The sequence below is a fragment of the Sorghum bicolor genome, chromosome 2, assembly GCF_000003195.3.
Source record: "Sorghum bicolor cultivar BTx623 chromosome 2, Sorghum_bicolor_NCBIv3, whole genome shotgun sequence".
Classification (NCBI taxonomy): Eukaryota; Viridiplantae; Streptophyta; class Magnoliopsida; order Poales; family Poaceae; genus Sorghum; species Sorghum bicolor.
The window spans coordinates 69,259,113-69,328,759 of record NC_012871.2 but is presented as its reverse complement, the minus strand read 5'-3'; the positions used below and the strand labels follow the sequence as shown (position 1 = coordinate 69,328,759).

General features: G+C 43.1%; 5 protein-coding genes and 1 long non-coding RNA gene across 7 annotated transcripts; 3 read left to right on the top strand and 3 right to left on the bottom strand.

The window, feature by feature from the left end:
• Nucleotides 5,365-7,008, top strand: LOC110433146. Its single transcript, XM_021454870.1, has 5 exons — nucleotides 5,365-5,534; nucleotides 5,615-5,680; nucleotides 5,754-5,827; nucleotides 5,905-6,687; nucleotides 6,765-7,008. Exons 1-5 carry the CDS (start codon nucleotides 5,366-5,368, stop codon nucleotides 6,945-6,947), a joined length of 1,275 nt encoding a protein of 424 aa, XP_021310545.1. The 5' UTR covers nucleotide 5,365; the 3' UTR covers nucleotides 6,948-7,008.
• Nucleotides 16,501-21,530, bottom strand: LOC8080138 (glutamate receptor 3.4). Of its 2 annotated transcripts, XM_002460747.2 has the most exons (8): nucleotides 21,137-21,530; nucleotides 20,920-21,044; nucleotides 20,419-20,837; nucleotides 18,503-19,824; nucleotides 18,118-18,395; nucleotides 17,993-18,024; nucleotides 17,501-17,907; nucleotides 16,501-17,415 (listed from the first exon to the last, which is right to left on the bottom strand). In XM_002460747.2, the coding sequence occupies exons 3-8, from the start codon at nucleotides 20,690-20,692 to the stop codon at nucleotides 16,954-16,956; spliced, it is 2,775 nt and encodes a 924-aa protein (XP_002460792.1). In that variant the 5' UTR covers nucleotides 20,693-20,837; nucleotides 20,920-21,044; nucleotides 21,137-21,530; the 3' UTR covers nucleotides 16,501-16,953. The 2 variants fall into 2 exon arrangements, with proteins under 2 accessions (XP_002460792.1, XP_021309516.1); XM_021453841.1 differs by lacking the exons at nucleotides 20,920-21,044; nucleotides 21,137-21,530 and having other exon boundaries at nucleotides 18,503-19,816; nucleotides 20,419-20,557.
• Nucleotides 24,418-37,656, bottom strand: LOC8080137 (ABC transporter G family member 43). The gene is made up of 20 exons (XM_021454042.1): nucleotides 37,215-37,656; nucleotides 37,000-37,120; nucleotides 33,901-33,983; nucleotides 32,435-32,519; nucleotides 32,059-32,349; nucleotides 31,709-31,799; nucleotides 30,471-31,371; nucleotides 30,036-30,196; nucleotides 29,744-29,847; nucleotides 29,328-29,493; nucleotides 29,159-29,245; nucleotides 28,755-28,861; nucleotides 28,182-28,514; nucleotides 27,153-27,443; nucleotides 26,975-27,058; nucleotides 26,213-26,346; nucleotides 25,889-26,116; nucleotides 25,583-25,754; nucleotides 25,067-25,321; nucleotides 24,418-24,973 (listed from the first exon to the last, which is right to left on the bottom strand). The coding sequence occupies exons 1-20, from the start codon at nucleotides 37,616-37,618 to the stop codon at nucleotides 24,698-24,700; spliced, it is 4,374 nt and encodes a 1,457-aa protein (XP_021309717.1). The 5' UTR covers nucleotides 37,619-37,656; the 3' UTR covers nucleotides 24,418-24,697.
• LOC110432394 lies at nucleotides 45,381-48,649 on the top strand. Its single transcript, XR_002449842.1, has 3 exons — nucleotides 45,381-45,679; nucleotides 45,792-45,929; nucleotides 48,546-48,649. It is a non-coding gene; the product is annotated as an uncharacterized LOC110432394 (long non-coding RNA).
• Nucleotides 46,679-50,693, bottom strand: LOC8084054 (putative disease resistance RPP13-like protein 1). The gene is made up of 2 exons (XM_002460745.2): nucleotides 47,622-50,693; nucleotides 46,679-47,150 (listed from the first exon to the last, which is right to left on the bottom strand). Exons 1-2 carry the CDS (start codon nucleotides 50,584-50,586, stop codon nucleotides 47,131-47,133), a joined length of 2,985 nt encoding a protein of 994 aa, XP_002460790.2. The 5' UTR covers nucleotides 50,587-50,693; the 3' UTR covers nucleotides 46,679-47,130.
• LOC8084053 (putative disease resistance protein RGA3) lies at nucleotides 52,124-57,783 on the top strand. The gene is made up of 3 exons (XM_021452377.1): nucleotides 52,124-56,527; nucleotides 57,069-57,283; nucleotides 57,430-57,783. The coding sequence occupies exon 1, from the start codon at nucleotides 52,271-52,273 to the stop codon at nucleotides 56,495-56,497; it is 4,227 nt and encodes a 1,408-aa protein (XP_021308052.1). The 5' UTR covers nucleotides 52,124-52,270; the 3' UTR covers nucleotides 56,498-56,527; nucleotides 57,069-57,283; nucleotides 57,430-57,783.

Here is a 69,647-nt window from a genome sequence, read left to right as displayed (position 1 = left end):
TCATGCATGGATAAAAAGAGAGAAATAAGGGAGAGAGCTAGGACAGCTTCATCCATTTCTTTACGAGAGAAAAAGAAAAATTGTTTCACACATAAAACTGTTTTAAAAAATATATTTGACAAAAAAAAACAGCTCTTAACCACTTATGAAGCTGTTATGAATTGTGCAAAATAGACCTTAAGTCTGAAAAAAAAATTGTCAGCATTTCCCCGAATCCGATACGTGTGGCGAAACAAGCAACTAAGTTGACTCGAGGGGAAGAAGAAGTTGGTGTACAATTTGAAATTTCAAAGCAAGAAAAGGTCCAGAAGATTAAAGAATCTGAAAAATGTTTTTTTTTCAGTATCCGGTCCTGAATATTCGATCTCAAGAGAGATAGGAGTACGTGAGCAATGCACGTTCCTGGAAGGAGGGAAAAAAAACAGAGACACATCACGTCGATCCCTGTCGTGTAGTTCTCATCCAAACCAAGAAACCACACACGTCCGTCCTCGTCGATCTTTAAACTCCTCCGTAGAGCTCATGGCATCTCGCTCTCACGTAGTACAAACCACGTGCACGCGGTGATCTTGCTTTCACCGAGCAAAGGCATCTCTGAAACAGCGACGCTCGGCAAATACTACTGCTAGTACGTGCTAGCTGAGTCGCTATTAGCGAGCAACACGGAAAGAAGGAACACATAAGGCCTTGTTTAGTTCACCTTAAAAACTAAAAACTTTTCAAGATTCTCCGTCACATCAAATATTTGAACACATGCATGAATCATTATATATAGACGGAAATAAAAACTAATTTTACAGTTTACCTGTAAATCACGAGATGAATCTTTTGAGCCTAGTTAGTCCATGATTGGATAATATTTGTCAAATAAAAACAAAAATGCTACAGTGCCGAAATCTGGAAATTTTTTTGAACTAAGGCCTCGTTTAGTTTCGAAAAGATTTCGGATTTTGGTACTGTAGCATTTTCATTTTTATTTGATAAATATTATCCAATCATATACGAACTAGGCTTAAAAGATCCATCTCGTGATTCACAGACAAACTATGTAATTAGTTTTTATTTTTATATGTATCTAATACGTTATACATGTGGCCTAAAATTCGATGTGACGAGAAATCTTGAAAAAAATTTGAATTTTGGGGTGAACTAAACAAGACCTATACAAGGCCTAAGCGAACGCGATGAGCTAGGCGGTTAGATGTGTGGTCCTGACTGAAATCACCAGGCGATCGAGATGCAATCTGACCGTGCCCTGCCTCCGTCCTCGCCTCTGGAATCTGGATGGCTGCTGGGATCGGTTAAACTATGCAACCGGCCACTGCATACAGAGACAGCTGCCAACTGCCATGCCCGGACAAGACGGAGCAGAAGAAAAAATTGGCTCGGCTCGGCAGCCGGCGGCAGGTGAATCTTGTACCGTGCGCGCGGGGATCGACGCGGAACGTGCCGCTGCCGCCGATCTCATCTGCCGGTACAGTAAATATAGTCTGGAGCAACAACGCGAGCTGGGCGGCTGCCCCAGCCTCAGGTGAGCGAGACGAGAGCGAGCGAGCCCTCCTGCCGGGTCGGCTACAGTTGCGGGCGCATGTGAATGCGATGCCACCGGGCTAGCTGCTACGGTCAGCGGAGGCGTCGCGAGGGTGCGGGTGCGGGCGTGCGGCCGGGGCAGCCGGGCCGGGCGCGCGCACGCACGCACGGCACGGATGGACTTTTTGACTCGGCCGCCGCCGGGGCACGGTGGGCACTGGGCAGTGGTGGCTGCGGGCGTCGTGAGCCGTGAGTCGTGGCTACGTACGCGCGTCCCGGTCCCGGCACCGGCCCCGTCAACGTCGCTGTACTACTGATGGTGATGGTCGCCGTCATAGACGTCCCCAGTGGACGACCATGAAGCCGTCTCGAAGCTCGACGTACTTTTTCGCGGTAGTGCTAGGTGTTCTAATTCTTTTAAAAAATATACATCGCAGTAGTTTCGTTTGTATTTGACATATTGTTTAATCATAGATCAACTAGGCTTAAAAGATTTGTCTTAAAAATTACATACAGATAAACTATGTAGTTAGTTATTATTTTTATTTATATTTAATGCTCAATGCATGTGCTGCAAGATTCGATGTGACGAAAAATTTGAATTTTTTTTAAAATTTTTTGGAACTAAACAAGCCCCTAGTATATGTGCAGCGAAATTGACAGGTTCGTGGTCGTTCCGGATGATAGAATAAAACGTACAACTAGCTAATGCTAGTAACGCAACTTGACATTAATAAATTGGTAGATTTTACTCTGAGATACTAAAGGATGTTGGTACACCAATTCACCACGCAAAACGTTAAAATTTGCTAGGTGTCATTACAAATTCATGTTTATTTGTGTTGGGAAAATGCTCTTCGCACGCCCCAGCAGTACAGTAGATCGAGAACCTTCTCACTCGGTGCCGTGAGAGGCTTGAGCAGTAACGGACAGTGGGCTCAACAGTAGGTGAATACAGTGAATGCTCTCTCCCTCTATTAATGGCGGCATCACGCCCCTTATATAGGGCCCGGGAACCGACCCAACGACATTTACATAAATGCCCCGTGACGGTGGGGGAATATTCCAGCATATTCTTTCATCGCAGTCTACTGACCCCAATACACTCGCGTAATTTCACATTGCGAACCCTTCGTTCATCCTTTGACTGGGGCCTCAGCAGGTCGGAGGCTCGGATCCTCCGCCCAGTTGCGGATCCTCCGACGCTTCGGTGTCGGAGGTTCCGCAGCCCGGCTGGTCGGAGGTTGCTTCACCCGGCCACCCCGGGAGTTCCTCCTTGGCCTGGTCCAGTCGGAGGTTCCTTGGCCTGGCTACGTTCTCCCGCCATCCTCGGACCCGAGAGGGTCGGAGGTTCCAACCTTTCCTCACTCGTGGACCTCCGCCGGTGCTTCAGTCCCTGCACACACTTTGCACGACCAGACGAGTCGTCAACATTAGCATTTCCCGTCGAAGGATATCCTCCGACGTTCCAGGCGTCGGAGGTTCCTCAGGTGAAGGATAACCTCCGGCGCTACCAGGGGGAAGGATGCAGCTTTTCCCCAACAGTTCCCCCCTTTTTGGGCTAATGGCACTCCTGCGGTCCATGTGCTCAAAAACATGCTACGCTGCGGAGGTTACGAGCATGGTTGCTGCCTTCTCCCCTGGTGCGCAGGATGTGTTTGTTAGCAAATGTTGGATAACTGTTTCTTTTACTTAGTCGTAATTTTTCTTGTTTCTTTATTTTGCCGGGATCCTCCGATCATTGCTGCTATATTGGTCTGGTATCCTACGCGCGTTAGATTGCGGAGGATTGCGGAGGATTTTATTGTCGTTGGAGTTAGCCGTTGGCATTGACGAAGCGCAACGGTCTGGCCGATTCCTCCGCTTATAGCCGTTGGGCGCGGGGAATCGCAACGGCCGCGCGGTCGCAGGCCCCCCCCTATAAAAGGGGATGCTGGGGAGCTTTGAGCTCTCACCCCTGCTGCTCATTGCCTGCACACCTTCCTTCGCTACGTCTTTCTCTCTGAGCTGCTCGCGTGCGTTTAGTTCTAAAGTGTTGTCGGAGGTTTTACGGTGGCTCAGCGTCCTTCACCGCGTCCTTCGAGGTCAGATTTTTCTGGTCCTTTGCGCAGTTTCCTTAGCGTGAGGTCTGGAGGTTGGCTGCGGAGGTTTGAGGAGTGGATGCTTGAGGTGGCTGCAGCTCAAGATCTGGAGGAGACGTTGTCTGACGTCGAAGCTTCTGTCGGTGATTTGATCAGTGCGAAGGAGTTTGAGGAAATGGCGGCGATTACTTTTGAGTTCGGGCAGTCGACTGTGAGGGCGGAGGATATCGCTGACATGGTTGAGGCTAGGTTTTTCAAGGAAGGTCGTGCGGAGGCTCCTCCTGCGGGTCAGACGGTGCCTGCGCCTGAAGAGGGGTATGCGGTGGTATTCAGGGACTTCTTTACTTGCGGACTTCGGATGCCTCCGTATCATTTCCTTCGCGAAGTGATGGAGAGTTTCAACGTGGAGCTGCAGCATTTCAGCCCTAATGGGATACTGACCCTTAGCAAATTTGCCTGGGCATGCGAATCCTACGGAGCTATGCCCCACATCGACACTTTCTGCTCGTACTTTGAGCTCCAGCGCCAGCCTAAAAAGGTGAAGGATGCCGAAGGTGTTGAGTGCATTGCGCAGTTTGGAAGCTGCGCGTTCATGCCGCGCCGCACAATGCCTGGGCCAAGGTGCGAGATCTCCTACTGCCAAAAGGGGAAGTGGGAGAAGGATTGGATGAGAGCTTGGTTCTACGTGAGGACCCCCGCTGCGTCGAAGACTTTAGATGACGGCAGCGTTGATAAGGTTTATCCTTACGCGTCGCTGATGAAGGAGTTGAAGCCTTTCTCGAAGGTTGATCCTTCGCAGGAGATGTCGGAGGAGCGACTTGCTTGTGATAAGGCATTTGCGCTGGCATGCCGATATTCCGGAGGTCGGGATTTGGTTGAGGAGATGGTCGCTGCTGACTATTGGCCACTTGGCCGCAGGACCGATGAGTTCACCATTGAGATGGTGCAAGTTCCTGTTTTTGGTCCCCCGGAGGGGTTGCCGTTTCCCCGGTTTGGCGCTGGTATTCCGGAGGATGAGACCAAGGAGTCCTTCCTTGATCGTGTGGAGGTTTCTGCCCGGAGGATCGTCGGGAAGATCTCGGAGAAGGAATATCTCTAGCGGAGGTCTGCGCTTGGGACGATGCCCCGGTTCAACCGCGTTTTTGAGGAATTGGGGATCGAGTATGAGGATTATGTTATTCCTCCGGATGTTTTGCTTGGGTTGGAGAAGAAGAAGGACTCCTCGAAGGCTGTCGCCTTGGCGGAGTCGAAGAAGAGGAGAGGGGGTGGCGCAGTCAAGCAGCTTGCGAAGAAGCGGAGGGCGGAGGTTGTGCTAGAGACTCCTGTGGAGTCTTCCTCCGCCCGCTCATCTGGTGCCGAGTCGAACTCGGTAGCTTCTGCACCTGCGGAGGCCGCTGCTGCTGGTGGAGCTCCTGAAGTTGAAGCTTCGCGTGCGGTCTCCTCTGTGCGCGCGCCTTTCGCGTCTCTTCTTGGGGAGGAGTCTTCCGACGCGGAGGCCCCTGAGGCGAGCCCTGCGCGGGAGGCGAATCCTACGGCGTCTGAGGGTCCGCGCGTTGCTTCGGTTGGCGGAGGGTCTCCGCCTAAGGAGGTTCAGGTGGAGTCCAGCGACGAAGCTGAGTCCGCCTCCGTTCGGAGGATCAGGAGGGCGGAGGCTCCCCTTCGTCCGACTGGTGACGGTATTAACTCGTTATACATGGGTAATGATTTTTTGTTGACTATTTTGTTTTTATGCAAGTTTTGATTGACTTGTTCTCATGTTTTTGGTTTATCTTTCAGCGGAAGTTTTTGCTGGGCTGGCTACCGCGGAGGAGATGGCTAAAGGCGCCAGCGTTGCGCAGGAGGGGCTTGCCGTTCCTCCGCCGCGTGAGCCTGCGCCTTCTGCGTTGGCCAACAGGCCTTCGCCTGCTGATGTTCTTGGTCCTGGTGAGTTTCCTCTTTTTTGGTTTCAACGGTTTGGTTTGTTTTTGGCATTTTATTCTAAGGTTTGTTTTTGTTATGTGCAGGTGCTTCTGAACCTTCGATCACAGGTTGGACTGATGCCTTGCGCGAGGTTCATTCCTTGGTCGGAGGTTAGTGTTCTGGCCTCCGCCAATGGTTTTTTGTTTCTTACGATGGTTTTTCTTAATTGTTTTTGGTTTACAGATCGTTTTCGTCAGAAGCTTCGCGGCATGGACTTTGACACGCTCCTTCGCGTGCAATATGAGCACCATAGCCTTGTAAGTTTGCGCTTTGTTGTATCTTCCTTCGCGGTTTTTCACTCGGAGGTTTGTTGTAACTATTTATTTTTGAGCAGGGTCACCACATGGCTGCCGCCTTAGAGGAGCGTTGCTCCCGGGAGGTTATCTGCCGTGATGAGGCAATTGGTGTTCTGAAGAAGGAGAACGAGACCTTGGAGGCTGAGAAGGCTCGTCTGTCGGAGGAGGTTAGGGAGTTTTCCTCCGTCAGGAGGGAGGTTGACTCCCTGAAAAAGGAGAGGGATGACTACAAGGCTGGGTCGGAGGCTCTAAGGAAGGAGAAAGAGGATGCCGAAGCTTCGGTGGCGGTCCTCCGCACAAGTGTTGCTGAGGCGGGGAGAGTTAGGGACGTAGCCCTGCAGCGAGCTGAGAAGGCGGAGGACATTGCTGAACGCCTTCGCAAAGAGCTTGACGCTGAGCGGACGTCTGCAGCTGAGCTGCAGACTCGCATACAGAAGGCGGAAGCGGAGGCTGCAGCTATTGTCGGGCTCTATGCCGACTCGCTTGCGAAGTTTGGGGGAAGCACCTCTGCTCCTCCGCCCGGCGGCGATGTTGGGGCTGCCCTCGCGTGGCTGAAGTCTCATATCCGCATGCTCCCCGACTTTGTCGGAGGTGCTGTTGATTTTGGGGCTTTGGCCGCGGTTAGCTCCTTCGCTAGGCTTTTGCGCCGCGGAGGTTGCTCTCACGCGGAGGGAGTCGCCAAGGAGGAATTTGCCGCGGCGGAGGACGTTGGCGAAGGGACCCCTTCCCTGCGCAAATCTGTCCGGAACTTTATCAGTTCGTTCTGGATTAGGTTTGGGCGGGATGAGGCGAAGAAAATGGCGGAGGATCGTCGAGCTGAGGTTTGTATTATTTGGTTATTTCTTTTTGTACTTTGCTTCGCTGCTTTGCAATGTTAATTAAGATGGGTATTTTGTAGGAGATTGCGAAGAAGAAGGCTAAGGTTGTCAAGGCCGGTCCTTCGCGTCCACCGAGTGAGGCGTGTCCTCCGACCCAGCCTGAAGCGGAGGCTCGTGATACTGGTGCCAAATCTCCGGAGGGATCTGGTGCCAAGGTTTCAGAGACTCCCGAGGCTCCTGCTCCTCCTCCGCCTCAGGTGTGAGGCTTTTTAGTTTTTAGGTTTTTCTTAGTCTTTTTTGCGTCCAAGCATGTGACGCTTTTTTGTAAGTAAGGCCGGAGGTTGTTGTTTTATTTTGTAAAGACTGTTGAAAATATAATATATTGAGTTGTTTTCAGATAAGCCTTTGTTTTACACTTTGATCCTGCGCAGGTCTCTGGCGGAGGACCTGCGCAGGATCGTTTCATTACTCCCCTTTCGTTTTTTTACAAAGGGATTTATGTTTCTGGTGAATTGTGGGAGTATTGGCAAGTTGCCTTCCCTAATATGAGATTGGTGGATATGTTTGAGTTTGTTGGATATGATATTGATGGCGAAGGATCTGGATTTATCCAGTCGCTTGCGCGCCGAGGTTCATGGCCTCCGGCTTAGGTGGATGATTTTGTTTTACTTTTCGTTTATCGTAGGTTTTGGTTATATTTTTTATGACATGATTTGATGTGTTTATGTAGTTGCCATATCCTATCCTTCGCATCTTTGGTGAGAGAGATAGGGTACGCTGGGTGGCGGAGGCTTCTGAGGATGTTGCTGAGCCTTTTCTTCAAGGTTTTCCGGAGGTTCGAAAGCTTCGTTTGGCTTTTTAGTTTTATCCTTCGTTTTTGTTGGATTTGAAGTTGTTATTTTCTGCGCGCAGGTTGTGAATTCCTCTCCGTTGGAAGATCTTCCTTCGAACTTTGTCGAAGGAAGTTACGTTACCCCGGTGACGTTCAAGCGTAGAGATTTGTACGCGAGGGGTTATCTAATTGACTGGTGGCGCCACAAGTATCCTACGCGTAGTATAGATGACTTAGTTGATTTTCTTGTACGTGATTACTGTGATGATCTTAGGCTTTTTCCAGATTCGTATGTTAGAATTGTGCGAGGGTCTTAGAACCTTCGGCGTTTTACGGTCGGAGGATGTTTTTCATTTTTTGTTGTAAGCTTGTGTTATGTTCATTGTATACGGTTAATAAAGATCAGATATTTTTACCGTTGGCTTCTGCTGAGCTTCATTTGGTCGAAGGTTCCAGCAAATATTATGTCTGCGGAACTCCCTGAATCCACTAAGATCCTGCTTACTCCCCAACCCGCAACATTTGTTGTTATTACCAAGGCGTCTGTGTGAGGGTAGCTTTCCAATCTTAGGTCTTCCTCGGTGAAGGTTATTGGGGTTCTGGACCAATCAGTGCATCTCACTGGCCCTTGAACTGCAACGTTGTTGACGAGCCTGAGGTGATCCTTCTTCTGTTTCTTTGTCTGGAACTCCATTGAGGACCCCCCGGCTATTGGTAAGATCATCCCAATTGTGGGCAGGGGTGTATGAGGGCCGATCTGATTATCAGGGTGGGGTTCGGTTTTTGGTGGTGGTGGGGCTTGGAGTAGCTGTAGCTGGTTTGAGGGAGGAGGTTGTGACTGCTGGTGGGGTTGCGGGGTTTCGATGTACGTGATATGTGGAGGTCGTGGAGGAACATAGTTTGGTGGAAGGTTGTGATCCGCGGTTTGCTGGGCTGGGCGCCAAGCTGGTAGGAAGCTGGGATAGTAAGCGGAGGCTAGCGCGCTGGGCTGAAGTGGAGCTGGGTGCTGCAGGCTTGAACCTCCGACATATGAATGGTAGAAGGTTTGAGGGAATGTGTGGTTTACTTCCCGAGGCTGAGCAACTGGTATCGGAGGTTGCGGAGCCGACCTGCTCTTGATCCTCTCCTGAGTTTCTTTTGCATCTGGGCAATCTCTGGTGGAGTGACCCTTCTCTTCTCCATGGAAGAAACAATACTGTTTCCGTGGTCGCTGACTCTGATTTTTTCGCCATCCCGCATTTCGACCCCCTCTTCCGGCTTGATTGGGTATGCGTTCCGAGCTCCGCGCTTCCACTGGTGGACGGTTATTTTCCGGCCTGTCATTTTTCGGTTGCTCGATATTCATCATCTGTCCACCAGCCTCTCGCTGTGGCCGGCGTTCATCCTGGCTGAGGTTCTTCTGTGAATTTCTATCATTGCTCTGCCTCTTCTGAGAGTTTTGGTCTTCCAACCTTTTGCGGTAGTCGTTGTCTGACCTGCAATACTTCTCAAACTCGTGGTACAGCTCGTGCATGGATGCCGGCTTTTCTCTGGCCAAATGAGCCGCGAAGGGTCCTATGCGAAGACCCTTGATGGCCGCTTCGATGGCAACCTCCTCCGGCACACCGGGTGCTCTCGCCTTAGTCTGCACGAACCTCTGGAAGTATTCCCGCAGTGCCTCTCCCTGATTCTGGCGACACTGGAACAGGTCCGTGGAGGTTAGTGATTCAACCGCGAATCCCTGGAAATTCGCCAAAATCTTGTCTCGAAGGTTCTCCCATGAATAGATCGACCCGGGTCTGAGCATCGAGTACCACGCTAAGGCATCTCCCTCGGCTGCGATAACGAAGGATTTTGCCATCACAGTCTCGTTCCCTCCAGCTGAGGCCACGGCTGCCTCGAAACTCATCAGGAATTGGCGCGGATCGGCCTTTCCGCTGAATTTAGGGAGCGTGATTGGTTTGTAGGTTGTTGGCCAAGGCGAGGTCTGCAATCCTTCGGACAGAGGGGAACGAAGGTCCAACGTGCCCCGCAGCATGCCGCCGTAGTTCGTCGGTTGCACATCTAATGTTGGGCCGGCGCTGTTCAGAACAGCGGGCTGAATTGTCGGCTGAGCTGGAGGTTGCATGCTAAGGATTTCTGCCTGCAGGAGTGAAAGCTGCTGCCTGATCTCAGCCGCTTGCGTCGCGGCTACCGCTGCCTCTTGGCTGGCGGCGTAGGCAGCAGCGATCCGGTCTCGCTCTTGCTGAAGGTTCCGCAATTGCGCTTGAAGCTGCTGGAGCTCTTGCGTGGCCGAGGGCGGCGCCGGGTCTGCGGCGGGAGGAGGTTCCTGGCGTGTTTCCGGCTGCTCGTTCTCCGGCTGCTCGCCCTCAGAACCTTCTCCCTCCACGGTCGCGTACGTGCTCCGCACGGCCCTCCTTGGCCTTCCTCTCCTGGAGGGCCCTCCCCGAGGTCTTGTGGTGCTTGTTCTCTTTCCAGCCATCGCAGGTTATAGTTCGGGCCCCACGGTGGGCGCCAATGTTGGGAAAATGCTCTTCGCACGCCCCAGCAGTACAGTAGATCGAGAACCTTCTCACTCGGTGCCGTGAGAGGCTTGAGCAGTAACGGACAGTGGGCTCAACAGTAGGTGAATACAGTGAATGCTCTCTCCCTCTATTAATGGCGGCATCACGCCCCTTATATAGGGCCCGGGAACCGACCCAACGACATTTACATAAATGCCCCGTGACGGTGGGGGAATATTCCAGCATATTCTTTCATCGCAGTCTACTGACCCCAATACACTCGCGTAATTTCACATTGCGAACCCTTCGTTCATCCTTTGACTGGGGCCTCAGCAGGTCGGAGGCTCGGATCCTCCGCCCAGTTGCGGATCCTCCGACGCTTCGGTGTCGGAGGTTCCGCAGCCCGGCTGGTCGGAGGTTGCTTCACCCGGCCACCCCGGGAGTTCCTCCTTGGCCTGGTCCAGTCGGAGGTTCCTTGGCCTGGCTACGTTCTCCCGCCATCCTCGGACCCGGGAGGGTCGGAGGTTCCAACCTTTCCTCACTCGTGGACCTCCGCCGGTGCTTCAGTCCCTGCACACACTTTGCACGACCAGACGAGTCGTCAACATTAGCATTTCCCGTCGAAGGATATCCTCCGACGTTCCAGGCGTCGGAGGTTCCTCAGGTGAAGGATAACCTCCGGCGCTACCAGGGGGAAGGATGCAGCTTTTCCCCAACAATTTGTAATAGGACACCACCATGATTATTTTATTAAGTTATCGTATACTCCCTTCATCCCAATTTGTAAGTCATTCCAATAATCTTGGAGAGTCAAACTTTTCAAAGTTTGACCAAATTTATATGATAAAATAATAATTATTATGATACCAACTAAATATCATTAAATTTCTTCCTTAATTATATTTTCATAGTATACTCACTTTACGTTATAAATCTTAGTATTTCACTCTATAATTTTGGTCAAACGTGAAAATGTTTTGACTCTCCAAGATTCTTGTAATGACTTACAATTTGGGATGGAGGAAGTATAAGGCCTTTTTTAGTTCCCAAAAAATTTTGCAAAATTTTTCAGATTTCCCGTCACATCGAATCTTTAGACGCATGCATTGAGTATTAAATATAGACAAAAATAAAAACTAATTGCACAGTTTGGTCGAAATTGATGAGACAAATCTTTTGTCAAATACAAACGAAAATATCACTATTTATATTTTGTAAAAAAATTTGGAAGTAAAGGAAGATGAGGAAATCTTGTTTTTGCCCTTCCCTTCGCCTCCTTTGTTCAAAACATCACTGCCACATGAGTTCAACATGGAATCACCTTCCGCACTGTCCTGCTCCTCATCACAATCCAAACTCTCGGTCTATCCATTTATATGTTTCATGACAATGTTTGTTGTTAAAGTCAACGACTACAGCTAGGGTCGTGGACAAGGCGAATGACAAGTCTAAAGAGGTGGAGGCGAGACCCATCACCTTGTGAGCATACACTGCATAACTAGCTCAAATTTTTTTGACACAGCCGTATCGTACCCGACGGGATGGGTGTGGATGCTGGTATCTACGCGGTGCCGCAACGCGTCCAACCGATCCATAGTATGTGTGTACTCGAGACCTTGCATGCATGGGCTTGCATTCCTAGCTAGTGAGGCTCGCTCTTTTTCCACGCCAAATGATATCGTTGAATCTAGTGCTTTGCGCGTTTTGCTATATGCTGCCGTGTGTGCGTATGCTCTGTTTAACCTGTAGCTGTACTACTAGCTAGCACCTGCTGCAATTGGCAAAATTTGCATACTCGATGGTCTCACTCCAAGGTCTTGTTTAGTTCCCAAAATATTTTGTAAAATTTTTCACATTTCCCTCACATCGAATTTTACGGCACATGTATGAAACACTAAATATAGATAAAAGAAATAACTAATTACATAGTTTATCTGTGGTTTGCGAGACGAATCTTTTCAACATACTTAGTCCATAATTAAATAATATTTATCAAATACGAACGAAAGTGCTACTATTTCTATTTTGATTTTTTTTTCAAAAACAGGGCCGAAGTCTCACCGATTGGGTGGTGGGAACAGAGACTGAATAGCTAACAGATTTAACAAATAATTTAAGCGAACAAGCTGTCAAACCATCCCAACCGGAGCCCCCGCCCGTGGTCTGCGCAGTAATCTGAGCGTGGAGCGCCGAGGCCGGCGGCCCTTCCCGTTGTAGACGTTCTCGTCTCTCCGCCGGCCCTGCTCTAGCTAGTGCTCTCTCTTCATCAGCGGAGACAGAGACACGCCACCATCACAAGGATCCAGGCCACCATCAGAATCAGAGGTGATCAGGAGCAGGACGGGCTCCACCGATCTGCATGCACCCACGCATACGGCATCGTGTTCGTATTCGCTTGCCTTTTCCCGCCGGTTGGCTGGCGGCGCTAGCTTTTGCAGAGAGCTCGCCTGCAGTCTCATGCGTTGTGCATGCATGCCACTGCATTGTGCCATGCATGGCTCCGGCTGAACTGAAACGAGGTGATGACTCATCACATCAGTAAGGCCTTGTTTAGTTCAAAAAAAAATTTTACAAAATTTTTCAGATTTTCCGTCACATCGAATCTTTATACACATGCATGAAGTATTAAATATAGACAAAATAAAAACTAATTGCACAGTTTGGTCGAAATTGATGAGACGAATCTTTTGAGCCTAGTTAGTTCATGATTGGACAATATTTATCAAATACAAACGAAAGAGCTACAGTGTCGATTTTGCAAAATATTTTGGAACTAAACAAGGCCTAAGAGCTGCCCAGTCACACAGCTCATCACAGGCATCTTGTGATGATCTGTTGGAACGAGAAAACGATGGGTTAACGGTGGGACTAGCCAATCTGGTGGTTGGATTTATGCTAGACACTGGCTAGCTAATCACAGCTAGATTAAACTAAGCAAAGGCCTTTTTAAGATGCCCTAGCTAGTAGCTGATGGAAGCTCTGCTGCGCGCAAACACACACACCCTGCTGCACAGTGACTGCGTACCTTGCAGTTGGTTTTTATGTCACAAGCACAAACCGCAGCATGAACCGACCACCTGCTGCAATGCCGCAGGAACAAGATCCCTGCAAACCATTTTCTTTTTCTTTTTCTTTTTTCCTGCATTAGTCACAATCTTTTTTTGCCAAGGATTTGAGATTGATTTCAAACAAGAAACACCAACAAAACACGCGGTGCAACTAGCAGGCAGCTGGTTCAACTTTCTGAAAATTGAGAAGGGCAATACTAATGGTCAGTGGACATAGAAGAGCTGACCCGTTCGGCTACTCAAAGACAGATGAAGCTTCACGTGTACTCTGAAAAGGAACTATCCAAGTGTTGGTCAAAACCAGCAGCACCGTGTCGGTTGGCTTGACCCGGCCATACACTTGAGTGCACACTGATGATGGAGTATATTACATGATTCATGGTTGGCTGGACTTATTAAATAATTGCACTTGATGCCTCACTCACTGATCTTTATTTAGTTAACTGATCTAGCAGCTGATTACTCTATATGACCGAATACATATATATGAATGTTGACGGCCGTTATGAATGATTACACGAGTTTTGTCCCAGCTTTATTTAGGTGGAATGCGTATGTCAATCAGACAATCACAAACGCTAAGGCCTTCAGTTGATTGAGACTAGGCAGAGATATAGCTTCTCATCTTTAATTCCTCCTGTCGTCCCAGCTGATAACCACGCAATTCTTGTACAACGAACTAACAAGGACACAATTAAGCAATGATGCATACGGTTTATGATTTAATAATGCTGTTATGTGTATCCATGATAAGGTAAGCTGCAAATGGAGGATGCAGCAAACAGTTGTAGGACATCTGCAGCTAAAAACCATGCCCATACCGGCCAATCGGCCATATTGATTCTCGAATATCCGTGTGCCTACCGACTACCGTCCTGACTTGAAATAATGAAATCTTTTCTTGCATGGCTGAATAAGAGGCCTCTTGCGTGCATGACTCATGTTACAAATCTTGCATCAGGGTTAATTTGTCGGTTTATGCGTGCGAGTGACGACGTTGCAACCACCAGACGGCAGTAGTGCTGATTTCAGACTGCAGACAAGTGTACGTACGGCGACTCGTTCTATACTTGACTACCGAGACAATTCATCATCAGTCTATATATGTAGGCTGCTGCAGGGTATGGAGTAATATTGGACTCATGCATGATGCATGTATCATGCTAATTAGTCAAAGTGGGATCCCTTGAATGAATGAAGAATCAAGAAGATTAATTGCCAGGAATTAACCAACAAGTGATGCTTTCTGTTTATGCTGAATGCATGGTTTGATCATAGAGCCGACTCACGTCAGAGTGTCACAGTACGATGAAACGAACGCATGCCTCTGCCTGCATTTAACCTCACAATAATAAACAAACGAATCAACATTTAACAACAATACACTAAACTAATATAATTGAACTAACCAACAGCAGCCAACCGGCAGGAGATTTGTTAACAGCTAGCTAGCCTTGAATACAATGGCATCATGCATCTTCTTCGCTTTAGAGAAGTGGCCTTTATTAACTAATTTCCTTGACAGCTTATTAGCCCTACCACTACCGAAAGAGCAGCAGAGATCGATCGAGCGCACAAAACTAATTAAAGCAGCTAGACAAGTGGAATCACAGACCACAAGCCGCACACAAAGGATACTTTTTTCTCTCGATCGGTCGACTCGACTCGCTTTGCCTTCCCTTGAAGCACATCACTACTTATGCTCATACACACAACAGAGGCATGAAAAGGTACCTAGGAAAGCTGGCTAGCTACTCCATCATGTATACATAACACAACAAGATCAGAATATATAGAAGCATCAAGCATGTGTAAAGATTGATGCTCCAACGCCATCCAACCGGTGGTTTTGTTTATTCGCAAATGTCGCATGCACACACACCAGACCACCACACACCTATTAGCTCATCATATGCACATGCACATGCATATCCTATCCGATCCCATATATAAAAACGGCAGCAAGAAGAGGCAAACAACGACATGGGCACTGAGTTAGGCCCCATCATGTTTAGCACCGGCCAGAGAGTAGCGCTTGCTTGCTTCGTCAAGTTGGTCACCGGCTGGTGTTGCGGCCATGCACGTACATTTCATACGTGCCCTTGGTCCTAGGGTTGGATTTGGATGCCTCCGATCCTTTTTGCTGCTTGTTTAATGATGGACGATCTTTGGGGATGGACATGTGTCTCGTCGTCGTCTTCATGTAAGATATCCTTGGGGCCGGCCATCGATCATCACACCACACCACACCACACCACACCACACCACACCACACCACACCGGAGACCGGACACCTCGCCGGCCGGCCGGCCGGCCGTTGAGCCGTAGCCGTCGAGACTGCCGTGGCCTTCTGCATGGCGTGTAGCAATGGCAGACCTTCCCGTGTATCTTTTGTTTTTGCTCATGTGTGATGATCGCACTGGTTTGCATCTCACACACGTCTGTCCCGTGTGCGGATTTGCCCGCACCGTGCACAATGCAAGCGTTCTCCAACACCTGTAAGTAGTAGTTGCCCGGCCGATAACGACACTGTAAATAATAATACTCCGGGCAACTTTGGAGCATCTACACGTTGTTTGGACAGATCATCGTCATCTATCTACCAATTTCCTTTCCATGGCGGCGGCGACGAAGCCCGGCCGTGCGTTTCCAATCGATCGGGGAGTCAGTCAGAGGTCGGTACCGTACCAACTCTTTTTTCTCAAAGATGACAAAGATTGAGACATGCATGGCAGTAATGTATCTACTAATCTTACCAGAACTAAGTTGTTGTCCGGACTCCGGAGCAGGAGCAGGATTGTGGGTCAGCGATTTGGATATCTTGGCAACCAGCCTTGTTTAGTTCCGAAAAAATTTCAGATTTGGCTACTGTAGCATTTTGTTTTTATTTGACAAATATTATCCAATCATGAACTAACTAGGATCAAAAGATTCGTCTCACGATTTACAGACAAACTGTGTAATTAATTTTTGTTTTCGTTTATATTTAATGCTTCATGCATGTGTCGCAGGATTCGATGTTACGGAGAATCTTGAAAACTTTTTGGATTTCGGGGGTAACTAAACAAGGCCAATGCAATGCTAACCGTGTGGGCAGCAAGGGCCAAACCGAAAGCTGTAAAGCCAGCAAGGAAGATGGGCTCATGCCACCTGCCAATCCTAATCAGGTTTAAAGGCTGGTCAAGTTTCGCAGTTGCATGCATCATCGACTCATTTTCAGGCAAGAATCAGAGCAGGGTACATGGATATTCGATGCCTGTTCCTATTCAGCAGTACATCAGAAACAGAAAGATATCTCCTGATCTAAATGCTTCTGTTCGGAGCAGAATGTTAGTTCAGGGTGTTGCATCAGGGTGGATGTGAGTCTGACGACAGAATGGGGGAGGTCAGAGCTGCTGCTCTGAAATGGTCTCCTTGCATAGTCACAGTGGAAGGGGTTGCTGATGTGCTACTTCTCAATAAATAAACAAGATGAAGGGTCATGCACAACTGGCCACATATCGCACCAAACAAAGATTCTAACTTCGCAACTTTTTTTTTGGAAGATGCTTCAGATGGTAGCTACAATAACTTTGGTAGGAGTTACTTCAAAATGAAGAAGGCCAACTTGACAGAAGTTGAACCTGCAACTGAATGCTACTTCTCCCAGATATTGCTAGCGAGGAGATCCAGAATTGTTGCTGTTGGCAAAAAATAAAACCTAAAGCTGATGTATTTTCTCTGAAGACAATGCTCTGAAGTCTGAAGCTGATTCCGATGATATGTTTTCACAGTCATAAGTCATAGCAAGGCACATGCAGGAAAACCCCTTCAGCGTCAACTCGACCTCTGTGCTAGGAGAACTTCCACTTCAAAGCAGGATTGCACATTATTTTGGTATCATTAGTTATGCAATGGATGTAGGTGGTAATGTGGATTGTTCTTCTGTACTGCCAATGCTTGGATGCTGACTGCCATTTGGTCTCTTCTTGAGAGCATTCTTCACCTCCTCCTCTTTCTTATCAACAAAAGAGATCAATGACTTGATGGTAGTTAACCTTGCTGGTCTGTTCAGAATCTGTTGGGGCTCAGGAAACTGAGCCTCGACCTGGTTACTGTATCTGCTGTACTGACAGAATATGCGAAGGAAGAAAATTACAAGAGCAACGAGACATGCAAGGCCACAGATGAGGAAGAGGCCCCAGAAGCTTGATAGGCTCAAGGAGTTCGACGCAGCACCATTGTTGTCTGCACTGCACTCTGTCGCACTTAACCATTCATCATGGATCCTTTGGAGATTGCCATTCTCTGATAGTGCCAGGATTGCTGTTGACAAGTCCTCAGCAAGAGGGGAATCTCTTGGGAAGGCCTGCAACAGAATACAGTACAATCACAAGATGTTCCGAACAGAAGTAAATGTTTGTGTTTTGATTACAGGAAGCGAACCCACTTACAAATCCCCATCCACTTTTTGTGAAAACCTGACCAACTGTCTTGAACTTGCAGTATTTTGATAGGAAGATCTCAACATATGGAAGCTCGTCAATTATTGCAGCAACACCACCATTTCCTGAACCTAGCTCTAGTGCTCTTGCATAATCAGATGGGCTGTTCAGTGGCACCAAACGGGACTCGGCAATATTGAGCTCATCCACGAGGTAGTTTCTGGAAAAAGATCCAACTTGATAGCCAATTGCACTTGAACTAGAGATCAAGCTATCGAGGCCCTGTATCCCTGAAGTCAGCTCCTGAACCGTGAGAAGTGATGTCAAGTTTGCCGTGTAGCTTGAGTTAATAATGAGCACAGCAAAGAGCCAGATAAGCAGCACAAATCTACCAAGTGCACTAACTGTGTTCTCTCCTGAGTAAAGAAATAAGAAAGGAGGTTATAAGAGTGGACTAGGAAACCCTTGAAATATTTTGACTAGTTTCACTTCAACACTTACTGTGTGCAAAGAACATGGTAGAGAAACTAAACCTGAAAATGCACAAAAACTTCATATATAAATAAAAACAATATGCTTAAAAACCAGAAGAGGACGAAAAATATGTACAAAATGCAGATACTAACCAGCATACTGTCATAATTTGTTGCCTTGGAGGTCCACGAAACTCAGTATTAGTGCGGTGTTCAAGTATCCAAACAACTGCACCCACGAAGAGGAATATAACAACTAGGACACACCACATCCGAAAGGTGAATGGTTTCAAAAAAGCCCAAGCATTTGATTCAACCACCCTTGCCGGAGCTACAATGATAAGACCCGATTCTATATATGGTTGGGTAAAATCAACAAGTCTTGTTCTATTCGTCACTATAGCAATGTCCCCTACTGCAGCATCAAAGTACTGAATGGGAACGATAACAGAAATAAGAACATTTGTATAATGAAATATTCAAGGTGCTAATCTAGGATAAATTAGAATTGAAAAGGCTGTGGACGGATGTTACTCACATTTTCAGATACTTTCTGAACAAGTTCACTGTAGCTAGGATTCTTCAAACCATCACCAAATAAAACAAACTTGCATGAAACTGGATAGGGCAACAAGCTTATTGCAGCTTTGAAGACATCAACTGCAAAGCCCTTTACTCCATCAGGACCATTGTCTTGCATAACAAATTCTTTGTAGCTTGTTCGGAGAGGTACTCCAATCCTCATAGGCTTCCCATGATACGAAAACACCCAACCGCGAGGTTTCTCAGAAGTCTGACCAGGCCATATAACACTATGGAGTTCTACATTGTTGACTGAAGAGTCCAGTGCTGATGAACTTAAGCTTTCTGGAGCAACAACTGAGAGACCAGAAGAATTTGACCAATATCCAATGGTTCTTAATCCTGTACCACCAATATTCAGAATATCATAGGCTGGGTGTACCAAATCTCGATCCAAAGTAAATTGAACTGGACCAGAAACCCCTGAGAAGTTTGCACTCCACACTTTCTCCAGTAGTTTATCTCCACTGTTGAAAATCCTGAGAGAATCTAACTGAAGGTTACTTTCCTTTTTAGCTTGCAAATTTGGATCAGCAGAAAAAGATATAGCATCCCCTTCTCTCAGAAAACGCTCAACAGCATGAGCAACTAACCATACAGAGTCATAAGCATGCATAAAGTAAGAGCTTCCATTCCTAGTAAGATTATTCCACTTGGAAGCATGCTGAATATCAGAATCAGCTATATGCTGCCGAAGCACAAGAACGCCCTGCGTAAGTTCCATCACATCAGGATTACCATGCTCAGAAGAATCTATCACTGCAGAAAGCCAGTCTGTCGCTATCCATACATAGCCACTGCTCATCATGCCCAAAGATTTTGCAGCTAAGAACACGTTAAGACCAGAGTCAGGGTTAACGTGGATAACATAGACACGAGACTCCATGTCATTTACCTGCATCAAGATATCCTTGATAGAAGTCTTTGCAGCACCAGGTGGCAACTTAGCTTTGTAGGATATCTTGCACTTCCTTTTTGCAAGGGCATCACCTAGTACTGAGATGCCACCTCTACCATAATCATCATCAACATATATGGCAATGACTTGTTTCCATTGATATTGACTAATGATGGCAGCGATAGCACCCATTTGGTAGTAATCACTATGTGTAGCCCTCACAAAATATGGGTATTCAAGGGAAGAAAGGGCAGGATCGGTGGCTGCGAAAGAGATAAGTGGGACATGGAGTTCATTGACAGCATGGGAAATGACATGAGCAACAGCCGAAGATTGTGGACCTAATACGGCGACTACATCTTTAGCCAGAAGCTGCAATGCTGGACAAGAAGAACTGTCGTTAAACACTTCAGGCCTCCAATGCAGCATGTTACAATGTATAGTAAGTTCAATGTAATGAGGATAGACAAAGGGAAAGCCCTATGTTGCCTATATATAAAAGGTAGGCAAGCTCAACTTACTAAGTAGTAAGTATGCTTGGCACACAAATATGAATTTACTAGGACAAGTGTCATATTTTCCATGTCAAGACACATGACTTTGAATTTCCAAATTTAGTTGAATATTCATTTTTTTAGTATCTGACTTTTACTTGGTTGCTGATATAAAGGAACAACAAACTTGCAGACGGACACGAATACAGTCTTTCTACTGCAGTTCCTACTACAGGTATGAGTTCATGTTGTTTTATCTGCAATGAGAACTAAAAAATGCAAAGTTGCTAGTGCATATAATATGCACCACTAGTTATTCTGTCACCAATTTGTTTCCAAAATGAATATTCTGTGTCTAATTAGTAACCAGGGCAACAGAAGATTAACAGAATACTGATATATGCTATACTAATAATTAGCAAAGGAAAGACAAAGCCAAGACCAGATTACAGATACAATGCAAAAGAAGGAGGTTCAGACCTTCTATGGTGCCAACAAAGCCACTGCAATTGGTGTCCTGCATAAGAACACTCAGGTTCGTCCCCCAGAGTATGCTAGGGTCAGCATTGACATCTGCAACGGCAAGCTCTATAGCGGGTCTCACCGCCTTTCCGATAACTGAATCAAACGTGAACAGTGCACCGATGCGCACCTCAGCTGGCCTTGTGAGGTTGCCGTTCTGGCTAGCTGCCACGGTTCCAGTGACGAACATGCAGCCGCACAGAAGCAGGGCAGCCAAGTGAGCAGAGCCCATCTTCCCAAGGACCAAGAAACGAGTATCGTCTTGCCAACGACCTTAATTTAGTGCCCGAACAGCCTCTTCAGTTATACGTAGTCTGTAGAGCATGAAACGGGGAACAGGAACCCGGAGAGCTCATCTGGTTTCGTGACTGCTAGTTCTGCAATTACAACCGGATGAGCGATGAATTGCTTGATCACGAGAAAGCTTAAGACATGACTAGATTTCAAGAATCAAGAAACCTCATCCTGTCCTCTGCCCATCCGTTTAGCCTAGCGCTCCACCTGCTCTGCTCTAGACACCGCCTACCAACTGTTTGACGAAATACTCGACGGAGCGGAATGGCGAGCAGAGCTGGGGTTAATCCCTAGTCCGCGATAGAAACACAAAACCAAACTCAGTAAGCTCTGCGCGCTCAGCGCTCCTAAAATCCAACGAAAATGATGACCTGGTGCTTACCAGCTAGAATCGGCTTGGCGGTGCCATGGTAGGAACTAGGAAGCCAAAACCAAGCGAGGGGCGGACGGCGAGGTGGACGGAGACCATCCACATCCACAGGCGGGCGCCACGAAGCCACATTCGGAGTTCTTGGTCCCCGCTCCTAGTGGGGGACAAGAGTAACCGGATGCTGGCGCGGATTCGTAGGAGATCTTTATCAGGAAGCAGCGGATGCGAGAGTGAGGAAAGACAGGCACTCGTGGGGCACGAAATGGTAAGAGCAGCTTTGTGCCGTCACAAATTGCGAAATTGCGATTGGATTCCTCCTCCACAAAAAAAGGTATCCTTTCTTTTTGAAGCTAAAAAGGTATCTTTTTTCTTTCCCTCTATACTCTCTCGCTCGTGAAAAAGGGTCACAAACTTGAAACTTTCGTTCAAAAAAGGAAAAAAGGGATCACAAAGAACTGTGAGCGGCAGCGCTCAGACGGTCAGAGTCAGACCTCTCACGGTCTCACACCTCTGTTGGCCTAGGTTGTATCCTTCACATAAAAAAGGATCACAAAGAACGGGGTTGGAATATATTTATGAAACGAAATTTATTTGAGCTGTACTAGATGGGCCGGCGCATTTTTTTTTTTTGAATCTGGTGGAAATTTATTTGACTACGGTCTTGTTTAGTTGGCGGAAAAAAGTTTAATAATTAGTATCTCATCGTAGACTAATTAAATTTAAAATATTCATCTTATAAAATACATATAAACTATATAATTAATTCTTTTTAAATTTATATTTAATATTCTATGTATATGTTCAAAATATAATAAAAATAAAAGTTTTTAGATGCAAACTAAACTGGGCCAATGGTCTAGGCCTCCTATACATTCACAAGCATCTTTTCACGTGACCCAAGCTGCAGCATGGAAGCGCCGAGGGAAAAATAGATCCAATTCTATTTCTCTGTTTCTAAATGTTTTAAGCTGTCTCCAACAAGAGATCAATTAGGTCTCGCAAAAAAAAAACAAGAGACCAACTATGGAATCCAAACATAAAATAAATCTTCAACATAATATCTATAGCCTCGAACAAAGTATATATATATGGAAGACTCATTTCGAGTGCTTGGAGAGGCATAACTTAAAATTAAGTATCCTCTATTTATAGAAAAGGTTTTTTTTTGGGTCTTGTTGTTTAAGAAAACTAAAAGTAGATATTAAACTTTTTGCTTGTAATACTATCTAAAGGACAAATGAGTCTTGTATTTAGGTCGCGATTATTAGAGACAGTCGAAGCATGTGGGCCTGGTCCATTGCTCCATTTAGGCAATCGAAAAGAAAAAAAATGCAGCTCATGAGTCTTCAACTGGTGCAACCAAATAAACAACCCGTGTGCTACTGGCAACTTATGACTTAGAGATTTATTTAGCAAACATGTCATATATTTTAATCCATCTAATAAACAAATTTCATCTTGTGTCTGCTCTAACTTGTATGAAGGTTTAAAAATTTATCGATGATTATATTATGTGTTCTGATTCATCGAGGATTGAACTCCTATGATGCTTAAACACTTGACTCGTATGGATACGGGAGAGACTGACGGACTATGAAAATACTTTATATTTTAGTTTGTTTTAGAATCGAACTCGGGCAGTGGCGGATCTAGAAATGGATCAAGAGGGAGGCTAAATAATATAGGTTAATTTTTTTTTCTCACTCAATCCAGTACACTAAGGCCTTGTTTAGTTCTAATTTGTTTTTGCAAAATAGGAATAGTAGCATTTTTCGTTTGTATTTGACAAATATTGACCGATCATAGACTAACTATGTTCAAAAGATTCGTCTCACAAATTACAGGTAAATTATGTAATTAGTTATTTCTTTTATCTATATTTAGTGCTTCATGCATGTGCCGCAAGATTCGATGTGATGGAGAATCTGAGAAATTTTGCAAAATATTTTGGAAACTAAATAAGACCTAATAGATATAACTAAGATTGATAATTCAATATTAATTCAAAGTGTTCAAAGACAAAGATTCATTAAATAAGCATAGAAAAATACCAAATACATGAAGTCTTTTGATAAAAAAGAAAACCTGTTACAAAAAATTTGAGCCCAAGAGGGGGGCTGCAGCCACCCCAGCCCCCCTCGTGCGTCCGCCAATGGACTCGGGTCATGCTTGGACACGCTACTCTAACTTATCCGAACATAGGAGAGATTCAGAGATTGTTTGGTTGCTGACCATTGCCCGCCACCGCAAATATAAGGCTACTGAGGCTGCTGCTTGGTTTATTAGTAGCTTGAGGCTCGCCATAAGTTTTTCAACTATTTGAAGCAGGAAATCATGCCAAAAGTTAGGCGGCCTATTTTACCATCACAACTTTGGCGACGCCACAGATGCAGTGGCGAACTACGGCTGACAACCAAACAACTTCTGAGTCCGTCGGATTCTATTGCACGGTTTTGAGCTATGAACAACGAAGAAACCTTTTTCACTTTAATATTTTTTGTTAAAAGATATAGTGAGGCATGATTAGGTGATATAAAATAATTTTGAAAAAAAAACAAGGTTACAAAGAACCTATATTATAAACCTTTAAAAAAAGAAAAAAAGAGTTTGAGGTTGGAGTTTCGAAGACTAAAATTAAAACATGGGTCAAGCTTACACCAGTTTGACCCATGTTTTTAAGACTACACAAGTTGTTACATCTAAACACTTCTTACAATGTGAGAAAATAAAAAAAATCTTTGTTTTTAGTCGTTGCTTTGTTTAGAGGATCTTTGTTTTGTACTCAGTGAAAAAAGCATGATCTTAGTTCTGTTTAACACCAAAACGACAAGATGGAGGGGATTATAGAGTTCATACGCCAAACTCTTTTGTCATGTGCTAATGGAGTCTAACAATAATTGGTATAGAAAGCTCGGGCTACACTCGCGCATGTAAGCTTGAGGACTGGTTTTCAACAAGGAGAGGAATCTATAAGCAACCGAGGATAGCCTCAAATACTATGTGTAATTGGTTTTCTTATTTCTTCCCTCCCATGGCCATCTGCCATGTGAGTTAGCGCACCTAAATCTACTTTCTCCAGTAATCTTATGACCTCTTTGGTACGGCTAATAGGTTGTTTATGGTCAAAATAAATTAAAGCTAACAACTAAACCTTCATTGCAGCTTCTCTCCTAGCAACACTTCTCTTCTCCTGACCTGTTTGGCAGCATGAGCCGTTTTCTCAACCAGCCGAAGGAACTGTGATACGATACATAGGTCTACACTCAATAAGGCCCCGTTCGTTTGACCGGGAATGAGTCCAGGAAGAATTTCATGCCAATATCTTTACTTAATTTACAGAAGTTTTCCTTGTCCGGATTAATTCGTGGCATCCTAAAGCCTCAACCGAACGGGGAGAAAATGGAGGCGAGGGAGGGAGACCGAGAGGATGATAATGATACACTGTTAACTTTTCATGGAGTTGCGTGCTCTGAATAATTACATGTATCCACTACGTAGCGAAAACTTTACACACATTTTTAATAAAAAGAGGAGGGAAGCAGAACAGGTGCTATATCTTCAGCTGGTCACCTTCTACCGTTTCTGGAAGTTCAAGGCCTTGGTGCCGTACGCGAAGAGGAAGACGAACAAAAGGATGTAGCCGAAATGCGCCAGCACGACGTAGCCGAGGAAGTCGTGCTTCATGCCCAGGGTTTGGTCCAGAAATTCCTTCACTACGACTGTGCCAGTGCTGCTGCCAGTAGCCGTAACGTTGCGGCCTACGTCGCCGAACTGCGACGCCGTGACGCCGTAGATGGTCCAGGACACCGGGTTACACCAGTAGAACCATCGCCACCAGATAGGCAACGCCTGCAACAGTGAAATAGTTTCCGGAAATCGAATGGGCAGCTGAGTGGTGTAAAAGTAGGTAACGCGAGGGCTCACAGAGATTGAGATTCCTACCGGTCGGGGTACGAGGAATCCAGCGAAGATGTTCCAGCCGGTGAGACTGAACGAGACAACAATACTTGCGAGCATTGCGGAAGGAGTGCAGGTAACCAGCATTGCACCAAACAGTGAAAAGTAGAGGAAGCAACAGGTGAGGAAGAACAGGAAGTAGAAGAACTTGTCCGCCTTCCACTCATAGCCAATCATTGCATAGAGAGGGATGGTATAAAGAATACCCTGAGCTATGCTGTAGACAAGCTCCACAACTGTCTGCACACACCAATTGGTTTCAAGAGAGAAGCGTTAGTACAGATTTTGTATATGCAAGGGTTCAAAAACAACTGACAAAATAACTACTAATATACGATGGCAAAAAAGATATGAATGTGCTCAGTTGTTTAAAGTTTTCTGGTCCTTATCCACAGACAGGGACACAGGATATAAAAGTGATTCTATTTGGGCAAGATTCATGCATGTTCAGATAATCATATTTCCATTAATACATGACAACATAAGGTATTTAGAAATTACCACCGCAAATGAATAGGACAGCGGAGAGAACATCCCAGCAGCCTTTTCACGATAGAAGACTGTCCTTTCGATAGAAAAAACAGGTACAGATGAGAGTAAATTTGCAGATCCAAGGAAGAAAACAGCAGCATAGGTGGCTCCAAGCAGGTTTTGCAGTTCCTGCTCTGATTCTCTGTACAACAAAAGCAGGATAAACCAAAAATCCTTAGCATGGAAGATAATCCATTTAACACTATCCCATGAATTAATCACAATTAGCACAATGAATGATATTTGCAAATGTCATAATACAGAGTAGGATCATACACATTCTTTCCCATGCGCCAAAAGACTGTACCGAACACGATACCATAGAGGAGTGTCATAAGATAGCGCATGGCATTGTAGGGTGGATTCTTCCAATAAGATTGAAACTGCTTCCATGTATTGGCCATACATTGATTTAGGAAATTCTGGGCATATTTAGTAGGAAATGAAAGATCCTGGTAACCTGGTGGTGGAATGCTCAACTCCTTAATAAGTTCTTGATTGCTCCTGAATATATTGATCATAGAATGGAAGAAGAAAATTGCGGTTTGTTAAATTTACCAAACAAAAACCACTGCAGTAATAACAAAGGAATATATTTACCGGTACAGAGCAGAATTTGCATAAATTTCAGCAAAATCAACATCCATGCGAGCCTCAGCTAGAGGAGAGCTAACTTCCAGCATCCATGTTGCGGGATTGTATCCTTCTGTAATTTTTGGAACACCTGGAATTGCCTGTAGGATATTGTTGTATATATATTAAAAGTATCCTTTGTTGTCTCACCTCAAGATCAGGTCACCTCTGTACAATATGATATTTTTCCTTGTGGCGCGTCTTTAAACCTGTGTGTGTGTCTGTGTGTTTGTGTGGTTTGGGGTGCGGGGTGGGTTGGTGTTCGTGTTTGGGTTGGGCTTTTTGCTTGATTTGTTGTATGTGCTTTTCCTATCTTAATAATGAAAACACGCAGCTCTCCTGCGTTCGAGAAAAAAAAATATATAGAAGATGAAGAAGAAATACACAATTATGAGTGACTCTATTAGTATACCTTGTAATGCAAAATAATTTGCCTCAAATGTCAAAATACTTTTCAGAATTGAAGTTAATTTTGCACATAATGTCGACTGCCAGTCGCATTGTATTCGTTGTATAATTGTATATAATAGCGGAACACCTAACAAAATGCAGAGTTTCATGGACTAATCACATTTTTTTCATGACTCAAACATATTTCTCTTATTTTCTAAACATACCTAGTAGAATAGCATTTACCTAAACTACTCTGCTGATTTGTAACTGATTTAGCAATGTGGAATGTTTAAATTTGATTATCCAAACAGAAATAAAGCACAAAAGATAATTCACCTCGAAATATTCAACTAGTATGCGAGACTGGACACCAAGTTGGCCAGCATATATGACACGACCTCCTCTCTTCAGCAACAGAAGCTGAAAAACGTATCCATTTTTCAGTATATTCTTGCAGAGTATGAAAATCAAAGTATGGTATTAGGCTTAATAAAAATGTGATCAATGTAAGAACCTCATCGAAAGCCTCAAAGATATCAATGCTGGGCTGATGGATCGTGCAAACCACGGTCCGCCCTGTGTTAACTGTATTTCTCACTGTACGCATGACAATTGCTGCAGCTCTAGCATCAAGGCCAGAAGTTGGTTCATCCATGAATATAACTGAAGGGTTTGCTACAAGTTCTACAGCAATCGTCAGTCTCTTCCTTTGTTCAGTCGATAACCCACTAACACCAGGAAGACCAACCAGAGCATCACGTAATACATCAAGCTCGACTAGTGACATCACTTCCTCCACAAACATCTACAGTGAAATTAATTTTATCAGAAAAACTAGTGCTTTCATCAACTCCAAAAGTATGGAAATTCTCAACCTTTTCTTTAACACCGTGGTTGCAGAGCAGGCCTTTAACAAATTTGGAAAAAAGAAGAATAAAAGCACAACAGTGTAGTGACTAATATGCATATTGGAGTACAAATAAAAGGAAAATGACAATATGGGACTGATGATGTGCCATAAAAACTATTTCTAGGTATATCAGCGCAAGAAAAATAAAATGACGAATCCATTCTAGATTCAGGTTTGCATGACTTTAAACCATCTTGAAAGGATGTATTCGATATGTCAGTGTTGGCTACTTACATGCCAAACTATTTTTAGTGCCTGTTAATTTATTCTTTCACTGAGCTCTGTACATAACTTTTTCAACACAAAATTACAACTTTGGATCGATGAGTGTGTTGTCAGTTAATGGTACAAGCGCAAGAAAGACCAAATGATAAATCCATTCACAATCTTGCATGACTTCAAAACATCTTGAAAGGATGTATTCGATTTGTCAAACAATTTTTAGTGCCGGTTAATTATTCTTCCAGTGAGCTCTGTGCACCACTTCGATTGATGAGTGTGCTGTCAGTTAATGGGCAATACTTTTTACTGATACTCAAACGCTACAATTAGAACAGTCATCTTTTCTAGCAGCAACAAGGCATAATGACGTAGAATACAGAAAGAAAAGAAAAAAAAAAGGAAAACACATACCTTTCTAGTATTGTCATCAACTTCTGAAGAAAGGCGCAACCAAGCAGAATAAACGAGTGATTCGTATACAGTAACATTTGGTGAATGGATATCAGTTTGTTCACAATAGCCACTGATACGAGCAAAAGTTTCCTGTTTCTTAGGGTAACCAGAAAGTTTGATATCTCCCTCAATGGTTCCACTTGTCTTTCTTCCTGCCAGTACATCCATTAGAGTGGTCTTTCCAGCTCCACTGACACCAACTAGGGCAGTCAGAACACCTGGTCTGAATGCACCACTAATATCAGATAGCAGCTGGAGGCGGCTTTCAGTGAAACCTTGTTCTTTCATTGCCTAGAAAGCAAAATTCCACATCATATGTTAACAAATGAATTGAAATTAAATATTTGAGTAGTAAAGGTACTGGCAACTGCCTTAGTTCAAAATATTATTATCACATGACTTAGAGGCACCAGGCAACAGAAGAAAAGATTATCACAGATAAAGTGAGTTTCTGTTCTAACTATGATGTGTCTCTATTTCATCAACTTTTCTCCATCTGGTTATGAACATCATTTTCGAAGATTAACTTACAGCAGGCATGTCAACATAGTAGTTCATGTGGTTGAAAGAAAGTGAAAGTGGCTGGAAGGGCAAGACCATTCCTGTCTGGGTTCTCCTGTTTGCTGCTTCATTTGTGCCTGACATGAGGGTAGATTATGAGATGGTAAATATATCAAAAATACCGATAGAAACAAAAAAAGGCATGCCTTGTGAATCATGATGCTTGCAGGTCTAGTGTGAGTTGTAGGAATCAACCTATTTCATTATTTAGTACCCCTTTGAATGTAGTGTTCTCATAGGAATTGTATACTAAACAGAACATCAAGAGTGGATACTTCTTTTCCTCCAAACTTCTCGTAGAATTACAATCCAAATTGGCAACACTAAAAGAAAGCTAGGAAGAAGCAACAAGGATGCATTTGCTATTCTCTTACCATCGGGGACATGAAATATTTGTCCTTGATCTGTCAGCTTCTTTTTGTCATCGTCATCAGAAACTATAGCATTTGAACTGCCACCAGCTGTAGGAAATATAATTCATAAGTGCTTCACCTAGGCATCAAGCTAATAACAATTTCAGGAAAAAAGAAAAGAGAAGCTTACGGCTCAAGAATGTAAGAGCGCAAAGGAAGAGAATGTTGAAAAGAATAGTATATCCTATCATGGCACCGATGGAAAGCCAGTACCCCCATTGACCACCAAAGTAGCCTTTATATTTTAGAATAGCCTTCCCTATTGTTGGTGCAGCAATGCTTGCTTCAGTGTTCGGCTGCAGTTAAATGCTATATTAGTTCAAGATATTCGCTGTTTACAAATAATTAAGCACATCAACAACCTAGAAACTAGTATAAGGGGAAAAGATAGATATTATGATTTTCTTTTCTCCAAACTATTGAAAAAATTTGGCATGTGATCTCTGTATAAAATATCTATCTTGGAGGGCATGCATTGCTTGTCTATACCTAATATAGAGAAAGTATCACATTTAGAAGAATTTTTATGTGTGTGCAGAAACTTACAATGGCCCATCTAGTGGCAAGGAATTCATTGATTGATATAGCATTATTACTGTACATCATGGGAGATGACCAGTAGGCCCAAATCCACCAATGTTTAATGTCCTCTGCACACATAGATATCAAGAGTGAACAGTAATAAACAGTAGTACTTAATACAATATTCGGGGGACACAAGGCAGAAACCCCAATGAAAAAAGGTTTGAAAGCAACAACTGTGCTTAACAAGCAGCCATGGGGACTAAGTTCATTCTCCACAATGACATACTTCATTTGGAGGAAAAGACACACTTACGTCTGGGTAGGAGAATCCCTCCGAACAAGAAGACAATAAGCATTGTAAACATGCCAAATGTATTAGCTACAACCATTGTCTTCAAAATTGCACCTAGCAACCGAAACAGGGCCACAGCCATCTGGTGCGTTAAAAAGTATGCTAGAAACTGGCTGAAGAACCTGAAATCAGTACACAGAGAAACATGTCACATGAAAAACTGATACAAATTTCACTATGTGGACTACTAATATTATGATGATTACTAATACACTAATACCTCTTTTTGCTTTTTTACCCTTTATTTCATTTCATTTTTGTTTTGGTGGTTCTGTTGGGTTCATATCTAGCCTACACTAGCTTACTTGGGAGCAAAAGGCTTTTTTGCTGTTGTTGTTGACTTGTGCAAATATATAAAAGTGTAAAACTGTGGGAACAGAAAAGGAGAACAGCTACCTTCCTGGAGCAGGTGCGAAACCTATAACATAATATGTAACACTTGTCCACATAAATGAGTCCAGGAGTGAAAAAGGAATCTTTAAGATAATGGTTGCAAGTCCAAAGGTCCATCCTGGAAAGAACAAGTAGTCTCTCTGTTTATAGAATACTTGTAGCTTTTTTATGGTCATGTTCATCTCAGTAATTCCAATGAACATAATTGTGATCAAAGAAGAAGCCAAAGCACCCATAAATTTGCCATTATCAGAAAACGTCCCACTGGGCATCTTTGTTCTGAAAAACACTGTCATGGTGAGGAGTGCCAGGACCAACAATTGAAAAAACTTGAATATATAGAGGAAGGAGTTGCGCTTCATCAGCAACCATTCTCTAGACAAGACTGCCTTGAGAGACTCCCAGCTAGACAGCCCATACTTCTGAGTAGTCAAAGCAGCAGGATGTGTTTTAGATTTGTCATAAGGAACTTGCAACTCTTTCTGGAGCTTCTGGCCAGCATGGAATGTCTTAAAATGTTGCACGAACTCTGGGACTGACACATAATGGTAATGTTCCTGGTTGTGGCACAAATATTGCTGTTGATCTTTCCTGGAAGTCACCTCTTGAAGGAAGTCCGCGACTCCTTTCCGTTCAGGGCACCGGAAACCAGCACTCTCAAAGAATTCGAGGATGTCTTCCCGTGGCCCATGGTAGACTATGTAACCTTCTGATAGTAAAATGATGTCATCAAACAAATTATAGGTCTCAGGTGGAGGCTGGAGAAGGGAAATCATCACTGTATTATTCATCACATGAACCGTCTGTCTGATGTACTTGACAATTTGAAATGTGCTGTTACTATCAAGCCCAGTAGATATTTCATCCATGAACAAAGCTTTTGCAGGTCCAGTTAGCATCTCACCTACGGCCAAACCAATTATTGGAGTCCAAGGAAGTTAACATCAGGATTATTTATGCTGAATATCACAGAAACAATGTACTTAGAAGTAAATAACAGAGGAAGGCAGTGACAGAGTCATCACTTAAACCAATTCATAGGTTTATTTAGAATTCCTAGTTAATTAAGCATACTGATTAAACTTCCGATCAATTAAAATATGTGACGAATTAGAGTCCATGGGACTCTGTGTTTGTAACTAGATAATTATGATTATACACATAGTGAATAGTTTGAGAGTTTCATGGAGAAACTACAAATCATTTATTTATATTGATAAAATGGCATGATGCAGGCATACCAGTTGTCACACGTTTCTTTTGGCCACCAGAAATGCCTCTTTTCATCTCATCACCAACAATAATATCAGCACAAATGTCAAGCCCAAGAACCTGTGGTCATTTATAAACTCAATAATCATGCAACAAACTGTGGGCAACAATCAAGATTAAATTTATGTGTAATTGACACAGTGATATGCCTACTTCCTGTTATAAAAAAAGTTGGTATATATTAAGAAAACGTGCTTTCGTAATATTTTATTCATATTTTATTCATAAAAGAGTAGTTAGAGAAACAAATGGTCAAGTTGAAGCCAAGCCAGGAAGCTTAAACAATGTTGTTTTAACTTAAAAAGTTACGGGAACACACCTTGAGAATAATGTCTGTTATAAGGTTGGTCTCCTTTCCTTCAACTGCAGTTGCCTTCATGAAAGCATCAATCTCGGGGTCAGGCTTAATGCCAGCATTTCGTTCCCGTCTGGCTAATTCTGACAACATATCATATCTGGCGCCAATGCCTAGGCATCTTCTGGAGAAGTCCATCGTCTCTCTTACAGTCATTTCCCCATTGTGTAGATCATACTGACTGACATATGCACTAGTCCTCTCAGGATAGAACTCGGAAAACTCGTGTCCACAGTACGTGATTTTCCCAGACACCTGTAGCCGCAAATGGAGTGATGAGGCATATGCAGCATGCATAATCATAAGAAGCTACACTATGCTATATGAATAAACATGCAACCTTGAGATTCTTAGCAGGCTTCCCAGTTAGAGCTCGCATAAGTGTGGTTTTCCCAGATGATGGAGGCCCCAGAAGAAGTGTCATCCTGAAATAGTAGTTTGATACCAAAAAAAAATTGTTGAAACAAACAGTTTATCATTTTATCACAAACAGTAGCATAACCACTTCGATGACTACTAGAACAAGTCGCCTCAGATAAATGTAGCAGGTATAAGGTTTACAAAGAAAAGAGGTTGTGATTTACTTGATCCAGTACGCATGCTAGTAGATCCCACCTAGGATTGTCTTTTTCCTTTTATTATTGGCATTCATATATCTCAATCTAAACGAGAAATTGGCTATTATAGGACTCCAAACAAGTGGTTTCTCTATAATAGGATTTCTAATGTTGGTTTCTTTAAAATAGGACTCCAAACATTTACACTAAGCTCTAATGACATTATATTTCTTTTTTAATCTCTTTTGTCATCTAAAAATATATGTATTTTTTGTATTGACCGTATTACCCTTCTGTTAATATGTTGATTCATCTACTCCAATTCCGTCGTTTCATCTACGCTCGCAGTCGCGAGATGCAACCTGACGCTCCTCCTTCCTGCACATGGCGTACATGGCGGCCAACCAGCCATGGTCACGACCAGTCACTGGCGGAGCCACCGTCCGGCCACCCCGGGCGGCCGGCCGGGCTCTTCGCCAAAATGCAAAAGAAATCTTCTTTATATTTATATAGAATTCTGTAATTTTATAGTTAAATATTTTTGCTTAATAAAAATTGCCCGGGCTCCTGAAATCTTCTGGCTTCGCCACTGCGACCAGTCATCTTAGGCCAACCATGACCATGGCCAGCTAGCACGGCCAGCCGGCCAGCACGCACAGCAAGCCAGCCTACACGGTCAGCCAGCCGCACGCACAGTCAGTCGGCCAGCACGCACAGCCAGCCAGCACGCATGGCCATCCAGCCGCACGCACGGCCAGCCAGCCAAGGCCAACCAAGCAGACGGCAAGGCAGCGAACAGCTACAGGCCATGGTGAATTTTTTTCTCCAACAGAGTCGACCTCAATCTAATGTTTGAAGGGTAAAAAGGTTATTTTGAGAACAAATACATGTATTTAGATAAGAAAAGAGATTAAAAAGACACAAAATGTCATTATAGCTTAGTCCAAAGGTTTGGAGTCCTATTTCGAAGAAACCAAGGCCTTGTTTGGATGTTGTTGGATTCACTTCAATCCATGTGTGTTGGTGTGGATTGGGGTGGAATTTAGTTCAAATTTCACTCCAATCCACTTCAATACATATGGATTGATGTGAATCCGACTACATCCATACAAGGCCCAATGTTAGGAATCCTATTATAGAGAAACCACTTGTTTTGGAGTCCTATTATAGCCAATTTCTCAATCTAAACTAGCAACAGATAGTTTAGAAGGCTCCATAAGCGAGCGAGATATGAGGATCTGCAATGTACCTCGATGGTTTGATGATCCCGCTGACATCATTGAGTATCTTAAGCGTCCTCTTGTTCGACGAAACGAACTTGCTGACGAGTCCCTGCGATAAACCATCATGGACACCTGAATTTCAGCCACGGCGAGCTTTGGCTCGTAAAGAAAGCTGGCATCAACCAGCTGGACATCAGGAATCGAGAGAGTGATGACGCGAGCCTGCAGGCACGGCCATACTCCCACACGGGACAAAATGGGGAACGAGGGCAAGAGCGCGGGCGAGCCCAACGGAACGGCGCGGGAGCGGTGACGTGGTGGACTAATGCCGGACGAGTGTGGAAGCGAGAGAACCGGGGCCAGGACCGGGGCAGGGGCGAGACCGCCGCGTCTCCGTGGCCCCCGGAGAGGGCGGTCGCCGCCCGCCGGCGGCCGGTAGAGGATGCCATATTCCCATCACATGGCTCGGCAGGCGCGGCCAGCGCGAGGAAGAGTGTGGCGCCGGCGGCGGAGAGGGGGAAGCGGAATGTTCGTTCTGGGCCGGCCTGGTTGGGACTATGGCCCATTTTAGGCCCGGTGGTCCAACGATGAGGGCTTTGCTTGTTGTCGCGGGAACGGACCACCTCGACCCATGAGGCCATGACATCGTGAGTTGTTGTGTGCTGTTTTTTTTTTTACCAAATATTTATTTCTAAAAATAATTTTATAGGTGAACTTGTTTTTTTCCCTCACAATGACATGAGTTGGATGAAGTAGTTTATTATAGCTCTCTCCCTCATTTCTCCCTCATCTATGCATGAAGTAGTTGGTGAAGCTATTTTATCAAACACTTCTTCTAAAACAGCTCAGCTCCACTTAAAAAGTTACTTATAAAGCCATTTTCTAAAAAAATAGCTTTACTAGTGAAGTTGAGTTGTGCCAAACAAGCTCTTAATAAATAAATAAATAAATAAATAAATAAATAAATGTCTACAAATCTAGACTCTAAGAAAACTCATTTTTGAAGAAGGATCCTACGATGATATCATAAGGATTGATCCCTAAAAACAGTTTTAAAGAAAGGATTGTAGGATGATAATAACACAACGAATTTCATCACACTTTATATTGACCACAAAAAAATCAATTGTACCTCTAGAAAAATCCACGGAGACGCGTTGTTGATGCATACACAGTTATGCATTAAAGTGTTTGGTTTGAGGAGCCAATCCATCATAGCTGAGGTGGTGGATCGTGGGTTCATTCGTTCTTCAAATTTTATGAAATGACTTCATTTCATGTACTGTACTGATTATTAGCTTGTGAGAAATAAAAGAATGATACATCAACTTATTTCATTTCATAAACCAAATAAAAAAAGTGAGAAATAACTAGATGATGGACCACCTCATCTTTTAAACCAAACACACCCTTTTTTGATGAAAAATGTGTACACCATCATTTTAGTCTTTACCAGCGTACTTAAATGTTTATTCGTCTCTCTAGCACCGCTCCCATTTTTTTTAAAAAAAAAACATGGCCGTGGTTAAAGATGTAGAACTCAAGACATGTACGGGCATTTGGATCTTTAGTATGTTTGGTCGGTAGTGAAAAATGAGGCTTGCATCGTATTCTATCCTGATCGAATAAGAGGAGAAAATTGTTATTATAGGACATAAAAGAATAGGCTTTGTTATTATAGGATTTCAATCATCGACTTCGCTAAAACAACTTTGAAATGTTGACACTTTGTTATACATGATATTTGGTTTTTTTAATCAGTTTTCTCAACTCAAATATATGTATTTTGCCTTCATGTGACCGTATTGCCCTTATACTCTCCCAGGGCACGGCCAGCCATGCATGCCCTGGCAGCGGGCGGCCAGCCAATCAAAGGCCGCAGCCAGCTAGGTAGGCCAGTGGCCAGCAGCTCTATACCACGTTAGTTTAAGTGTACAAAGGCAATACAGTCACATGTAGGCAAAATACATGCATTTAAGTTGAGAAAACTGATAAAAAAGCCAAATGTTATGTATAACAAAGTGACAATGGTTCAAAGCTCGTTTTAGCGAAAAAGTCTATAATAACAAAGTCTATTCTTTCACGTCCTAAAATAGCAATTTGTGTACTGAGTGAAACAATATTTAGTTTTAGAGGATCTAAAACTAATCCTCCGCGACAATGATGATGCATGCTTTTCCAAAGCAAAAGCTACGGCACACATCCCCCCATGGTGAAAGAGGACTGCCATTGAGAACGACACGTGCATTCGTGCGACGACGACGACAAGGGAAGAAACCGCTTGTCACTATCACTACCCACTGAAGCTTTGGACGACGACGGATCGGAGATTCGGAATGCACGCGCCCGGGAATTCCACGACGTCTAGAAGTAAGGCAAAGGAATGGAGAAGCATTGTCAAGGATGACACATGTGACAGGCAACTAGCTAGTCAAGTCTCTGGTGGATTGGGACTGGCTGATTTTTCAGCTGGTGTTGATATTAATATTGATTTATTCAAAACACTGTTTTATAACTGAAAAATAATGTTGATAAGTTCAAGCAAATAGGACAAAAGTGATGAGTTTCCGATCAGCTGGGATTAATTTGGAGCCTAGCTAGTCGTTGTGCGGCCAGAGAACGTACAGAACGCGCGCGAATATCTGACCGATCGATCGATCGGATCAGGTGCAAAAAAAAAAAATCCAACAACCTCGTGACGTGATTAACACACCGCATCCATGTCGGGATATCGATCGGAGATTGGGGTACTGTGCTGGGGAACGAAGGATGCAGGACGACGTCGACATGTCGCCCGTACGTCGTTTCTTCCCACGTCAGCGACCTACGTACTAGTACTACCCACAGCTATAGTAGCAACGAGTCCGGCGGCGGAACTGCATATCCATGCTAGTCGCGTCGTGCATGCATTGTTGTGTTTGTGCTTTGACTCTTTGATTTGAGTCCATGCGTGCCTCCGTGGGCAGGGCAGTGCCTGCTGCCTAGCTAGCCATGATAACGTCGCGTTCCAGAGGCCCAGACCCATGGAGCTGCTACGTACCAGCAGCTGCTAGCTGCTGTGCTTGTATTTTGAGCTGATCGAGCAGCATGCAGGCCGGGTGCATGGCTGCGTGTATATACGATACCTCGACGACGTTGATGGCAGAGTTGAGCAGCGTGGGCAACGCGCGCGCACCCACGTACACTTCCGCCTCCACCGACAGGTGCTCGTACCGCACCTCGATCTGGGGAAGCTCGATGCCAACCCTGCAACGTATACGTACGTGACACATCAGGTCGGCACGCATGCAACTGCAAGCGCACACCCACGTACGATCGATCGAGTACAAACTATACTCACAGGTCGAGTCGGTCCCTGAGGCGGCGCAGCAGGCGCTCGTTGTCGTCCTGGACGGCCTTGAAGACGCGCTCCATGAGCTCCCGCGCGGCGCGCGGGTCCAGGTTCGCGATGTCCACCTCGTCCGCACTCACCTGCTTATTACTGCTGGTGTCGTCGTCCAGGTCCAGCGCCCTGCGGATGATGCCCCGCCGCATGCGGTCGTACGTCGGCAGCTTCTCCAGCGCCGCCCACCGCAGGTTCTCCTCGTCGTCCCCGTCGTCGTCGCCGCGGCGGCTCGCCTGGGAACGCCGGAACGGGTCGTCGTCCACGTCGCCGCCAGCGCGCAGCGAGCGCGAGATGGACGCCGCCGCGGACAGCCAGCGCCGGCTCCCCGACGACGACGGAGCGACGATCTCCCCCGCCATCGATCGATCTCGCTCTCCCTCTGGCACAACGATCAGAATTGCTATAGCTTTGGAGGCGCCGCGCTCGCCTGGCCGCGACGGGACGCGGGCTCTGCCTCAGCGTGCTTTGCTTGCTTTTGCCAACAAGTGCGTGTGTATATAGTGCGCGCGTGCGTCGCACAAAGTCTGGAGACACGAGGCCGGCCGGATCGATCGATCGAGGGAGACCTCCACTGGCGTCGTCGTCGTTGACCGTTGGGGAAGAACACAGAACAATAAGCGTTGGGTTGGCGCGGAAAGTTCAGTGTTTTCACAGGAAACAGGAAATATATTGATCGTCGTCGTCGTCTCTCTCCACTTCTCCGGCCGGCAAAGTCATCAGCGACAAGGGGATGCCCGCTGCTTATGCATGCATAGCATAGTCCATGCACAGTTTACGCCCCGTAGACTTTATTAAAAAAAAAAGTTAACCGTCCAGTTGCTCCCGGCCTTGTTTACTTCCAAATTTTTTGGTAAAATGAGCACTGTAGCAATTTCGTTTGTATTTGACAGATATTGTTCAATCATGGATTCACTAGGCTCAAAAGATTCGTCTCGTCAATTCCGACCAAACTGTGCAATTAGTTTTTATTTTTATCTATATTTAATACTTCATGCATAAGTCTAAAGATTCGATGTGACGGAGAATCTGAAAAATTTTGCAAAATTTTTGGGGAACTAAACAAGTCCCAAGCTGACTATTAATTTGGCCAATGCTATAGGACAACTTTTATTTGCCACGATTGAGGCGTGGTTTAGTTCCGAAAAATAATTTTAAGATTTCTTGCTATATTAAATTTTTGGACACATGTATGGAGCATCAAATATATATAAAATAAAAAACTAATTGCATAGTTGTTTGTAATTTGCGAGACGAAATTTTTGAGTCTAGTTAGTCTATAATTAGACAAAAATTGTCAAATACAAACGAAAATATTACAGTAGCCAAAACCAAAAAATTTGACCAATTAAACAAGACCTCAAACCTCAAAGTAGCTCTCTTCGTTAGCACGGGCGACAACATGTTTCTTGGTGCCTTTATTAAATTATTCTAATTTTTTAAATAGTACTATTACATGTGTACATGTGGATGGACACAATTTATTGTTGAGGATAGTGGACAGAGCTCCAATAATTCGACGTAGGCCTTATTTAAATGTAGTCGAATTTATATTTCATCTAGCATGTGTTAACTAGATTGGAATGCATGGAACTTGAATTGTATTATATTAGGAGAATACCTCGTGCATTGCTACGGAAATTTCAGATAATTTATAAAAAAAATTAGACTATTTATTGTTATAGTTATATGAATGAAACTATTTTAGATTAATTTTGTTGAATGGTTTGATATATCAATGTGAACAAGCATGTGTTAGCTAGATTGGAATGGAACTTGAATTGTATTATACTAGAAGAATACCCCGCGTGTTGCAAGTTTTAGTGATTGTTGATATGGATAACTTGCATGTTGAGTAAAATCCCTAGCAGAATTTAGCTTTATAACAGTTTCACTCCAACACATATGTGGATTAAAATAAATTCGATAACATCCAAAAGATGTGTGGAAGGCTACACATGGTCACCCCAACGTGGATTTTGTGTGGGGCCGTGAGCTGTGTGCTTGATATAGAAGATTGGCAGACTAAATGAAACAAAAAGAACTTGGCGGTGGCATTCTAAGGGTGACTATACACAGTTCATTATCTTATCTTATGTATAGGCGCCTGGATATATATTCCAGAACCAAGACGGGCTACTTTGTTACAATGTTAGTTATCTCCTGCCGTATGCCACAGTGAAGGTATTTTGTAGTAACTTTTTTCTTGCAGCCACACCCTACAACCGTAGATGAAAAAGTTGCAATGAGCAGGACCAATATATGAAAATAATTAAGTTTAATAATATGTGATACGGTTATGGCACAATTCATTGTATATGAAAACAATTAATTAGTTTGATAATATCAACCAATTTACGAAAAGATTAGATTGGCAGGGTCAGAGATCTGGATAAAAGATATGTCGAGTTCCATTTCATCGTACCCATAGACCCGACACGGAGGTGAGTGTGAGTACGTGTATGTGAGCGTTTGCGTCTGTAAGTGGGTCTCGTAAAAAAACATTATAGAGGTTGTTTTTAACACTATTCTTGTGATGGGGTAATTTTAGATAGGGAAGTGCCAAACCATGAGTAGCCATTAGCCTATGACATGCTTCAGTTAATAGTTACTTCCTCCGTCCCAAAATAAGTGACGCTATGGTATTCGTATCCCGATCAAATTTTCGCAAGTTTAACCAGATTTGTATAAAATATTGATAAAATTTATATTTCTGAATAAGTTTATTACAAAAATAATTCAATGATCAATCTAATAATATTGATTATGTACTATAAATATTAATATTTTCTTTTATATATTGTGTCAAACTTAAAAATGCTTGATTCTTTGGGAAGCGAGCACGATACTTGTTTTAGAACGGAGGGAGTAACTACTAAGAATTAGCTACGCTGATTCCAGACAAACACTACTAACTTATAGTCAGTTGACCGAAATGCCCTCACATCAACTCTTAAGTATCAGTAGCTAACTGACTGTTAGGTAGGCAGTAGTTAAAAATTGAGGTATTTTTAGTAAAACATATTCAACCACCCATTATTAACCAGTAGAGTTCAAACACCTCATGGTTAATAATTAGTTAGCTAATATTTTTTGAATTGTCCACACACATAAACATGCATTTAGTTTTTTTGAGCGCACGCACACAAACACTATAGTCTCAATGTATGTTTCATGAGAGTGTCATGCACATTAAATACGGTGCCACATAAGCAAAATTGCTGAGTTGGCTGGGTCATTAATTGAAGGAGTTTCATCAGATGAGACCATGAAACTCATGTGGCTCGGTTACCTAGTTTATAATCTTGGTAATTGTATCATGAAACTATGCATTGAGATTGGCCTAAGTATCTCAAAAAACTAAGCTAACAGAACTTAATAAAGTTAACAAAATCATTGTAGATGCCTCGTTGTAACCTACCACTGAAAAAAATAAGTTTGTTATCATAGAATAAATTTAAAATATATATATAATTACCCAAGCCAAATCCAAAAGATAAAAAAAACTAACTAGTTGATGCTTCCAAACCCTCCGTATTACACACTTTGAGTTTTCACTTCCTCTTCCGGTAATCTATAACTCTTATAAAGTAAAACTCCACTATCTATTTCTCTTAACATGCAAGACGTTTACCTCAGCAGTCCACTATCAATCACACTATCTATTTATTTTAAAATGCAAAGCGTTTACCTCAGTAGTCTACTACCACTTGCCACTATTAATTTCTCTTGACATGCAAGATGTCCACCTCAATAATCTACTATCATTTACATTAAAATTCACTAGCACAAGAATTGATATCCATATCAGTGAGACATATCATACACTATGGATACAATCTCCACGATTATGCTAATAAAACAGTTATATATTTATATTTCTCCTTTATACTCGTGGCAGCGCGTGGAGAATCCTCCAAGTATATAATGAACCTGAATAGGTTCTTAAAAAGGATAACGGCCTGAATACTAATAATTAATAATATCGTCATGACTATTCCACTCCACGTTCAACTCGCCCATGATCCTGACTCCTCATCACACATATATATGTGTGATAACCAGCGCGCGTCTTGTATAATACGGCAAACCAGCTATTTTTCTCTGACCTGCTAGAATGGCTTTAAGTAGATCTTTAGTATTTTTGTAGAAGCAAGCCAGGTAATTTCCTCAGCAGACTAGTTTAACTTTTTTACATTCGCCTTTTCTGTAGCTCGCTGCTGATTCGTGGTGTTCAGATAATCAGTGTCACGTTTCTACTGATGAAATAAAGCTACATATATACCCGACTCACTTCGCCTTAAAAAAAAATATTCCCTCCTCCTGTCACGGTAAGTCGGTAATTGATTCTTCTAACGATAAAAAAAATCCTGGATCATCAGCTAATAGCCATAGCTTCTAGAAAGCCACACACACACCAAGATGGGCAATATCGATATCTCGTACTAAGGTCTTGTTAGATCAATAGGTTTTTAGATTTTAACACGGTAGCATTTTTATTTTTATTTCATAAATATTGTTCAATCATAAAATAATTATATTTAAAAAGTTTGTCTCGCGATTTACATATAAAATGTGCAATTAGTTTTTATTTTCATCTATATTTAATACTCTATGCATATACCACAAGATTCAATGTGACGAAAAATTTTAAATTTTTTTTTATTTTTGAGTGAACTAAACAAGGCCTAAATGCAAGAACATGGTAGGTGTTTTGGGCCTTGGACTAAATAATTCCAAATAAATCTCAAAGACCCACTTATATATGCATGTATATATGAAAAGATGGGGGACTTTAGTCCCACCTTCCTACCTCAAGTGGAGTGAGACCAGCTTAAAAAGTTAAGCTATATCCATCTTGTTGAAGCAATTGGGGAGAGGAAAAGGAAGAACCACACGCGCGCTCGCTCGCCTCGTCGGGCGGGGCCAATGGGCGCGCATGCACGACATGCGCGTGAATGGTCCGACGATTTCCCGCTTCGACTCTTGCGAGTGCGCGGCTTCCTTTTACTACTTGGAAGTTTTGCATGCATGGAGCAATTATTCTTGTATTATGGCAAGTGCCTAAACGGTTAAGGATGGCAACGGGGCGGGTTCGGATCGGGTGGAGTCTATGTGCACCCGAACCCGAAACCCGAAATCGGAACCCGAAACCGAACCGAACACCGATTCGGATGATAACTCCTCCCCAAAACCAAACCCGCGGATAACCCAAACCCGAATGGATACCCAAAACCCGCTTTCTATATCAACATAATAATAGCAATAAAGACTTTCTATAAATATATACATGATATATACACACATATTTACATGTATAAACAAGAGGCAACAAAACATAAATATTTTCATGAGTTAGCTTAAAATAAATTTTATAATCTAAGTAAACAAGTTATTATTATCATATTATAAAATATGAAAATTAATTCTAATGACTTATTTCGGATATCCACGGGTGGAAAACCAAACCCGAAACCAAAACCGATAGGTTTCGGGGCCTCGAACCCAAAAACCGTGGGTGAAAAATCATCCCCAAACCCGAACCGTGAGAACTGAAACCCGCGGATATCCGACCCGAAACCGCCCCGCTGCCATCCTTATAAACGGTAGGTAAAGTTTCCATAATACGGTGATTGTTTCCTTGCCTATTTGCTGCGTGCGACGTGTGTATAAATATGGGATGAGACGTCGTCCTTTGCACCGAGAGATTCATCTTTTCCTCGCCACACTACTGCGCTGCCGCTGTCTTCCCCATCCCATCGCCGACGTGCCATCGGTGTCGGGAGAGTAGACTCTGAAGCCTACGTCTCCTCGCGTCCCTGCACGGGGTAGGGGGCGTATCAGGTTTTTAGGAAGCGGCGTCGCGACTGCTCGCTAGATGTATTCTTCCCTCTACGTCCGGTGTTCGCCGATCTCCGTCGACGGTCTTCGTCTTCTTCCTCTTCTTCCTTCGCGTCGACAATTCACAATTCCGCTATAAGGATGTCTATCCTCTCTCTCTGTTGTACGGTCTCATATCTTTTCTGTTGCTAGCACTAGATCTCGTTAATTTGACTTAAATCGTAGTGCTAGTTTTAATTTATATATCTGTAATATATGTTTTTAGTCTTTTCTTATTGTCAGAATTAATTTATGCATCCTTAAATTGATTTTATTTACAACAGAACAGCAGTGACGACGCGAGTTCAAGGTAGTGCTGCTGTCACTTGTCAGATAGTGATGACATGCCAAAAGAAAAAAAAAAGCGAGGCATTCGTGGTTACGATTAAAGACTCACAGCGGCCGCACTCATGATCGTGAAATCACCGGTGCAGAGATGCGACGACGACCGAGGAACGAGATTAGGAGAGCTACGCCCCTGTTTAGTAAAAACTTTATGAATACGGTAATATTTTCATTTTTAGTTAGTAATTATTGTTTAAATAGAAATTAATTAGATTTAAAAAAATTATCTTGCAAATTGTAGAAAAAAATATATAATTAATTATTTTTAATCTATATTTAATATTTCGTATATGTGTTTAAAATTCGAAGTGACGGAAATCCCAGGTCTCGGCTTAGTTGCGATTTTTTTTTGAATTTCGCTATTGTAGCACTTTCGTTTTTATTTGACAAACATTGTCCAATCATAAAATAACTAGGCTTAAAAGATTCGTCTCGCGATTTATAGGTGAACTGTGCAATTAGTTTTTGTTTTCATCTATATTTAATACTTTATATATGTGCCGTAAGATTCGATGTGATAGAAAATTTTAAAAAAATTTAGTTTTTTGATGAGAACTGAACAAGGCCTTAGAATTCAAAGCATGTGCTTCTGGAATTCTAGGAGGAAGAGGCAGTTCCTGCGACTTGGCGCGGCTGCTGTGGTGTTGTCATGTCGAAGAAAGCCAGATTAATTGATCGTTAGTGCTGGACTGCCGCCGGTACCGGTTTTACCCCGCTTGACCGTGGAAGTATATAGTAGTCCTTGCCAAATTTTTTTGAAATTTCTCATCACATTAAATTTTACGGTACATATATAAAGTATTAAATATAGATAAAAACAAAAATTAATTATGTAGTTTACCTGTAAATCACAAGACGAATCTTTTAAATTTAATTATAGTTTACCTGTAAATCACAAGACGAATCTTTTAAACTTAATTACTCTATGATTAGATAACGTTTGTTAAATAAAAACAAAATTAGTACAATATCAAAAGCCAAAAAAAAATTGATCTAAAAAGGCCCTAGTCTAGTTTGGGCGTGTGATCCAAACCAGTGCGCGACGTTTCCTAGCTCGTTGCGCGTTTGGTCCTGCGCAAAGCAGGGTCAAAAAGTTATGTCACGTCACGTTCGGCCAGGGCGTACCCTTTTAGAATTCAGACCATCCCGGACGAGAGCGTTAGGGCCTTGCAACCAAAATCTCAAAATTTTTCAAAATTCACCGTCACATCAAATCTTTAAACGTATACATGGAGTATTAAATATAGATAAAAATAAAACTAATTGTACAATTTGGTTGAAATTTACGAGACGAATTTTTTAAGCCTAGTTAGGCTATGATTGGACAATAATTACCACAAACAAACGAAAGTGCTACATTGTCGCGAAATCTTTTCGTCCACGAACTAAACACAGGTCTTGTTTAGTTCACCTAAAAACAATTTTTTTAAAAAATTTTCCGTCACATCGAATCTTGCAGCACATACATAGAGCATTAAATATAGATGAAAATAAAAAAATAATTATACAGTTTGTCTGTAAACCACCAGACAAATCTTCTGAGCCTAGTTACTCTATAATTAAATAATATTTATCAAATAAAAATAAAAGTACTACAGTATCATTTTTCTAAAAAATTTTGAAACTAAACAAAGCCCTACAGTACTCTGCAACACTAACATCCCCTCCCCCACCCAAGAAAAAGATTTTGGAAACAACCCATGATTATTGGAGACGCCTCTGAGACCTTGTCTAGTTACAATCTAAAATCCAAAAAAAATTTAATTTTCCGTCATATCAGATCTTTCCGATGGACTTTGTTTTGGCCTGTTTTGATTGGATGTGGATTTTAATCCATTGCCAGGTCTGGGCTGAACTGGTTTTTTGGGAAGAAAAGTTTAGGTCTAACTGGCCCGAACACTGCCAGAGAGAAGAGAGGCCCCACGGCGAGAGCCCAAGCACTGCTAGTGCTTTCCCGTCTGGGCAAAAATACTGAAGAAACGGGTATTCTGAACGCGCCAGAACGGGCAATGCAATGGCGAACTCCCTTGCTTCCGGTCCCTCCCTCCCGAGCCCCGACGAGCGGACGCCAGCTGAGGGAGACTCACCACTCACCAGACTCGGTGGCTGGTACTCATCACTCGGGTATCGTGTAGCGCAAGATTGGAGTAGCTGGCGCAGCCGACGACTTGGTCGACTTGGCCGAAGCGCCGCAGCAGGTTGGTGGGTCGTGCTCGCCACCTGCTCGACGCAATACTCAAGTAGCTTCAGCGCTTATGTGTTTGTGTACTTTTTGAGCCCTGAATAAATTGTTTTGTGTTGCACATGAAGCACCATGCTCGACGCAACGCTCAAGTTTCAGCTGATCAGCTCCGGTGTCCGGTGTGGCCTGCACGGCTCCTATGTCCTGACTGGCGGTGACCATTCGCACTATGTGCCGCATAGCTTGAAGAATGACGAGAGCTCGAGGTACGCCACGCACTTTGTGCCCCTCGTATTCTGTAACAGACTGAAGAAAGTGTGCCATCTGCTTCCTGCGTCAGTGTGTCCAGTGTCCTGTGCCCAAGCCCAAGGTATAGTTTTGCTTGGGCCTTGTTTAGTTCACCCCGAAATTTAAAAACTTTTCAAGATTCTCCGTCACATCGAATCTTTTGGCATATGCATGAAGTACTAAATATAGCCGAAATCAAAAACTAATTGTACAGTTTGTCTGTAAATCACGAGATGAATCTTTTGAGCCTAGTTAGTCCACGATTGGATACTGTTTGTCAAATAAAAACGAAAATGCTACAGTACTGAAATCCGAAATCTTTTCGGAACTAAACAAGGCCTTGTTTTGTGAATCTTTTCGTCTTTCTCCTTCCAAACATACTAGTCTTAAGCCTCCAGTTATAGAAAATATTCCAACATAGTGAATTGCAACGAAACAAAGATCCAAAGCACACAAGCACATATCATATTCTGGTCAGATTATCTTCCAACCTGCAATGACTTTTCAGTTATTTGCCAATGTTTGGCCAACCCATGGGTTTCCAAATTGGTGTCCAAAGTTTGCCAGGGCAAAGTGGAGCAAACTTTCCCACAGTCTAGAAAGTACCACTGATTAGTAAAGGAGGATGTAGGCATCTCTAATTTTTCAGAGCAGACTATTCAAATCACCATTAAGATGACAGTAACCATCGTGTTGAATGCAAAAGTGTTTTTAAGAAAATATGCACTTCTCAAAACTGTACTTGTTTGTTGTACTTCTCGATTTCAATTCAATATACAAGAATTGAAAATAGCAGATACTAGACTCAACAACATGGTCGCTGTGCTAACTAAAACATGACATGTTATTATGTAATAAAATTGTAAAAATGCAGCTAAAAAACTCCAAACAGTTAGCACCTCCAAATGTGAGGATGCAAAAGTTTAATTGATCGTGGTGTGCAACTATGCCTGGGAAACTTGACGTCCCAGAAATTAAATCATCCTTGACAGCAGAAACTGATCGAAGGAAGGCCATATACAAAGTGGTAGATTGCGTGGTATGGCCAGGTCAGGCGACTGCCATACCTTGAATTTTCCATGCCCTTCCCCATCCTGGCTTCATCAGCACATACACCATTAATCAAGGCATGGAGCTCCAACAACCCAACTGTGTCACACCTCATCTTTTGATCCAACCTCAGCCACTGCATATACTCTCTGGTGGATGAAAGTTCAAAGGGTGACAATTAGTACAGTTCCCAATACTCATCTCAGCCATTAAAACTCTCATAGTACATGCATCCCACTGAAGGACATTTAGTACCGAGTTCCATGGACACTTATGAAAATGAACATGTGTTTACATTTTGTAGCAAAGCAACATTTTGAGTTCAACAGGATTACTTATTAACACACCCCAGAGAAGTATTTATGATTGTCTATGATGCAAGCTAGCTTTCTATCGAATTACTTTTGTTTGGAATCTGATGATGTTTCAGAGTTCCAGTTGTTGACAGAGCATGATGCTAAGTAATGAATGACTAAGATAGCAAACAATTCAAAGAAGTTGTTGGCTTATGCTTTCTGACAAACCATACAATTACATTTTTATAAATAAACATTATAAGCACATCAGTGTAAAAGTGTTTCATAAATTATCTTTTCTTGTAGAACTTCATTAAGAGATACCTTTGGAAATTGACACTTCTAGAACCAACTGTTCTTTGCCTTCTGCTTTTAGCTCAGTACAATCACTGGTTAAAATCCTCCTCAGTTTGATGATCTGCCCTCGACCTCCCTGGAAGTATACCTTGCAACTTTGAAGATTCAAAACCTCAAGTGATCCTAAACAATCACATGGAAGATAAATTCTGCCCAAACAATGGACTTTTAAACACGAGAAACATTTTAACTCCTCTGAACAGCTTGGTCTACATGCAAGCATTTCATCACATCCTGAAATATCAAGTTCCTCAAGTGATGCTTGTAAGCAACATAATGGCATGCCACTCAAAACTTTGCAATTCCTGATTTGGACCTTTCTAAGATGTGGAAAGTGAAGGTTCCACGAATCTTGTATTTCTTCTATATCTGACCACTCCCTCCAATTTGGCATATCAAGGAACTTGAGCTCCTCAAGTGATGGAAATACCCTGTAACTTTTTCCATAAAATTCACTTCCAATTTTTTCAACTACCGATAGACCTTGTAGCACTAAAATCAGAAGGGAAGGTAGTTGGCCAAGAGGTGGAAGCGTTCTTAACTGTTTACATTCAACAAGATGAATGTGCTTCAGTTTGGTGAAACGCTCCTTATCTGCCATCCATGCTGGAAGTCCTACTCCCATGTAACATTGAATCTTGAGCTCTTCAAGATTTGCATTTGGTTCTAGGCTGTTAAGTGTTTCCATGCAACCATAAGATGCAATTGTTGATGTGCCTGTTGCCAAGCCCCATTTCAACACCAACTTCTTTAAGTACACTTTTTTGGATAGTACAGCATCACGCTTATCTATGTGGGTTACTTCCTCGAGATTACTGATACAAAGTTTCCTGCTAATTTCATTCAAGTTCTTCAGTTCTGTTATTTTGTGACCTTCTGTTTTGCCAACAGGAAACTCCTCTAACCCTTGGAGATTTGTCAGCTTCCCTATCTTGTATACTAGAGAAACTGTCTGAGCTGCTGCATATAAGAAACGGAGGTTACTTAACTTATTCATATCTCTAGGTAACTCTTTGAAATGACATCCTCGTAGCCCGAGAACTTGAAGAAGGTGCAGCTTACAGAGGGAGTCTGGTATTACTGTTATCCCATTGAAGGAGAGATCCAGGAACCGTAGGTGAGGGAATTTACTTAAGAAATCAGGAAACTTTCTTAACTTCGCTTCAGAGTAAGAGAAGTCTAGTACCCGTAGGCTACCAGGATGAGCCAAAATATTACCAAAAGCTTCATGTGATCTAACTGTTCTGCGCCCATTAAAAAATAAAACTGTCCGCACCTTATTGGCCTCCCCTAAATCCAAGTGCTCATGAAAATCAGAAATATCGATGGCCAGGTGACGATGAAGTTGGAGCCTTCTTTTGGGTTCTCCAGAATCTGTAGCCGCATGGCATTCTTTTCCAGCAATGACTTGTAATGGCTCTTTGATCATGCCAGGTATGATGTACTTGTTTTTCCATATAGTGGGCTGGAAGAATGAGTGGTTGAAAAGCTTATCAAACCATTCCTTTTCCATGTCCTCCACGCAAATTCCATCATGTTGCTGCATGAAACTAGCTATCCACATGTGAACCAACATGTTCTTTTCAAACAAATAACCAGATGGGAATATCGAACAGTAACCCAAACACTTTCTAAGATGATCAGTTAGATATTCGCACAAGATTGCTACTGAAGGTAGAGCAACATTTTCACTATCATCATCTTCAGAAAAGAGCCACCAAGGATTTTCAGAAATATTTTGCCAATGACCCTCATCTAACTTTTGTCTTAGCAGCCTTCCAATTGCTTCTGCTAGTAAAGGTAAACCATGCAAATTTTGCACTATTTTCTTGCCAATTGATTCAAGGGATGCTTTTTTCTGCTTTCCAAATGCATGATGCTCAAAAACTCTGCACATGATTTGGAATGATAGATGATCCAGTGAAACCTGAGCAGTTGTTCTGAAAATATATGCATCCTCTTTTGACTGTGTTGTTAACAACACAACACTCCCGTTTGCTGCCCCTTTCAGTGTTGAACTTAGGGAACCCCAAAGTTCACGCAGATTATCCTGTACATCATCAAGAACAAGGAAGAACCTCTTGTTCTCTATGGTACTGGATAGAGCGCTCTCTGAAGGACCTGTTTGTAGACTATCTTGTTGCTCCATCCCAAAAGAATCAACAATATCTTTGGCAATGTCCTGTTTATTGCGATTACGACGGGAAGCCATCACCCACCCCCTTAACGCAAAATCTTCTTTGGCATTTGGATTGTTGTAGATTACCTGAGCAAGAGTGGTTTTTCCCACACCAGCTGGTCCTATAACAGCAATGACAGAAAACTGTTTGCTGGATTGCACACAATCTTGAGGCTGTTGCACAGATGGGAATATCATGTTTTGCAGCTGTTGTTTCTCTTTGTCCCGACCGATGACCACCGGTTGTGTCGGTGGCAATGGCAGGGGGGTTCTTATTGTCACCCCCTCCTTGTCAGCTAAAGCCACCATGCTATGGAAATCAGGTCCACCGATATGACTGATGATCTTGTTCAGCTTCATCAGTACATCTTTGAGCCTCAGGAGATCAGTGTCAGAGAGGTATTTCGTCACAAACCTGAGAGGGAAGTACACGACCGAGCTAACCTTCTTCTTCTTAAGCACCTCTCGGATTCTCTTGGTCTCGAAGTCGTCGAGCAGGTCCTCGGCCTCGGACACGACGTCCTTGAATTGCTGCAGCCATGTGGCATAGCTGCTGTTGGAGATGGCCCTGCGCTCAGTCACCTCGACCAGGATCTGGATCTGGGGCAACGCTTCCTTTACCCTGTACAGCATCTCGATGGATTCAGCATGCAGAGTGTGGTTGTCCTCCAAGATGGAGCGCACCTTCGCCACGAAGTTGGAAATCACAGAGGTGGCGAACCACCCACCGACCGTCAGCTCAGGTCCAACCATTCCTAGATTGAATCTGTGCTCTCAGGGATCAGGGGAGAGCTTGAGCCTTGAGGAAGAATGAGAGACTGCGTCCAGATTACAGTGGAGTTGCTCTTAGCAGCAAGTCAACGTGTGGTTGCTTGGAAACAGTCAACGTGCCTTATGCCACTTGTTTCTAGTTTTTTTTTCAACCAAATTGTCTGGTGGAATGACATTTTAGCCCTTGCCTGCTTACTGTATACTCTCTCCGTTAAAAAAAATGCTACAGGATGTGTGCTGGTTAACTTTTTTAAAAAAAAATGATCAGTTTTATAGAAATATTAACAACATTTATATCATGAAATAGATTTATTATAAAAATATACTTAGCGATCTATCTAATGGTACTAATAATACATTATAAATATTAATATTCTTTTTTTTATTGGTTAAAATAAAAATGTTTGACTTTTCAAAAAGTGAAAATGACATTCTTTATGGCACGAAGGGAGTAGGTAGTGATGTTGTGTAGAGAAAAACCTTTTATTTCTTGCTACCTAGGATAGGTGAGGTTTGTCCCAAAATATTTGACTTTACATTTTTTTTTCTGTTAATACATTTTCTCAATACATCTTTATCTCTCCTTGTTTTCTGTATACTATATATTTTCACTATCTCTTGTTTCTGTGTCCAAACTTAAAATGTTATTTATGTGCTAAAATCTTACTTGTAAACCAAAAACCATGCAAGCACTTATAAAAAGTTGTGCTTGCAGCATAGACTCTCCTATATAGATGCTCCATGATGCAACATGCTAGTTGCTAAGGGTAGCTCCAATCCTAGAAACCATAAAAAGTTTCTATGTCTATTAATTTATGTAAATATTATACATAGAAATTATATTTTCAATGAATAATTTCTAGAGAATATATTTTCCTAATCAAATATCTTCTCTCTCCATCATTTACCTATGAAGAGAGAGTAAAAATTGAAAAACGGTTTGTAAACAAGAAATTATGTCTTTTGCGTCGATTGATGGTAGAAGAAACTATGGGTTATGCGTTGAGGAGGGTTGCTTGTTTCTTCCCCTAATTAGGAGTGTCATGCTCGCATGCCAGTGGTCTGCCTCGCCTCGCCGCATTTGGCCATTTGCGAATTGCTACGCATGACGGCAAGCCACCCTCCGCGAAGATGCGTGCATTTTGAGTATTTTTGAAAAACTAAACAAGGCCTTAATGCCCTTTGTATTGTACTCGCTCTTTAGCGATCTGGTGTGAGATGGGTACTTGGATAATTAGGCCTTGTTTAGATCCGAAAAGTTTTTAGATTTTGACATTGACAAATATTATTTAATCATGAAGTAACTAGGCTTAAAAGATTTGTTTCACGATTTATAGACAAATTGTACAATTAAATTTTATTTTTATTTATATTTAATGTTTCATATATGTACCGTAATATTTGATGTGATAGGGCTTAAAAAGTTTTTGGTTTTGTTTTTTTAAGGGTGAAGCCTAATATCCGCACACGGTGCAGTTGGACTTTTCCTCCCTAATGCCCTTTAGCGATCTGGTGTCAGGGATGGGTACTTGGATAATTAATATCCGCACACGGTGCAAGTTGGACTTTTCCTCCCTTGCGACAAGCCTGTCGCTGATGTATACACGTCCTTCGTGTCCATCCCCTAACCTAATTCCCCATTCTACAGATCTTTGCAAGAACGAAGATGGAAGACTATGGACGGTATCTGCCAGCTGCCATCGGAAGGTTGGTGGGGAAGCTGCGTTTCTATCTAGGAAACAGCAGTGATTCAGGCAAGTTCAAAGGCACCATGAAGATGCTCAATTTATTGGAGGAGAAGCTCAAGCTCCTCCGAGATGGGGATCTGCAGCGTGTTAGTATAGACAGAGAGGAAGAGATGAACACATGGCTGCAGCAGGTGAAGGAGGCTGCAGACGACGCAGAAGAGCTGGTCAAGGACATGGAGGCCGGTGAGTCAACAATTCCTGATGTTATGGCTTGGTTTCGTTCTGATAGCAGTAACCTTCTCAGAATGAAATATACCATCGGGAGACTTGTTAGGGTGTGCACTGAAGGTGAATCCCTTCTTAGCATGGCGGACCTGGATGAGGATGTCCCGGAAAGCAATGGAAATGATAGTGCTCCCTGGACCCCTGATCACACCTATGTTGTTGGTCGAGATAAGGAAATAGCTATGATTTTGGACATGATATTGGATGATGCTCATTTCAAGGCAGCGACGTCGCTTGAAAGCTGGGAAACTATTGACAGCTTACAAATTTCTCAGAAAGGATGGATCATTGAGACCCTCAGGAACATAAATCTATCTCTGCAGAGATATGAAGATGCACAAGTATCACCTTACCAAAAGGAAATTGGTGGCACAATAGAATATACCCGTGTGTACAATAATACTGTAAGTGAACCGACGAACCCTGTTATCATTCCGATTGTTGGAATCAGCGGGGTCGGTAAAACAACGCTTGCCCAGCTCATTTTCAATAATGAAAGGGTCCAGAAGCACTTCCAGGGTCAATCTGCATGGGTCTATTGTACTGACAACATCAGAAAGGAAGAGTTGATGACAAAGGTCTTGGTATCTTTGCAGCCTTCAGACAAGATGAACAGCTTCCACAATCAGCTTCAGAGTTTCATAGGAGGAAAGAGGTTTTTCCTTGTGCTTGATGATGTAGCTGATGAGATACGCACAGTTTGGGGTGATGTAATAAGTGTTCTAAGCAGAGGTGCACCTGGAAGCGTCGTCCTAGTGACAACCCAACTGTATGGTGTGGCCAACTTTATGGGGACTACGACTCCAATATTTTTGAATCCTCTGCAGTACGATGATTTGTGGAAACATTTTAAGCATCATGCATTTTCTGGTAATCAAAGTACAGAAGCTCTGGAGTCAATTGGCAGACAAATAGCAGACAAATTACATGGTCTTCCTTTAGCAGCAGCAATGATTGCGGTGTCATTGAGAAATTATTTAGATCAAGTGCACTGGAATACTCTCTTAAAAAGTTGGTGGTGGAGTGTTTCAAGTAATAGTTTGGGCATCCACGTTGCAGCTTCTCTTGGAGTTTGTTACTGTGAATTACCTGCATATTTGAGGCAGTGCTTTATTTATTGTTCAATATTTCCTAGAAACTATATATTTGGAAAATATGAGTTGATCCAGATGTGGATAGCTAATGGCTTCATTGAGCTAAACCACACTGCTGGTACAAGAAGCTTGGAGGACGTAGCTTCCGAATGGTTTGATGAACTTGTTAATAGGTGCTTTCTGCAACCAACAATTTGGGAGCTCCGATATGTTATGCATAATTTGGTTAGGGATTTTGCAATTGCCTTAACTTCTAATGAGCATCGTGGTGTTGATTGTGAACTGGTAGATCTTCCACACAGTGTCCGCCATTTATCCATGGATATTGATAATATGAACGTGCCATGGGCTGACTATAACACTAAAAGTTTGCGATCACTAATGTTGTTTGGTGGCTTCCATGACACCAAACCTAATGAAGGTTACAATATTAGCCTTCTGGAGAGGTCTTATGACACTGTTGGTAACATTTCTGAGGGGTTTTCTGACTCAATTGATAAAGGTGCTAACATCATTTTGAAGAGATCTTGTGTGACTATGGACAACATTTTAGGGAAATCAACAAGCTTGCGCTTATTGAATTTGTCTAACATGAGGCCCGATGCTGAATCGGCATGCATTGATGATCATCTACCTGTTGAGGATCATGTTGCAGCCTTTTCGAAGTTCATTACAATGAATCCAAAGCTGCCGCAGTTGACTCATCTCAGATACTTAGATTTTTCATACAGTGGGATTACTCAACTTCCTGATTCTTTATGTACCTTGTGCAATCTACAGGTTCTTGGCTTGCGAAGCTGTAGATTCAGACAGTTACCAAGACACATGAACTCATTAATTAGCCTACGACACTTACATGCAGATGCAGATACAATTGCTCTAATTAGTGGCATTGGAGGGCTAACAAAGCTCCAAGACTTGCACGAATTCCGTGTTAAAGCAGAGGATGGCCACAGAATAACTGAGTTAAGGGATATGAGGTACATTCAAGGTTCCCTTTGTATCTCAAATCTTCAGAGTGTGGCCAGTCAAGTGGAGGCAGCTCACGCTAACTTATTCAGAAAGGACCGTATTACTTGTTTACATCTAAAATGGGACAGAAGTCAATATTTGAGTGGTAAATATAACCCTTTCAGAAAGGAGTTGAGTCAGTATGATAAAGGTCAAAAAGAGCCAGGTCATGTTTCCTTACTTCAGAAGAATTACAGGTCTTCAGATATTTCAGGATCAATTGTGAATCTACCAGGGGTATCTACACCTGATCTAGCCATTGACATACTAGAGTGCTTGTCTCCACCAAGGAATTTGCAAAAGCTGAAAATTTTTGGGTACCCAGGGTGTTCATTTCCAGATTGGATGGAACGCCTCAGATATATCCAAGTTATTGAGATAAGCCATTGCATAGAACTGCAGGTACTTCCTCCTATTGGACAGCTGGAGCATCTAAGGAAACTGAAGTTATATGAGTTGCCATCCATAAAAGATGTCAGGTCTGATGTATATGGAACCTCAAATGTTGTCTTTCGTTCTTTGGAGGAGCTGAGTTTTGGATCCATGGTAAAATGGGAAAATTGGGCAGATGCAGAGAACAGACAATTCTTTCCAAACCTGCAAAAGCTGCAGATTAATAGGTGCTATAATCTGAGGGAACTACCTTATATGGTCATGGGCTTAGCTATCAAAGAACTTTCACTTTCACGTTGTGGTTCATATTCCAGTAAAGTATCAAGTTATTTGTGTCGACTAACCTGTCTCACACATTTAAAGGTAAATGATTGCTCACAAAAGTTAATCCTTCCATGTCAAAACTTGGTATCACTGGAATACCTGCACCTTTCAAATTGTAAGGAGCTCTGCTTTGAGGGTGGAATTTTTTGTATGAACAATTTGAAAGCCCTACATATTTCCAGCTGCCACATAATCACATTATCCCTAGAGGAAGAGATCGGTCGCTTACTCTCAGGTTGGGCACTAATGTATGGAGAAGAGCAAGCACTTCTTCTTAAAGCTACTATTCTTCAGTTAGTCAAAGCGACAGGCATGAAAAGTAGAGAAATCCACCTTCCTGTTTCTTCTGTAGTTGCATTATCCAAAGAGCCGGGCAGAAAAAGGAGAGACACACCACATAAACATGAGCGCATTCATGTTATGCAATCTCTCACTGACCTTACAATGGATAACCTTTCCCAGTCTCTAAATCTTGATAATATTCTTTGCAAGCTTTCAGCACTTCGCACTCTGTGTCTTCACAAGATTTCCAAAATATCTGTTCTTCAAGAACAGTGGCTTGAACAGATTAAGTCCCTACAGGAGCTGGAGTTTTCTAGTTGCTACCTACTCAGGAAGCTCCCCTCGAACCTGACCTCTCTGTCGTCCTTGAAGAAGTTGAGTCTGCAGTCATGTTCCCAAATTCATTCGCTACCATCTAAAGGTCTACCACGGAACCTAAAGGAGTTACAGATACTAGGTTGCTCACATATCCTAGAGGCACGATGCCAGAAGGAAAATGGGGAGATATGGGTGATGAAGAAGATACAGGACCAGCAGATGCAAAAAATAAAAGAATATCGACAGAAAAAAACAAACGAGTTCTGGCAAGGATGGCAGATGAACGAGGAAGAGTGGATCCAGTGTGCAGGAGAGGAGCTGAAGGATAAGGGAGAGTGGTTGATGAATGAAGAAGAGGACTGGCTGAAGCATAGTGCGATGGAACTGGTAGATAATGTAGATGTGTGGCGCAAGGCCATGGGAGAAGATTGGCCAAAGATTGCTCACGTTCCTTATATCCGCGTGAATGGTGATATCATACAGAACCTTTATCTCTGAACCTGCAGCCTCACCAAATCTGTGTGAAAGGTAAAGTTCAACACTACACATTACAATTGCCTTGTCATTAGCTTTTATCAATTGAATCTATGATGCTATTTGCCCTCTGCTTGGGCATTTCTTAGGGTAAATCACACATTACGTTCTAATTTGCTACCTTATTCTTGTGATGCAAACACCAAATAGGTACTTCTAATTTGCTACCTTATTCCGTCTGAGTATAGGCTTAGCAAAGATATTACAGTTTGAGAAAAAATGTGTTCCGAACTTTCTATTGCTGCAGCATATTTTACCCAAAAAAAAAAGGGTGGCATAAGCATCACAATTCACATGTGGACCTATAGCTTGATTTCCTTGTAGATTTCATTTTTATTTTGTTCTGAACTGCTAATGGACGAGGTTACTGATGCATGGCGGGCTTATTTTCTTCAGTTGTTCGTGTCATCACCCATATTATTCCGAATTAATTGGGCGTGAGTGGAGAATAGTACACGTTTTTATGGAAAAGAAATGAATTATATTATCCTTTTTCCCTCTATGCAAATGATTGTAAACCCTTCATGGTTTGCAGGTTTTTTAGTGTAAAGAAGTGACAACTTCCAGGAAGCTAATACCATGACGCATTCCACATCCATGCACGATCCAGAAATTGAGCCATGGAACCAACTCAAGCACATCCTTGTACTGCAAGGCAGCTGCATGATCTTTGTGAAGCGTCTTGCCAGGTGCAGAGAGCTTCAGAGAACAACATAACCGGCAGCTTGGCTCCTCAATGGACTGTACCAGGTATGCAGGTCGTCTTTTTTAAGATAACAGAACAAAATCCCAGCCTAGGCAAGGCTAGTTTTGTGGAGTACTCCTATTTGGAACGCATTGAGGAAATTTAATGTTTCCACTGGATATTCTAACGCATCAACTTGTCCACTCTCCAGTGTCCTCACCTCATGGAGCCCGGATATCCTGCATCTTACTGCTGATGCACGTACCAGGACTTGTCTTCTGCCAGGCAGCTGTCTGAGCGAAGTGGCAGTTGATCAGATGCACAAGCTTCAGAATTCTGAGTTAAAAGTGCATTTTTTTTTTTGTTGAGTGCATAGCTTGTAAGTGCAGATTCATAGCTAGAAGTCATTTTTTAATAGAGTGAGTAGGAGTACTTTACAAAAGATTCTGATTTCTGAGTTAACGCAATTGGTATAGTTGTTTCCTAGTCACCCTTGACGCTTAAACATATGCTGGATTTTGTTGATATATGGAGGAAACAATACGTGATTTTCAGTGCCAAGAAATATATGGAGGAAACACCATGCGATGCATTGCACTTCGATCTGTGACTCTGTTTGCAGAACTGCGGTGGTACTGGTGCGTAACTCATGAGTGCACGCTAACATGCTGTCTGGCATCAGCTCGTCCGGGCCTATTTTTTGGTTGGGAGCTGCAAAAAGTTGCCTGGGCCACAAGGCAACGTCCTCGGGCTTGTATTTTGGTAGCCTGAGGCTCAGATGAATGCCTGGCCAATTTGCCCCTACAGACAAACTCTTATTTTTAGAATACATCTTAGCTAGCTAAGACCCTGTTTGAAAATTTGAAGAAAAATAAGAATAGGGTGGAAAATAAGAGTGAGATCTAAACTCTTGGATTTTAGGATATAAGATTTTTAGTATTTAGAGATTTTTAGTATGCACAAAGGCAATGATCACTATAAGAATTTAGATTCTATATTCGCTACCAGAATCCAGATTCTCATTATCAAAATGACATCTAAATAGGCCCTAAGTTGATACGTAAAATTTGGTGTTTTCTATGTTGGATTTAATTGGATATTATTGACTCTAATTAGGTCACCACATGGGTAAGGAGCTAGATTATTCAGTATACATAGGCCAAAGATCAGCCTAGTTGACTTTTAGGTTGGCCATCGCCTACGGCGTGCTCTTAGACAAGCACTTTACCCCGTGTCTTCAACGATAAGTGTGATACATAAGACGCGTTACCAGAGGAGTCTAAGCACGATACATAGATACATCGATGAGGTCTCTTGAAACCCCAAACCCCACATGTCCGAGAGAAATCCCATCAGGCATGGTGCGGTGATCGATGGGCTACTGTAGCCGACCTGGCCACTCCTGTCGTTGGACCACCAACCATGCAACAACAACTAAGAAAGAGGAGCAGTAGTAGATGGAAAAGGGGAGGATAAATGTGTAGTATATGTGTTTTTTGTCGATTCGATAAATGGGATACTTAGTCAGTAGTGATCCTCTCACATAAATATAAAGTTGGCCTTATCCCACTAGAAAACCTTTTTTCACATGCAATTTATATGTTTCCCATGAGATTCGATGGGCTTTCAAAAGAAAAACATGAATTTGGGTTTGGACTGACAAACCGGCCTAGGGTGGTTTACATAGGCCACAAGGGACACTCAGGAAAACCAGTCTAGGCTATTTGTTTCCAAAATTTCGCAAAATATGCCTAAATCACTCTGAGTTTGATCTGTTTTGTTTGTTTCTTATTTGTTCATGTTTTTCAATCCATCTTCAACTCTCCAATCACATTTTGGTCATCAATAGGTTTCTCCTATTTTTATTTAGTAATTAAATCAAAGAAAATTCTAAGACCATAGTTAATGCTAGGTGCAATATGCACATGTCCTTTGTGTAGTGCAACTAATAGTTTGATGAGTGTTAAGTACACGATGACCATTTTATGTGTTAGTGGATCATGATGATGATAATATGTTAGTGGGTCATGATGTCTTTGTAGTTTCTATTTCTAGTAACAAACAATTGATGTGTCGATTTTATAAGTTATTGGTAATGGACAATACCGAGATAACGACTCTCTTGATGTGTCTGTTCTTCATCTTCATCTTCTACAGTTGCTGCATAAAAGGAGCACTCCTCTTGTCCATGAGAGAAACACATAACCAACGACGCCATCACGCTATTATTTGTAGGATCTCTGGAAGTACAGGAAGTGGCCTAGAGGGGGGGTGAATAGGCCTGTTCAAACTTTTTCAGCAAAGTTTATCAGTCACACAGGCAAGGGCGGCAGTGAGGCCCTCCCAGGGCGGCACTGCCGGCCTCAACAGAAAAAACAAACAGAAGCTTAACTGAATTGATTCAAAGTTTACCCAGAGAAATTTAGATCAACTAAATTTCCAAGCTTCCTGCAAGATGTTAGAGCACAAGTATGTAGCTAGAATGTGCTGGAGCCTTCCCACCAAGTAGATCGGCCTCAAATCCTAACACAAACTCATACACAAGTGAAAGCACACAAGACACACGATTTTTACCGTGGTTCAGCTGTTGCCACAACAAGGCTTGGCCTACTCCACGTTGTTGAGGTGCCCACACTAGGACCGGCTTAGCCACACAGGCTTACCTTCTCCTCGTTCTCAAAGCAAGGATTTTACCCCTTGCAAAGAGTGAAGAATGTATTAGCTGCAAGGGTAACCTTACAAACCTTCCCTTGGCTGCCACACAAGTTGGCAAGCTCTAGGGCGACGCCTAGCCGGCTAGGAGCAAGCTCCAAGAGTAACAAACTCAAGGCTGCCGGCCAAACGTGAACCAAAAGCTCTTTTTGACGCTGGGAATCAATGGATCTGCTCTCCAATCGAAGTTTGCTGCCTTTTCCCTCAAGTTTTGATGGTTGGAATCAAGGATTGGCTTGGAGGCTTGAGGAGCAACAATGGAGGGAGAGAGAGGTGAGCTCTGGTCTGTTTGCAACGGTTGGGAGCGAGGAAGAAGAGCAGGTTACCGTTTGAGACGGTCTGGAAAGGTATTTATACCCAGCTCTCCAACTGTCACAGGGTAGGGCGTCAGTGCCGCCCTTAGAGGGCGGCAGTGCCGCCCTTGCCTGAACCAGCCTGAAAACACCAAAGTGTGGCGAGAAAGAATATGCTGGCTAGGCTTGGGTCTGAGGATATTGATGAGCTTTTGAGCCTTTGGTTCACAATTTGATCAACAAACTTTGAGTCCCTCTTTATAGTACGGCTTTTCCTATACTCAAATTCAAACCGAAAAAGAATTAAACCTCCTTTGGAGCTAGGAAAGCCATCCTTTAGAAATGGGGGATCCTCCATGGTATTCAACAACCTCTTTACTATATTCCCTACTTGTCATCTCAGCAAAACTCATTAGTTCCCAAATTTGGTGGTCATCAACGCCAAAACCCACAATAGGCTTGATTGCACTTACAATCTCCCCCTTTTTGGCGATTGATGACAACCAAATTAGAGCTTACAAAAGATAATAATCATAACTGAGATTTAAATGGTCATGGGCATAGGAGCTCCCCCTAAATGTATGATTGGAGTTTTGAATACTCAAACTTGACATGAAACTTAAGCTTCATACATTTAGCAAGTGATGGAGGACCTCCCCCTATGTCCATGACTTCTGTGGGGTGCAACAAACTGTGTCACAAAATAACCGTGTATGCATATGACAGTTTATACAAGCAGGACAGCATGCTGCTGTAGTAGAGGGCCTCACTGCCGCCGTGGTAGGGCGCCACTGCCGCCCTTGCTACACCAGCAAGCTGACAGAAATTTCAAAAAAGCATTACACCACACAAACAGGTTAACCAATAGAATTTAAACTAATAATTAAGCTTGACAAGCAGTTCACAAGTATATGTTCACATCCGAAGCAAATAGAGACAAGTAAGTAGCATTATTACAACTTAAAAATAGTTTTTGAAGAAGCACTCATGCTCACAAACTAACAACTAACACTCTCATTGGATCTGAACATGAAGATCTGCAGCTGCAGTAACGAAGTCCAGTCGAAAAGAATTGACCCCTCCAATTTCTCTAATTTTCTCCCCCTTTGGCATCAAGTACCAAAAAGAGAAAAGAAGAGAGAAAGAAGAGAGAACAACTCACTCATCATCGTCATCATCGTCACTGGAAACCACGGCACGACCAGCCCTATGAGTAGTAGCTGTGAAGCGAGAGGCTCGCGTGGAACGTCGAGGGGCAGCCGCTGAAGTGCTAGCCCGCCGCTGTCTAGCATCATCCCTGAGCTGCCGATAGACACTGCCTAGTGTCTCCTGAAGATCTGGATCATCATCATATCCCTGGTGCTCATCATAGCTGCCATGTTCTTCATCAGACTCTGTGTCAGACAGGTGAGGAAGATCTGGAAACTGAGGAGGTGGAGCCACGGGTGGAAGAGGAGGTAGACCCTGAACCTCTCTGGCTGCATTTATTGCATGCCTGCTCTCCATCCTGTCATCATACTGATTTTGTGCCATGTAAGAACAAGTGCCAAAAATAGCCTTCACCCATTCTGCCAACTTCTGAAAGCGCTTCTTCTTCCTTCCATCTCTCCTCTGTGGCACACTGTGGCCTCCCTCACTATGGTATGAGCTCTCTACTGCAGGAGGTGGGGCTGTTTTACCACCTTTGGTTTTCTTGATGTTATACACAGTGTGGCTGCAATCCTTAGGATATTTGAATCCAGTCACTCTCTCAATCATAAACATCAAATAAGGAGCATAAGGAAGTGACCTCCTCCCATCATCCATAGCATATGCCAGTTCTACCCATATGAACCTTGGAATATTAAATTTATCCCCTTCTGGAAATCTGGACAGCACATTAGTAATATGGCCATTGAGATCAGTGGCATTGTCTTTTGGGTTGAGTGTCATTTTGATAAGATTGTTCATCACATAATAGAAACTCTTCAACCCAGTCCTCCTGTTGTTCACTTGGGTTGGATCTTCCCACATAAAACTCACCTCATGTGGCTCAAACCTTCTCTCATTGTGAATTCGAGAGTAGGTTCTATGGTCATTTCCAAAACCCAATATCCTGCAGAAGGTAATGAAATCAATCCTATAATGAGTACCATCTGTCATCCAATGAACCTCATCATTGTCTCTGTTCCAGAAGTAGGTAGCATGAAACTGGGCAAGTATCTCTCTATTCCAGTCATATTTAAAGGACATGAGAGTGGACAGCTCAAACTTATCACAAACTTTAATTGCAGCATCAAAATCAGGCTCCTCTTTTGCTTGCATAGCATCAAAATCAATGAAATGCATCTCACAAATCTTTCCCTTTCTAGCTGGTAGAATAGCAGTGGCATAGAAATTTGAATGAAAAACATTCCAGAAACGATAATCAACACCACTTATCTTGCTGTGAGCATAGGGATCCATCTCTCTAGCTTCCTCCACAGCTTTCCAGCTTGCTGCATAATTGACTAAGGGATGATCCACTGTGTCATTTGGTGCCTTGAGTTCAAACTCATCAGTGTTGTCCCTTATATAGCTGTCATCAAACTCTATAATGTGCAGGGGAGTGCTAGGACAACCTATGGAAGAGATGGTGAAACCAGCCTGCTGCAACATTTCTTCTTGCTGAATATACTGCTGCCTTGCTGCTCTATCATCTCCAAAGAATACTCCAGAGCTGCTGCCTCTGCCCCTGCCTCTGCGAACTTGTTGCTTGGTGGTTATTTTCCTTTTTCCTCGGTCCATCTATGCCAAAATTGAGCCAAATCAGAAACTGTACAACTGGCATATAGTAGAGCATATGTAGAGTCAATTGATCAAGTGAGATGTGTAGAATATGGACTGTGGGAACTCCCCCTAACCAAACTGGTCAGGTGAGGGCGGCACTGCCGCCCTGCAGAGTTTCTGCAGTCCCTACTCTACACTTCATCACTTATTCAATTTACACACATGTGCACCACTGTCCATCATACAATCTCTAATGCAGTTCATATGCAGATTAAGTCTAGATGAGCATGAGCTTAAAGAGGATGAACAAACGAACTAGGATAGATTTAATCTATGAACTTTAATCGATTCACTTTCCCTTCAATGCATTGAAACTGCAGAGAAGCAGTTGCCAAGGCCGGCACTGCCGACCTTAAGCTCCGGCACTGCCGGAGGGCATCTTTCAATACGTCGAGAGAAATCAAATCCATTCAAATCCATCCACTAAACCTCTTCCTAGTTCATCATCCATCCCCTAGAAACTGAAACTTTTGCCCAAAAAGTAGACATTGCATAGATCGGGATAGGTTAGGGTTTCATCTTGCTTTTCTTCCTTGGATTGAGGGGATGAGAGAAGAATGTCCCTCCTAGGAGAGGGAGCAGCACACCCCAATGCACCACTGGAGAAGACCAAGGAGGCCTTCCCCTTTCTCCTTCTTCCTCACGACAGAGAGGTGGCCGAAGGGGAGAAGTTCCCTGGAGCCTTGCGTGAGGGAGAGAGAGAGGGAGAGAGGCGGCGCAATGAGGAGGAGAGGAGAGAGAGATCACGGGCACGACTAGAGAAGGAAAGAAAAAGTGGGCCCGTGAGATTCAGTCCAAGGGAATTTTACCCTGAACCGCTTAGGGCGGCACTGCCGCCCTCCTTGGCAGCAGAGGGAACTAGAAGAAAAATAACTTTTCTCTTATGCTTTAGATATGAACACATACAGCCCAAACACCATGACTAGACACAAGAAAACAATCAAACAATAGTCATGATATTTGAGACAAATTTTTAAGAGGTTTTGAAAGACATAATTAAATCTTTTTCAAACATTTTCTCCTATGCATGCTAGTTATTCAAACAAGGTGTGTGCTGGAGTTCAAACCACGTTACGAGAATCCAAGATATTCAGTTCACTACGCAAAGCACAAAACCTTGTCTCGTCTAGAGGCTTAGTGAAGATATCGGCTAGTTGCTTTTCGGTGCTCACATGGCGAATTTCGATATCTCCTTTGGCTTCGTGGTCTCTCAAGAAATGATGTCGGGCGTCTATGTGCTTGGTTCTTGAGTGACTTACAGGGTTGTTTGCAAGTTTTATGGCACTTTCATTGTCACACAAAAGTGGGATTTTGGTGAATTGACATCCGAAATCACGAAGGGTTTGCCTCATCCAAAGTAATTGAGCACAGCATGCACCGGCTGCAATATACTCGGCCTCAGCTGTGGAAAGGGCTACACAATTTTGCTTTTTAGAACTCCAAGACACTAAGGACCGTCCAAGGAATTGACATGTCCCCGAAGTGCTTTTTCTATCTACTTTGCAACCGGCATAATCAGAATCTGAATAGCCAAGTAGATTGAACTTGGAGCCCTTAGGATACCACAAGCCAAGGTTAGGAGTGTGTACTAAATATCTCAAGATTCTCTTAACAGCCACTAAGTGACATTCTTTCGGATTAGCTTGAAATCTAGCACACATGCACACACTAAGCATAATATCGGGCCTAGATGCACACAAATAAAGTAAAGAACCGATCATGGAGCGATATACCTTGATGTCCACGGCCTTCCCTTTATCATCAAGATCAAGATGTCCATTAGTTGGCATGGGAGTATTGATAGGCTTTGCTTTCTCCATGTCAAACTTCTTCAGCATATCAAGGGTGTACTTGGTTTGACTTATGAAAGTCCCTTCCTTCAATTGCTTGATTTGAAACCCGAGGAAGTACTTCAGCTTACCCATCATGGACATCTCAAATCTCTTTGTCATGATCCTACTAAATTCCTCGCAAAACACTTGATTAGTACTACCAAATATTATGTCATCGACATATATTTGGCACACAAATATATCATTACCAATTTTACGAGTGAAGAGAGTAGAATCAGCTTTGCCTATTTCAAAGCCTTTCTTGAGCAAGAAATCCTTAAGGCATTCATACCATGCTCTTGGTGCTTGCTTAAGCCCATAGAGCACCTTTTGGAGTTTATAGACATGGTTTGGAAACTTGGGATCTTCAAAACCTGGTGGCTGCTCAACATACACCAATTCTTGTATAGGGCCGTTGAGGAATGCACTCTTGACGTCCATTTGGAACAGCTTGAAGTCGTGATGGGCAGCAAAGGCTAAAAGCATTCGAATTGCTTCAAGCCTTGCCACCGGTGCAAAGGTCTCTTCAAAGTCCAAGCCCTCTACTTGAGTGTAACCTTGAGCCACCAATCTTGCCTTGTTTCTTGTCACCACGCCATTCTCATCTTGCTTGTTGCGAAAGACCCATTTGGTGCCAATCACATTGGTATTGGGCCTTTCAACGAGAGTCCACACTTGGTTTCTCTCGAAGTTGTTGAGCTCTTCTTGCATGGCCAAGACCCAGTCCTCATCCGCCAACGCCTTCTCTACCTTATCTGGTTCAATGGAAGACACAAAAGAGAAATGTTGACAGAAACTTGCTAAATGTGAACGTGTCAACACTCCCTTTCGAAGACTTCCAAGGATGTTGTCGGCAGGATGATCTCTTTGAATTGTTTGGCGTAGTCTTGGATGCTCAACACCGTCTTGTTCTTCATCTAACTCTTCATCAGCTTCAAGCTCAAAAACTGGTGCAAGATCCAGCCCTTGAGGTGTTGAGGAGGTTGCTGCTGCTGAGGGAGGGGCGGCACTGCTGCCCTGGACAGCCTCACTGCCGCCCTGTTGCTGAGCAGCAGGTGTGGCTGACACATTTGCATCGAGTGCATCAGCGGAAGACTTGTCAGCAGCTTCTTGGGGATCCTCCTGAGCAGTGCCTTTTTCTTCTTGTGGCCTTATGTCACCAAGAGCCAATTGCTTGATTGCCTCACATGGTGGATCCTCCTTTCCTGCAACACTTTCATCAATATGCTCTACTTGAGAGCCGTTAGACTCATCAAATGAGACATCTACCGCAACTTCAACTCTACCAGAGGTTTTGTTGTAGATGCGGTAGGCATGCTCGTTTGATCCATAACCAAGAAGAATGCCTTCATCAACTTTAGGTGCAAACTTAGAGGTTTTGGGCCTTTTATTGAGTATGAAACACTTGCACCCAAACACTCTAAAGTATGACACCTTTGGTTTGTTAGCGGTTAGTAGCTCATATGAAGTCTTCTTGAGTTTCTTGTGTAGGTAGAGGCGGTTGATTGCATGGCAAGCGGTGTTGATTGCTTCACACCAAAATAGGTCCGAAGTTTTATACTCATCAAGCATTGTTCTTGCCATGTCAATAAGTGTTCTATTCTTCCTCTCTACTACACCATTTTGCTGCGGGGTGTATGGAGTTGAAAACTCATGCTTGATGCCTTCATCATCAAGAAATTCTTCAACTTGGGTGTTTTTGAACTCGCTGCCATTATCACTTCTTATTTTCTTGATGGGCAGCCCAAACTCTCTTTGTGCTCTTCTCACAAAGATCTTTACTTTCTCTAGTACCTGAGATTTCTCAAAGACAAAGAATACCCAAGTGAAGCGAGAATAATCATCAACAATAACTAATCCATATTTGTTACCCCCGATGCTTAGGTAGGCGACCGGTCCAAAGAGGTCCATATGTATCAACTCCAATGGTTGAGTGGTCATCATGATACTCTTTGGTGGGTGTGGTACACCTACTTGTTTCCCGGCTTGGCAAGCACCACATATCCTGTCTTTCTCAAATTCAACATTTGTTAGTCCAATGATGTGGTTGTCCTTTTGGAGTTTGGCCAAGTTCCTCATGCCAACATGTGCTAGACGGCGATGCCATAACCAGCCCATGCTAGATTTTGCCATTAAACAAGTCTCAAGCTTGGCCTTACCTTTGTTGAAATCAACTAGGTAAAGCTTGCCCTTCAAGCGACCCGTAAAGACAATAGAGGAATCCTCCCTCTTAAAGACTTCCACACCTTTCTCCGTAAAGAGACAATTGTAACCAGCCTCACACAATTGTGAAACTGATAACAAGTTGTATCCCAACGGATCCACATGCAAGACATTTGAAATGGAAGAATTTGTTGTGATAGCAACCTTACCAAGACCGACAACTTCCCCCTTGGAGTTATCACCAAATATGATAGATTCTTTTGAATTTGTAGTTGGGGAATATGTTGAGAACATACTCTTCTCTCCGGTCATATGATTTGTACAGCCGCTGTCAAGCACCCAACTTGACCCACCGGAGGAGTATGCCTGCAAAACAAGTTTAGTTCCTTGGTTTAGGTCCCCAATCTTTCTTGGGGCCTTGCATGTTAGTCACAAAAATTTTAGGAACCCAAATGGAAGTGTTGAGATACACATTTCTGCCCTTGCCAACATATTTGGCAATCACTTCCCCTTTGCTGTTATTTTTCAACACAAAGGAAGTATTCACAATTGGGCTTTGTGTCTTTGCCTTTGGTTGATAGAAACTTTTCTTTGGAGTCCCCCTGTTCTGCTTTCTGGGTTGCTGGGACTCCCCCTGAGGCTGGCATACCTTCTTTTGTGCTTTCACAAGCTCAGGTTTGAGGTTGGTAGCCTTCCCTTGTCTGGGGAGGGCGGCACTGCCGCCCTTCAGGGCCTCACTGCCGCCCTTGGCTGGACAGTGGGCTCGGGACAGCTTTTGTGCCCCCTTCTGTGCAGGCTGCTCTACACCAACCTTGCCTTTGCTCGTGAATTTGACACACTCAATGCCATTTACCAGGTCTCTTCCATTGGTCTTTCCTCCTTTTGTGTGGCCAAGTCCATCCTTGACTTTGGGATTTCTCCCATCCTTGTAGTTTGGCCTATTTTGCTGAACTTCTTTACCTTGTGGTTTGTTCTCACACTTGGTGTTCAACAGATGTGTGAGCCTCGTGATCTCCTTTTTCATAGCCTCCATGTTTGCAAGATTTGTGGAATACATGTTTAAGTCAAGATTATTGCATTTTCCACAACCTTCACTAATGGAGGGAGTACTAGTCTCATTTGACTTAGAGGACTGTGAGGTACTCTCCCAAAGAAGATTGTATTGCTGCTCAAGACCTTTATGCTTTTCATCTAAGCCATAATACTTTTGCTTGAGTGCATCTACTTCCTTCTTTGTGAGAGTGTGGCTTTCTTTTTCTTTCTTTAAACTTTTCTTTAGGGCAGCCACCTCACTCTCCAATGAGTCAATTTCTTTAATTTGAGCTAGATTTTTCTTAGCTTGCTCCTTGATGTCATCATTTCTTAAATCAATTTCATTATTGAGATCTAGTACTTCCTTCATTAGCCTAGAGATGTAGACTTTAGTTTTATGATCACACTTTTTGGTCATTTCATTAAATTCATCATCACTAGAGTCATCATCACTAGAGGAGTCACTTAGTTCACTACTAGAGATTTCTTTGGGGATTGGAGAAGATTTGGATTTGGTTTGTACCTTCCCACCCTTTGCCATAAGACAAATGTGGGGGCTGCCATCTTGCTCATCATCGGTCATGTTGTCGAAGAGCCTTGGTGAAGATGTTGACTTGAGGACTGCCATGGTAGCCATCTTCTCATCTCCACTTGAGGTCTCTTGAGTTGAGTCCCATTCATGCCCGATGTGTGCTTCTCCAACCCTCTTGTAATTTCTCTTGTTGTCATGCCTTTGTTCCTTCTTTTTCTTTGCCTCTGGACATTCTGCAACAAGATGCTCGGTGTTGCCACAGTTAAAGCACAATCTCTTCTTCTTGTTTTGGAACTTCCTTGGAGTGAACTTGAAACCATGTTGCTTCAGCCCCCGTCTATGCTTGCTTATGAAGAGGGCAATATCATCTATCTTCTCATAATCACCATCATCACCATCACTATCACTAGAGGATGAGGATGGATCACATTCTTGAACTTGCTTTGCTTTCTTGGGCTGACTTGTTGATGCTTGCTGCTCTTGGATTTGCTGCAGCCACCTTGCTTGTTTGATTGCTTTGCCTTGAGTGCTATATCATTGACCTTCATGCCTTCTAACTTGGCTTGCAGCTCGCCAAGCTTTCTTCTCTCATTAGCCTCTTCTCTTTGCATGTCAAATGTCAACAATCTTCCAAGCACATCACTTGGGGTGAAGTGTTCGAAATTCTTCTTGTCTCTAATGAGAGTGACCACGGTCTCATTCCTTGGTGAGTATGCTTCCAACATTACTTTCACAACCTTATGGTCATCAAGGTCACCACCATAGCCTCTAATTTTTCCAACCAGCACCATCAACCTATCAAACATTTCTTGTGGCCCTTCATCACCAACAATCACAAACCTATTGAGCTTGGCCATCATCAAATCAATTTTGGCCTTCCTCACTTTGTCAACACCTTCATGAGCTAAAACCAAAGTATCCCAAATTTGCTTGGCCACATTCACATTCATCACTCGGTTGTACTCATTTCCATTGAGAGCACTAAGGAGAATGCTTGTGGCTTGATTATTGAAGTGGACAGCAATCATTTCTTCATTTGTTGGTTTCTCTGGATCTG

Excerpts from the sequence above, each read along its gene's own strand:
- LOC110433146 (XM_021454870.1), top strand. The coding sequence starts at position 5,366 with ATGTTTTTGGTTTATCTTTCAGCGGAAGTTTTTGCTGGGCTGGCTACC. Across the intron at positions 5,535-5,614 it reads TGCTGATGTTCTTGGTCCTG|GTGCTTCTGAACCTTCGATC; the intron begins GTGAGTTTCCTC and ends TGTTATGTGCAG. Across the intron at positions 5,828-5,904 it reads AATATGAGCACCATAGCCTT|GGTCACCACATGGCTGCCGC; the intron begins GTAAGTTTGCGC and ends ATTTTTGAGCAG.
- LOC8080138 (XM_002460747.2), bottom strand. The coding sequence starts at position 20,692 with ATGGGCTCTGCTCACTTGGCTGCCCTGCTTCTGTGCGGCTGCATGTTC. Across the intron at positions 19,825-20,418 it reads CTTTGTTGGCACCATAGAAG|CATTGCAGCTTCTGGCTAAA; the intron begins GTCTGAACCTCC and ends CTTCTTGTCCAG. Across the intron at positions 17,908-17,992 it reads TACCATGTTCTTTGCACACA|GAGAGAACACAGTTAGTGCA; the intron begins GTAAGTGTTGAA and ends TTCTTTACTCAG.
- LOC8080137 (XM_021454042.1), bottom strand. The coding sequence starts at position 37,618 with ATGGCGGGGGAGATCGTCGCTCCGTCGTCGTCGGGGAGCCGGCGCTGG. Across the intron at positions 37,121-37,214 it reads CTCAGGGACCGACTCGACCT|GGTTGGCATCGAGCTTCCCC; the intron begins GTGAGTATAGTT and ends TATACGTTGCAG. Across the intron at positions 25,322-25,582 it reads TGTCCTATTCATTTGCGGTG|ACAGTTGTGGAGCTTGTCTA; the intron begins GTAATTTCTAAA and ends TGGTGTGTGCAG.
- LOC8084054 (XM_002460745.2), bottom strand. The coding sequence starts at position 50,586 with ATGGTTGGACCTGAGCTGACGGTCGGTGGGTGGTTCGCCACCTCTGTG. Across the intron at positions 47,151-47,621 it reads AGAAGTGTCAATTTCCAAAG|AGAGTATATGCAGTGGCTGA; the intron begins GTATCTCTTAAT and ends TTCATCCACCAG.
- LOC8084053 (XM_021452377.1), top strand. The coding sequence starts at position 52,271 with ATGGAAGACTATGGACGGTATCTGCCAGCTGCCATCGGAAGGTTGGTG.